The 72089-nt window shown below is 37.3% G+C and overlaps 1 protein-coding gene across 1 annotated transcript; it reads right to left on the bottom strand.

The window, feature by feature from the left end:
* Window positions 1-23413: 23413 nt before the first annotated feature.
* On the bottom strand, window positions 23414-43521 carry LOC128661729 (collagen alpha-1(III) chain-like). The gene is made up of 2 exons (XM_053715951.1): window positions 43333-43521; window positions 23414-23950 (listed from the first exon to the last, which is right to left on the bottom strand). The coding sequence occupies exons 1-2, from the start codon at window positions 43519-43521 to the stop codon at window positions 23414-23416; spliced, it is 726 nt and encodes a 241-aa protein (XP_053571926.1).
* Between the last annotated feature and the right edge of the window lie 28568 nt (window positions 43522-72089).

The following is a 72089-nucleotide window of genomic DNA, read 5'->3' as shown; positions in this document are numbered from 1 at the left end:
ATTTAGTTTTACTTTCAATAGTACTATTTATTTCTATGGTAGTGAGAGTCCACAACTTCTATTCATTACTGTTGGGAATTCATCTCCTGGCCACTAAGAGAAATATGGTTAAGCCTGATGAAATTGCAGAGTTTATCACCGAAAAAATATGTTACATATTTTAAGGTTATTTATTACCCCCAAAAAACCTGTTGGCATTTGTCAGTAGTCTTTTTATTTGCATGCTACCTATAACTTGTGCTCAATATTTGGAACATTGCTGCCGCACAGACCACATTAGAAGCGGGCAGTTTCTGAGAACCGGGAGACAGCAAGCTCATATGCTGTGAAGTATCAGCACGCCTCTACCAGCACATGAGTGTGCTATTCATAAATGTGAGTACCTCTGATCCCTGTATTAAGAATCTGTTACGTTCTCCAGTGGATGCACACATGGGCGATTCTTAGTTATTTGTTATTGCAGAGTTACATTAAGTGGATATAAGAACATAGCAGCCTGAGTGTATGAGAAGATTGTGGGACTATTGAATTGGTGATCATTATCTTTTTTGGACTGGTTGTAAACATTGTACTACTTGTGCCTTAATTGTACATAGTTGTATTATGTCCTCTTTTACCTGGATTAATATGTTTAATCTGTTTATTGTATTTTTTATATAATTTTATTTCACTTGAGTTTTGGTTTATATTAGTGAGCAATAGAACCCCCTAGTGATTTTAAGTTTTGTTTATTACCACACTAAATATTTAAGTATCCATCCTACTTTCCTTTCCCTTTTCCAGTATTTCTTTTCCTCGTCAAGGAGAAGGCAAGGATATATTTTCTTTTACATCCATTGCATCTATGCAACCTAAGGTAGTGCAATGGAGATCTCTCCATCCTGTTCCAGTTCTTCTGTTAGACCGTTAGTCAGACAATCTCTGTTTTGGGGTTTTTCTCTCATTCCATTGTTTTAACGGGATGGTTTATTGGTGTCCATCAAGAGAAATAGCATCATGCAAACCAGCTGGTTAGGTTGAGGAACAGTTTGGCTTCTCAAAGGTCTCAGAAGTTTTGTCGCCTGTGGAGGCGAGGCTACCAATATATGTCTTGGAACTCTGTATGATTATTGGGGTATCTCCGGCTTGGCTATTGATCAGTTGCTTCTTTCACTTTCAATCAGACATCATTCCATTGGTTGCCTATACCTGTCATCAATCTGTTCACTAGCAATGGAGGTTCGCATATTATAAATGGGCAGAGATTTTAAGCCATTGTCTTTCCTGGGGTCAACATCTCAGAGCGAATTGCCTGTCTCCCTCAATTCCCCTTTTATCAAGAGTAATTACTTGGATTGCTTGGATTAAGCAGGAAAACATTGCTGCACTATTAATGGCCCCAGCTTAGCGTCGCAGGACCTGGAACCCAGATTTGGTCAAGGTGCTCAGCTCTCTTCTGGGCATCTTACACATATTTGGTGCCTATTCCAGGCTATTCCTTTGCCTAAACCTTCCATTTCTCATTTTTTTTCTCAATGAGTTCTTTATCTAGATTTTTTTTTTTATATTTCTGTCATAGAAACCTTGTTCCAGTTCATAAGACTGTCACTAGGATAACATTCCAGAAGGTAAAGAAAGTGTATCTATCTTAATATTTTTCAATTCCTCAAATTTCAATTCCTTTAGGATGAATTAGTCATACGCTTATCACCAAGCCATGCAAGGATTATATTTTGACTATTTCAGTCTTATTACAGAGAAAATGTACCTATATTTCTAATATTCAGGTGTTCATTCATTTAAGTTTTCTTTTTTGTTTACTATTTCTTCACAGAGAGGAGTATTTGATTCATAGGGCTTTCTTAAAGGTGGGTAAATCACTGCATTCTCGAATTACAGCTCTTTTAACTCATCCTGTTTCTGCATTTTGGGATTGTAAGAATGAGGTTTCGGTAGAACAAATTTCAAGTCTGCAACTTGATCATCTTTGCATACTTGGTCAAGTGTATTTTTACCAATGTGTTGTGTTTGCCTTCAGTGGAGGTATTTTTTGGTAAGAAGGTCCTTCAGGTCATAGTTCCTGGTTAAAAGGTGCATGCCTTTACCTTTTTTGTCCCATCCATTTTTTGTGGACTTCATAGCTTGGGTATTAGTTCTCAACAGTAATGAATAGTCTTGGACTCTCACCACCATAGAAAAAAAATGTATTCTTACCTGATAAATTCCTTTCTTTCTTGGTAGTGAGAGACCATGAACACACCCGTTTTTTTATATTGGGTTTCAGTTTTTATTTTTCACCTCTTTACCCTACTATATATCTTACTTCTTCCTCCTATCCTTGGCTATACGTACTACTGGGAGGGAAAGGAAAGTAAGAGGGATACTTAAAACGCTTTAGTGGAGGGTGTCTTTGCCTCCTCCTAGTGGCAGTAACAGTAAAAAATAGAAGTCACGAACTCTGACCATCAAGAAAGAAAGGAATTTATCAGGTAAGAATAAATTTAAGGCTAGAATACAAGTGGAGCATTATTTTGCATTGCATTTTTTTTTTGCATTTTGCATGGTTTACACACAAATGATGACTATTGTTAGGGTCTCTGTGGAACATACATTGATATCCCTTGTGACACTGTGCTGATAGAGCTTTAATACACTTATTTGTATTCTTTTTATATGAAATATTGTTTTATATAAGTAATTGTATATAATTCACAGAGTCGTTTACCTGAGTGCATAAAATAAGGAACACTGGGAAAGCAGCATATGAGCCTTTTAATAATATAAATTGCTTGTACATGTGAGTACATAGCTGGAGTTATAACTAACGTATTGTGGTCTAGAACCTGCTACACTATGTTTCTCCCTGCACCTACAGGTCTGATATTAAAAAAATTTGCCGCTCAGATGAGATGATCTAAAACATCCCCTTTATGTTCTGTCCAAAAATAATGATATAGCTGCAGACAAGCACTCGGCTGAACTCTCCAGGAGGTCACGAGGAACCTTTCCACCAATCCGATGAGGAATCGTATCCACACCTTCGTCCGGACGACCGAACAGCCAATCCACGGTCAGCTTTGACACACACCTTTCTCCCCAGCAATAACTCTGTAAGCACTTGGCCAGGACAAAGCGGCAACTCACGCCAACAGCCAAAATCCACCGGAGACAGGGAACAGGGCGGAAAAAACTGGAAAAAGGACTCCAAAGGGGGTATACTTAAAACTATTTATTAAAAGTTTAAAAGAAACAAGCAACGTGTTTCTCGGCTACACAGAGCCGTTTCATCAGGCTATAGTGATCAAGTACACACCTGCAGTATATAAACCCCTCTGGACCAATCAAAATGCATTTTTTTCGACACTCCCCTATTATTCATGATCTCATATCCCTAATATACATACTATGGGGCCTAGTTATCAAGCCGTCAACCTCAAATACGCTGGAATTCCGCAGCGTATTTGTGGCGAGGCTGATTCGCCTTAATTATCAAAGGCTATAGACCGGCAAAAGTAGAATTTTGTGACGTAAGCTTCGATCCGCCGGACTCAGTCCGACACAGATCGATTCTTACATCACTCCAGATGTTCCGCACACAAGTGCGGCACAATCTGGCTACTTTTGCTAGTTATCAAAAAACTAGCAGGTACGCTCGGCACTTTTCCGGCCCAGCGTACCTGGTTTTCAAACCGCTGCCCTGGAGGCGGCGGATCCTATAGGAATCAAAGGGAGTCTGACCATAGCGAAAGTACAAGTTTGCTGCTGCCAGACATCCCATTGATTTCTATGGGAGCTGTCTACACCTAACACCCTAACATGTACCCCGAGTCTAAACACCCCTAAGCTGCCCCCCCCTACACCGCCGCAACTAAACAAAGTTATTACCCCCTAAACCGCCGCTCCCAGAGCCCACCGCAAGCTACTCTATACATATTAACCCCTAAACAGCCGCTCCCTGACCCCGCCGCAACTATAATAAATGTATTAACCCCTAAACCGCCGCTCCCGGACACCGCCGCAACCTACATTATACCTAGTAACCCCATACTGCCCCCCCCAATACCGCCGCCCTCTATAATAAAGTTATTAACCCCTATCCTGCTGATCCCGCACCTCGCCGCAACTAAATAAATAGTTTAACCCCTAAACCACCGCTCCCGGACCCTGCCGCAATCTATATTAAATTTATTAACCCCTAATCTGCCCCCCTACACCGTCGCCACCTATAATACATTTATTAACCCCTATCCTGCCCCCCACTACACCGCCGCCACTGTAATAAATTTATTAACCCCTAAACCTAAGTCTAACACTAACCCTAACACCCCCCTAACTTAAATATTAATTAAATAAATCTAAATAATATTTATATTATTAACTAAATTAATCCTATTTAAAACTAAATACTTGCCTGTAAAATAAACCCTAATATAGCTACAATATAAATAATAATTATATTGTAGCTATCTTAGGATTTATATTTATTTTACAGGTAACTTTCAATTTAATTTAACTAGGTACAATAGCTATTAAATAGTTATTAACTATTTAATAGCTTACCTAGCTAAAATAAAGAGAAATTAACCTGTAAAATAAAAACTAACCTAAGTTACAATTACACCTAACACTACACTATACTTAAATAAATTATTCCTATTTAAAACTAAATACTTACCTGTAAAATAAACCCTGATAGCTACAATGTAATTAATAATTACATTGTAGCTATTTTAGGAATTATATTTATTTTACAGGTAACTTTGTATTTATTTTAGCTAGTTAGAATAGTTATTAACTATTAAATAGTTATATAACTATTTAATAACTACCTAGCTAAAAGAAATACAAAATTACCTGTAAAATAAATCCTATCCTAAGTTACAATTAAACCTAACACTACACTATCATTAAATTAATTAAATAAATTAACTACAAATAACTACAATTAAATACAATTACATAAACTAACTAAAGTACAAAAAATAAAAAAAAGCTAAGTTACAAAAAAAAAAATAGGTTACAAACATTTAAAAAATTTTACAACAATTTTAAGCTAATTACACCTAATCTAAGCCCCCTAATAAAATAACAAAGCCCCCCAAAATAAAAAAAATCCCTACCCTATTCTACATTAAAAAAGTTCACAGCTCTTTTACCTTACCAGCCCTTAAAATGGCCTTTTGTGGGGCACGCCCCAAAGAAAACTGCTCTTTTGCCTGTAAAAGAAAAATACAATCCCCCCAACATTAAAACCCACCACCCACATACCCCTAATCTAACCCAACCCCCCCTTAAAATAACCTAACACTAATCCCCTGAAGATCATCCTACCTTGAGTCATCTTCACTCAGCCGAGCAGCAATGGAACCGAAGAGGAGATCCGGAGCGGCAGAAGTTATCCTCCAAGGGGCGCTGAAGAAATCTTCCATCCGATGAAGTGATCCTCCAGTCGGCACTGAAGAAGTCTTCCATCCGGGCGATGTCATCTTCCAAGCGGCGCTGAAGAAGTCTTCTATCCAGGCGATGTCATCTTCCAAGCGGGGTCTTCAATCTTCAATCTTCATCCCGCTGACGCGGAACATCCTTCTTTCCCGACGGACAACCGATGAATGAAGGCTCCTTTAAGGGACGTCATCCAAGATGGCGTCCCATTTAATTCCGATTAAGGTAGAAAAAATCTGATTGGCTGATTGAATCAGCCAATCAGATTGAAGTTCAATCTGATTGGCTGATCCAACCAGCCAATCAGATTGAGCTCGCATTCTATTGGCTGATTCAATCAGCCAATAGAATGCAAGCTCAATCTGATTGGCTGATTCAATCAGCCAATCAGATTTTTCCTACCTTAATTCCGATTGGCTGATAGAATCCTATCAGCCAATAGGAATTGAAGGGACGCCATCTTGGATGATGTCCCTTAAAGGAGCCTTCATTCCTCGGTAGTCCGTCGGGAAGGAAGAATGTTCCGCATCGGCGGGATGAAGATTGAAGACCCCGCTTGGAAGATGACATCGCCCAGATAGAAGACTTCTTCAGCACCACTTGGAAGATGACATCGCCCGGATGGAAGACTTCTTCAGCGCCGACTGGAGGATCACTTCATCGGATGGAAGATTTCTTCAGCGCCCCTTGGAGGATCACTTCTGCCGCTCCGGATCTCCTCTTCGGTTCCATCGCTGCTCGGCTGAGTGAAGACAACTCAAGGCAGGATGATCTTCAGGGGATTAGTGTTAGGTTATTTTAAGGGGAGTTTGGGTTAGATTAGGGGTATGTGGGTGGTGGGTTTTAATGTTGGGGGGGTTGTATTTTTCTTTTACAGGCAAAAGAGCAGTTTTCTTTGGGGCATGCCCCACAAAAGGCCCTTTTAAGGGCTTGTAAGGTAAAAGAGCTTTGAACTGTTTTAATGTAGAATAGGGTATGATTTTTTTTATTTTGGGGGGCTTTGTTATTTTATTAGGGGGCTTAGATTAGGTGTAATTAGCTTAAAATTGTTGTAATATTTTTAAAATGTTTGTAACTTATTTTTTCTGTTTTTTGTAACTTAGTTTTTTTATTTTTTGTACTTTAGTTAGTTTATGTAATTGTATTTAATTGTAGTTATTTGTAGTTAACTTATTTAATTAATTTAATGATAGTGTAGTGTTAGGTTTAATTGTAACTTAGGTTAGGATTTATTTTACAGGTAATTTTGTATTTCTTTTAGCTAGGTAGTTATTAAATAGTTAATAATAGTAAATAATAACTATTTAATAACTATTCTAACTAGCTAAAATAAATACAAAGTTACCTGTAAAATAAATATAATTCCTAAAATAGCTACAATGTAATTATTAATTACATTGTAGCTATCTTAGGGTTTATTTTACAGGTAAGTATTTAGTTTTAAATAGGAATAATTTATTTAAGTATAGTGTAGTGTTAGGTGTAATTGTAACTTAGGTTACTTTTTATTTTACAGGTTAATTTCTCTTTCTTTTAGCTAGGTAAGCTATTAAATAGTTAATAACTATTTAATAGCTATTGTACCTAGTTAAAATAAATTGAAAGTTGCCTGTAAAATAAAAATAAATCCTAAGATAGCTACAATATAATTATTATTTATATTGTAGCTATATTAGGGTTTATTTTAAAGGTAAGTATTTAGTTTTAAATAGGATAAATTTAGTTCATAATAGAAATATTATTTAGATTTATTTAATTAATATTTAAGTTAGGGGGTGTTAGGGTTAGTGTTAGACTTAGGTTTAGGGGTTAATAATTTTATTACAGTGGTGGCGGTGTAGTGGGGGGAAGGATAGGTGTTAATAAATGTATTATAGGTGGCGATGGTGTAGGGGGGGCAGGATAGGGGTTAATAAATTTAATATAGGTTGCGGCAGGGTCCGGGAGCGGCGGTTTAGGGGTTAATACATATATTATAGTTGTGGCGGGGTCAGGGAGCGGCGGTTTAGGGGTTAAACATTTATTTAGTTGCGGCGAGGTGCGGGATCAGCAGGATAGGGGTTAATAACTTTATTATAGAGGGCGACGGTATAGGGGGGGCAGGATAGGGGTTACTAGGTATAATGTAGGTTGCGGCGGTGTCCGGGAGTGGCTGTTTAGGGGTTAATACATTTATAAGAGTTGTGGCGGGGTCTAGGAGAGGCGGTTTAGGGTTTACTAACTTTATTTAGTTGCAGGGGGCTCCGGGGGCGCCGGTATAGGGGGTAGAACAGTGTAGTTAGTGTGGGTGCTTAGTGACAGGCTGGCAAGAAAGCTGTAAAAAAGCCGAAGAGCAGCGAGATCGGATGAGTGATAACTCTCACAGTCCGCTGCTCATCGCCCCATTTTTGGTGCGTGGCTTTTTGACAGCTTTTTTGATAACTTAGGCAAATTTTTGCAGGTCCGCGGCGGCGATGTGAGGCGAGCTTAGGCAGGCGTATTGAACCGGCGAAGGCAGGTAAAGTAGACACGTTGATAACTACCCTCCAATATGTTTATAAAGTTGATGTTGATTATTAGCAGTTTATAAAACACAAATACAATAATCATTATTGTTAAACGCACAATTATCTATGTTAAGCCTATTTTCTATGGCGCACCAGCTGTCAGGGCTGCATAACTATACCATCCTATAATTGGTAAATAATATACAAGCGATATCACTCTAATACATATTGGATGAGCCGTACAGAGAATTATTAAAATGTATACATCTCCAAATTGTTCTAATACATATTATATGGACTATATATACAAATATAGAAATCTATTTATTTCAAAGATTGAGACACATCATTCTCTTCCCATAAATATTATTCAGTACCTAATGCAATTACAGGTTTACGCCGAGGTTAGGTTCCAGGAGGAATGGTTGTAAATTGAAACCGTTGTAAATTGAAACCCAGTTTATAATGTAAGTCAATGGGAAGGGAGGGAGTTAGGTTCCAGGCCCCTCTCAAAATTGTCATAAGTATCACCTAATACATTATTTTTAAAGCTTTGAAATTAAGACTTTAAATGCTAAACAGTATTATAACCCTAATAATATTGATTGTATCATCAAACTAAGTTTAATGAACAAAAACAATTGCTAGCAGCACCTAATTAAATAATCACACAACAGACTGCATCATCAAACTAAGTTTAATTAACAAAAACGTTTTTTACTTGCATTTTTTTGCAATCAGTTCTCTGCATTGTTAGCATGTTAGATAATATGGGGTCTGCACCTATTCTATGCATTTCAATCTGCAGTGATTAATAGGCAGTTAGGAGCCCTCACCCCAAGCAGCTGGACAGGAAGATATTTATAATAGGGAAGTGCCTGCTAAAACTTGTGCCTTAATAAGTCTGGTCTGATCTGTGTACTTAGAGAGGGAGGAGCAATTTCAGGCTGATAAGTTACATAACTTTGCTGCAAAACAAGCGGACAGCTCCACCTACTGGCTATTTTAATTAGTGCACATGATTGAGAAAAAAGGTTGTTATTCTGAAACGGCGCAAATTGAACCGGCGTAACCCGAGGGCCACCTGTATTACCTATAAAAAAAACCTTTGACCAAAATGAATCATATTTATACAATTAATATTAAATACTGTTATATAAAACTATAAAAACCACCTAATCACCTCTCCTACTCAACAAGCTCTCATCATCAGTTCTATACTACTACGACTGAGGATTTTATTGGTTCCAAATCACAGTGCTTGAAATTATTTTTAAGTTATTTATTGAAAAGCAGCCAAATCGATATTCATATTACGACCTACTGGATATAGCGTCTGAAGTCTGTATATCCAGAAGGTCTCACTCTGTCTAAATCTGAAAAAGCAGTTATAAAGGTCTGATTTGGGGATGTGTTCTATGGGAGTGATCTTAAAACAATTTAAATCCCCATTGTGTTTCTGATGACAATGTGTGGGTACACACTAAGGCGCCTAAAGGTACGTCCTATATATTGACACCCACAAAAACAGGAGAGTAGGTATATGACATAATTTGATGCACAAGTCATCTTACATCCAATTGGATACATTTTATTTGTAGTGTTGGATTGAAAAAAAGAACTATTGTGTGTAATATAGTCACACATCTTACATTTTTATTGTTACATTTAAAGCTACCCTTTTTGCTTTTATGTGTATATTATGAGTATTTTTATTTATATCCATATTGTTATTTAAATTTGTTTGTACTGACCTCCTTTTGAAAAGACTTCTTTTATTTTTCACTATTTTGCTAGGTGCTAATAAACTTTTTAAGTGAGGTGCCTTTTTAAACACAATGGTGGGCTTATTTTCTATCACACTTCCAAATATTGAATCTTTTTTGAGAATATTCCAATGTCAATAAATCACCTGTTTAATAGTCTCATAATTACAATTATATTCAGTTATAAACATTGCACCACTATTTTTTTGTATTTGATTATTAGTTTTATTGGATTGAAAATATAAGTTTCTATTATCCTTCTTAGCCCTTTCAAATCCATTATTAATAATCTGTTGGGGATATTTTTTCTCTTTGAATCTCTCTTTAAGGATTTGTCCTTGTGTTTCATAATCAGATAGTCTACTGCAATTCCTACGGACCCTTTTAAATTGCCCGTAGGGCACATTTTTCTTCCATGGGTAGTAGGGACTGCTTGTAAAATCAAGGTAACTATTGCAGTCTACACCTTTAAAGTGTGTACTGGAGATAATCTTATCATCTTCAAATGTCAGATTTAGGTCAAGGAAGACCACAGTTTTAATATCTATAAAACTAGTGAATTTTAAACCTCTATCATTTCTATTCAAATGTTCCACAAATTCCTCTGCTGATGAAATGTTACCTCTCCACACGAGGATTAAATCATCTATATAACGGCCATAGAATACCAGGTTCATCCCATATATGGAGTCATATATGTAACTTTGTTCGAATGACCCCATATATAGATTACCGTAACTTGAGGCGAACCTGGTACCCATGGCCGTTCCCCTCACTTATTATTTATGCGGTATATTAGAGTATAATGCTTGGATGTCACACGTGATCCAGATAAGATCACGCATGATGATCACTTTTTCTAGTTTTTGAATTATATCTGACGAGTCTCGGATATAAGATTCTAACCCTACTACATATCTCTGTAGAAAGTAATCTACGTAGGAAGAGGCATTGTCAGTCAAACCCCCTATTCCCGATATAATAGGCTGACCGGGAGGACATTTGGGATTTTTATGTAATTTCGGGAGGTGATAATAAAATGCCCGATTTGGTTCGTCAGGAATCAAATAGTCTTTTTCTTTTTTTATTACAATTCCTTCTTTATATGCATATTCCACTAAATCTTTTAGAATGACTAGGAACTTGGAGGTGGGATCAAATGTTAATTTGGTATAGTAATTTGTATCATCTAGGACCTTCCTGGCTTCTGTCAGGTAATCTGTTAGGTCCTGTATCACGATCCCACCGCCTTTATCTGCTTGCCTTATGACAATCGACTGATCGCTTCTTAAAGTTTCTAGGGCACGTCTCTCATTTCCAAAAAGATTATTTTTATTTTTAATTCCTTTTTGAAATTGATCAAATTCATCACTTACAAAAAAATAGTGGTGCAATGTTTATAACTGAATATAATAATGTAATTATGAGACTATTAAACAGGTGATTTATCGACATTGGAATATTCTCAAAAAAGATTCAATACTTGGGAGTGTGATAGAAAATAAGCCCACCATTGTGTTTAAAAAGGCACCAAACTTAAAAAGTTTATTAGCACCTAGCAAAATAGTGTAAAAAGGAGGTCAGTACAAACAAATTTAAATAACAATATGGATATAAATAAAAATACTCATAATATACACATAAAAGCAAAAAAGGGTAGCTTTAAATGTAACAATAAAAATGTAAGATGTGTGACTATATTACGCACAATAGTTCTTTTTTTCAATCCAACACTACAAATAAAATGTATCCAATTGGATGTAAGATGACTTGTGCATCAAATTATGTCATATACCTACTCTCCTGTTTTTGTGGGTGTCAATATATAGGACGTACCTGTAGGCGCCTTAGTGCCAGGTGGTCAGAACACCATAGAAATATGAAAAATAATTTCAAATCACACAGTGTACCCACACATTGTCATCAGAAACACAATGGGGATTTAAATTGTTTTAAGATCACTCCCATAGAACACATCCCCAAATCAGAACTTTATAACCGCTTTTTCAGACTTAGACAGAGAGAGACCTTCTGGATATACAGACTTCAGACGCTATATCCAGTAGGTCTTAATATGAATGTCGATTTGGCTGCTTTTCAATAAATAACTTAAAAATAATTTCAAGCACTGTGATTTGGAACCAATAAAATCCTCAGTCGTAGTAGTATAGAACTGATGATGAGAGCTTGTTGAGTAGGAGAGGTGATTAGGTGGTTTTTATAGTTTTATATAACAGTATTTAATTTTAATTGTATAAATATGATTCATTTTGGTCAAAGGTTTTTTTATAGGTAATAATTGCATTAGGTACTGAATAATATTTATGGGAAGAGAATGATGTGTCTCAATATTTGAAATTTATAGATTTCTATATTTGTATATATAGTCCATATAATATGTATTAGAACAATTTGGAGATGTACAAATTTTAATAATTCTCTGTACGGCTCATCCAATATGTATTAGAGTGATAACGCTTGTGTATTATTTACCAGTTATAGGATGGTATGGTTATGCAGCCCTGATAGCTGGTGAGCCATTAAAAATGGGCTTAACATAGATAATTCTGCATTTAACCATAATGATTATTGTATTTGTGTTTTATAAACTGCTAATAATCAACATCAACTTTATAAACATATAGTATGTATATTAGGGATATGAGATCATGAATAATAGGGGAGTGTCGAAAAAACTGCATTTTGATTGGTCCAGAGGGGTTTATATACTGCAGGTGTGTACTAGATCACTATAGCCTGATGAAACGGCTCTGTGTAGCCGAGAAACGCGTTGTTTGTTTCTTATAAACTTTTAATAAATAGTTTTAAGTATACCCCCTTTGGAGTCCTTTTTCCATTTTTTTTCCGCCCTGTTCCCTGTATCCGGTGGATTTTGGCTGTTGATGTGAGTTGCCGCTTTGTCCTGGCCAAGTGCTTACGGAGTTATCGATGGGGAGAAAGGTGTGTGTCAAAGCTGAATGTGGATTGGCTGTTCGGTCGTGTAACATATCTCAGCCTAATGTCACTATCCCTTTAAGACTTCCTTCTCTGACTGCTGCATTTGGGCAGTATTCACACTTTTTCAAGAGATTTCAAACCCTCCTTTCTTGATTTCCGATTGGACTCACTACCTCCATACACCTACTACCGGTACTCCATATCATTTTTGTTCTCTCTCCTTTTGGATTGTGTTGAGCGCCCGGAGGTCGCCTTTGAGGAGGGCGATCTGTAACATATCTCAGCCTAATGTCACTATCCCTTTAAGACTTCCTTCTCTGACTGCTGCATTTGGGCAGTATTCACATTCAGCTTGCTTGCCTGCCTGATTAATCATTCATGCACCTGATTACCTCAGCCTCTTTTTAAGCCTTCTCAGGTCTAATGTGCTTTGCATTAACATTGAAGTTGTGATCCTGAACAACAGAGATCTGTGACTGTTTCCTGTATGAATTTAACAACTATTTCAACCTACAGCATTTTCTATTCCAATGCCTAAAATCATCAAATCACAAGTATCCAAATAATTCCATTTTCTGTTTCCTGGACACTGCTACTTAACAAACTCAGAACTTTATTATAAATCAAGCATACTTTTGGTTATCACCACTCTCTAATTACAACAGCATCTTACTCAGAACTTTATAACTATTTCTCTGCTAAAGTTGTCATTGCTGAAATATCCTGCTGCAAATATGTTAACATATTCTGAACTCTGCATCTATGTGTTCAATTAAAAGCTTTCATGTGATTCTCCAATATATGTTCAAACAGTAATTGATGCCTTAAACTTAACTTTCACCTGTGCTGCTCTGCTAATTACTGACATACAGCTCTTTATAATATTATATACTGTGAACCAGCAACAAACCAAGTTTGCATCTAAATGCACAAACAGTAATTAATGCCTAAACTTGAAGCTTGTCTAAGTACCTGTGCTTAAACTCTGACATACAGCTTTATATAATATTATGTACTGTGAACCTGCAACAAACCTTAGTTTGCATCTAAGTGTCAATCTTTTACTAGATTACTCTGAAGCCTGAACATTCCACATTGCTATATTTTTTCTCTCATTGAATTCTGCAGTTACTTCTATTAACTAACTATAAGTCATAGTGAAGTCAGAATATATTGCATACAAATGTTGCACCCTCCATTTATTCTACAATAACTTCTAGCAACTATGAATCACAGAATATCATCAATCCACGTCCAGGATACTCTTCCCCGGGTCAGGGGTCGGTGTCTTCAAATCCCTACCACTGCCCCGAGGGTCTGTGTCCTGAGCGCATGTACACCGGATCATGACAGAATGTTAATGCCTAAAAAAGGGATCCGCAGTGGTAGTGGATGCACCGACCCTCAAAGGAAAATAAAAAATTACAACATAACTCAGACCCAAGCAATCCCTAAAGGAAAAACAGAAGATTTTCAAACTTTAAAAAATTTAAAGACACAGTACTCCCATTCTAGACAATCCTCTACTCATGTTCGTGGTTACCATTTTGGTGAAACTGATCCTGAATCTGACTATGAAAATGAAGAGGATTTAACCATAGCTTCAGCAGAAAAAAATCAGATTTTTAAAGATTTAAAGAGACAGAACCACTTTTCTAAAATGTCATCTGTTCCTCAATTTCGTGCTTACCATTTTGGTGAAACTGATCCTGAATCTGACTATGAAAATGAAGAGGATTTAACCATAGCTTCAGCAGAAAAAAATCAGGCTTTCAAAGATTTAAAGAGACAGAACCACTAGTCTAGAATTTCATCTGTTCCTCATGTTCGTGATTTCCATTTTGGTGAAACTGATTCTGAGTCTGACTATGTAACTGAAGAGGATGCATTCATAGATTCAGCAGAAAAATTTCAGACCTTTAAAGATTTAAAGAGACATGACTAATGTTCCAGAAAACCATCTACTCCTCCTGTTTGTAATTCCTTTCCTGGTGATACAGATTCTGAGTCTGAATATGTCAACATGGGGGATGACTTCACAGATCCAGCTGAACTGGCATTAGACTGGTATGAGCGCAACTTTAATTCGCCACAAACTCAGACAAAACCTCAACCTATTGGCTATAATGACATCCTTGGTTGTTATATTTATAATATGGAAGATACAGACAGCTCCCATCATGAAACCTCTCATGGAAATACTGATCTTCCTATTTCTGATATTACCATGGATTCGTTGGATTGGACAGATTCAGAGCTGCAAGAAAAGACATCTGGTTTACAGACTGCTGTTTGGAGAAAAGGTCCCCTCAACTACCATGCTGATTTATCACATCAGAATTATGCATCCAGTGATGAAGAGGATTTCTGTTCTCAACCTTACTACAAGCCACAATGGCAGCAACCTAAGAAGCCTCATACTGGGAAGAAATCTAAGCTCTCTAAGAAAAAAAAGAAGAAGAAGAAAATCCTTCTGCCAACAAAAAATCAGAAGTGCAAAGAGGAAACTCAGCCTGATTCTCCTGTTTTAGTTTCTGTTGTACCAGACCCTCTCTTGCCTCCTGACACTGTCAACACCAAGCTGGATGATGTCTATAGTCACTATCAGTCTGTTCTTAAAGCATCTAATGGTATCTCTTCTCAGACTCTACAACAACTACAAAAACTGTTTCCAACTATTGATTTCTTGCATTCCCCTCATGCTGCCTCAATACCTGTAAACCCTGTGCTAGAAGCAAAAGATAATTCTGTTCCAGATATACAACCTTTCAGTTTACCAGAGATAATCCCTGGAGAATTTAGCTCTGATATTCAAACTCAAATAAGCATGCCTGCTGAACTCCAGATAACTTCTCAGTCAGAATCTTGTGTCACAATTCCTCCGCATCTACCTGAGTGTGGCATATTTCAGTACCCTTCACCTTCTCAAAATTCTTCTGTTACTGCATTTAAGAAATTGTTTCCCTTGGGAGATACTTTGCATCAACCTACATTTTCTACTACATCAGTTTCCTGTACAGGAATTCCTGATACTGAATCCTGTGAGGACAACTTTGAACCAAGTTCGCAAGTGGACATTCTTGAACCTGAAACTTGTACAAAAGTTCTTCAAGAAGATTCCCCAGTGCCCATTCCTGTTCCTGTTTTCCATGATTATACTACTAAACCTGACATCAAGGTGGATTCTCCTGTTTTTGACCCTGGTATGGGTATTCCTTTGTTTAACCCAGAAATGGGTGTAATAATACTTGACCCTGAAGATAGCCATGCCCTCTACTCAGAAGCGAGTATGGTTCTTGGCTCTAAAGTGGGTCTTGTTAATTCTTCGTTTATGAACCCTGAAGAAAGCCTTGCCCTCTGCTCAGAAGAGAGTATGGTTCCTGGCTCTAAAGTGGGTTCTTTTTCTTTCTCTATAGTTGAACCTTGCCCTGGTGAGGACATTCCTACACTTGATCCTATTGAGGATATTCCGGGACCTTGCCCAGATGTGGGTACTTCCGAACCTTGCCCTGGCATGGGCATTCCTTCACCTGATCCTACTGAGGATATGACTGAACCTTGCCCAGATGTGGGTATTCCTGAACCTTGCCCTGGTGTGGACATTCATATACCTGTTCTTAGTGAGAACACTTTTGATTCTGAATCCAGTAAGGAGACATTTCATATTGAATTAGAAGATGGCAAGAACTGGACAAATTTTGCACTCTACACTCCTATCTCCTATTTTGAAGAAAGCCCTGCTATTGCGTTAGAAGTGGCTATAGCTTTTTCTTTTGGAGTATATCTAATCCTCAGCCAAGAGGTTAATTCTGAGGATACTCAAATCTCTGACCCAAAGGTGCTTAATCTGGTTATCAATCCAGAATGCTGCATCTCTATTTCTGAAGCTGAGGAAAGCCTATTCATTTCTCTAGGACTGGCTGCCTTTTAATTGGCTATGTACATGGTCATCTATCATGAAGAACATCCGCCTATCTACCCTCAGGATGATTCTGTGGTAGGAAGCTCATTGTATGTTACATTCATGCATTCTCACGATGACTACAAACAAGTTGACTTCAAGTTTTGCTCTCATCATTGTCAAGATCTTTTGATGCATGAATTACATGGCCTTTACTTCGTCATTCAACTTTTTCAAGAGATTTCCAACCCTCCTTTCTTGATTTCCGATTGGACTCACTACCTCCATACACCTACTACCGGTACTCCATATCATTTTTGTTCTCTCTCCTTTTGGATTGTGTTGGGCGCCCGGAGGTCGCCTTTGAGGAGGGCGATCTGTAACATATCTCAGCCTAATGTCACTATCCCTTTAAGACTTCCTTCTCTGACTGCTGCATTTGGGCAGTATTCACATTCAGCTTGCTTGCCTGCCTGATTAATCATTCATGCACCTGATTACCTCAGCCTCTTTTTAAGCCTTCTCAGGTCTAATGTGCTTTGCATTAACATTGAAGTTGTGATCCTGAACAACAGAGGTCTGTGACTGTTTCCTGTATGAATTTACCAACTATTTCAACCTACAGCATTTTCTATTCCAATGCCTAAAATCATCAAATCGCAAGTATCCGAATAATTCCATTTTCTGTTTCCTGGACACTGCTACTTAACAAACTCAGAACTTTATTATAAATCAAGCATACTTTTGGTTATCATCACTCTCTAATTACAACAGCATCTTACTCAGAACTTTATAACTATTTCTCTGCTACAAGTTGTCATTGCTGAAATATCCTGCTGCAAATATGTTAACATATTCTGAACTCTGCATCTATGTGTTCAATTAAAAGCTTTCATGTGATTCTACAATATATGTTCAAACAGTAATTGATGCCTTAAACTTAACTTTCACCTGTGCTGCTCTGCTAATTACTGACATACAGCTCTTTCTAATATTATATACTGTGAACCAGCAACAAACCAAGTTTGCATCTAAATGCACAAACAGTAATTAATGCCTAAACTTGCAGCTTGTCTAAGTACCTGTGCAGCTCTGCTTAAACTCTGACATACAGCTTTATATAATATTATGTACTGTGAACCTGCAACAAACCTTAGTTTGCATCTAAGTGTCAATCTTTTACTAGATTACTCTGAAGCCTGAACATTCCACATTGCTATATTTTTTCTCTCATTGAATCCTGCAGTTACTTCTATTAACTAACTATAAGTCACAGTGAAGTCAGAATATATTGTATACAAATGTTGCACCCTCCATTTATTCTACAATAACTTCTAGCAACTATGAATCACAGAATATCATCTATCCACGTCCAGGATACTCTTCCCCTGGTCAGGCGTCGGTGTCTTCAAATCCCTACCACTGCCCCGAGGGTCTGTGTCCTGAGCGCATGTACACCAGATCATGACAGTCGTCCAGACGAAGGTGTGGATGCGATTCCTCATCGGATTGGTGGAAAGGTTCCTCGTGACCTCCCGGAGAGTTCAGCCGAGTGTTTGTCTGCCGGGCGACAAATTAGGTCCCGGTCTGCTGTTTCTGGCACCCCTAGTGCCGCTCCGCTTGTGAGTAGCTCCATTGTTGTTTGCTGTTTTGAAGTTTGTCCAAACGATATTACCCTCTTTTGGTGCCTCTTTGTTCCCACCCTAGGGAGTCTCTTGATGTTTCTGGATTTCTGAGAGAGCAGCCTGCTTCGTTTTCGTCTACAGTTTGGGACTTGGATCGCTCGACACATAGCGCACCTCGAGAGGTTGAATCGTCATCCTCTCTTTAACTATGATTTTATTGTGCCACTTAAAACAGACAACGTTTCAGACCCATGTCCTTATTCATGAATAAGGACATGGGTCCGAAACGTTGTCTGTTTTAAGTGGCACAATAAAATCATGATGTTTTAATACAGTTGGTGGTGCAGCTATATCATTATTTTTGGACTGACTTCTTGGGACCTTGGTGCAGGTCCAATAGTTGGCACACCTGCAAACAAATTTTGTTTTACCCTTGGTGCTTGGGCAATTCTTTGCTTTCTACCCTTTATGTTCTGTGGTGGATTTTCTAAAAAGAAGAGAACCTCTTAAAATGACATACATCCCTACTTGTGTTTTATATTGGACAATTGTGTTTTATGTTCAACAATTCACAAAATTGTATTAGCACTGTGTTATTAATCAAACTGGCAGTTGCTGTATGTAGAAATAAAAGTCTGACATATTTTGTGCATCAATAAAAACAATAGGATACCTCTGCCTTCACTATATTGTGTTATTTAGGCTGATGCTGCAAGTAAATAACATTGAGTCTCTGGTGAATAAAAAATAAAAATAAAATGATACATTGGGGCCTATTTAACAAATGTCTGTCCGTCATGATCCGATCAGCGGATCATGTCCGACAAACATCACTGAATGCGGAGAGCAATACGCTCTCCGCATTGAACAAACAGCTCTTGTGAACTGCTGGTGCAACGCCACCCCTACAGATTCACGGCCAATCAGCCACTAGCAGGGGGTATCAATCAACCCGATCGTATTGGATCAGGTTGATTTCACGCGATCTCTGTTTGCGGCCTCATAGCAGGCGGACAGGTTATGGAGCAGCGGTCTCGCCAGAAACACGGCCCTTCAAGCTCCATAGACACTTATGAGTCACACATGCTGCAGGGTGTGTAGGGAGGAATATGAATAGAGCTGTCCAAAAACACAATGCATGCTCCTCCCTGCACACCCTGCAGCATGTGTAACTCATAAGTGTCTAGGAAAACATGGTTGAGGTGGCAACCCTATTCCAAACAGATAACGGGAGAAACACCCATAAAATACATAGACAGCAATTAATCTCTAAAAATAGGTCAAAATAGTGGTATAGCATTAGCCTAAAAGACACAGTATGGAGAAAGCAGTGCTGTGTATACAGACTCTCACACAATAATGTGTTTGCCTGTACACTTATACTCTAAGGGCTAGAATGCAAGTTGTGCTGTATTTTTTTCTTTGCATTTGCGAAAACTCCGCTATAGTTAAGATTTTTGCGCTAGTCGGGTTAAGTTCATATTACAAGTTAAAAAAAAAAAAAAGTTTTTAGCACAAGCGGTAACCCAAATAGCGTGACAAAAATTAACTTAAGTTTTTGAGCGCACATGCATGTTTTCCCCTATAGAAATCAATGGGAAAAAAGTAGAAACCCCCGAGACCGCTCAAACTCCATTGTATTTTCACATTTGCCATAGAAGTCAATGCAGAAAAAATATTGAAAAAAACCTAACACCAATTGCGCAAACAACATAGCATATTCACATTAGCAAATGTGAAATATTTACAGTAAGTACATAGTTAAAATCTTTATTAAATATGAATTTTGCTTAAATATGTTTAATCATGTTTTCTTCTACTTTATGGCAAAGGGCTCTATTGCACTTTTATATGTCATGATAGGTTTACATATATATTAATGTTTTATATGTGTATCAGTATATGTCTATAAATACATATATACACATGACATACATGAATGTATATGTATTCATATATAGACATTTATACCCTTCGGTATCTCACATCTTTGAACCCTTATAACTTTTTTATGCAATATTTTTTTTTTAAATAACTTTTATTAGACAGTGTTAATATAAGTGCAACTGTACTTTGTAATGTATTTTTGAAGTGTTTTGTGCAATTTTTTTTGTTTGGAAAAACATTAATCACAACTCTGAGATTGAGGTAAGGATTGATTAATGGTGATTACACTAGCACAATCACAATTTCGCCAAACTTGAAATATTAGTGGACTGAAAAAGGCTTGCGAAAACAATGGGGCCTATTTAAGAAAGTGCGAGCGGACATGATCCGATATTGCGGATTATGTCTGCTGCAGATAGATAAATGCAGACAGCATATGCTGTCGGCATTTATCATTGCACCAGCTGGTGCAACACTGCCCCCTGCAGATTCGCAGACAATCGGCCACTAGCAGGGGGTGTCAATCAACCTGATCGTATTGGATCAGGTTGATTTTCGGCGATGTCTGTCCACCGCCTCAGAGCAGGCGGACAGGTTATGGAGCAGAGGTCTTTAGAACGCTGCTTTATAACTTGTGTTTCTGGCGAGCCTTCAGGGGCACACGGGCATCAAACTCCATACGGAGCTTGATAAATATGCCCCAATATCTCTTGCGCAAAAGCATTTGTGCCTCACTTGTAATCTAGCCCTACGTTATTTGTTGTCATTTTTCTATTGCAACCTTTTAAACAAAACTTGTAACCAGCACTACAGTGTATCCTGCATTACCCTGGGTTTCTCTTATAAAGCGCAATTCTTAGAGCTACTGATGCTCTTTAACGTGAGTAGGATTGCTCAGCTGTATTGCTGTATATCATCAAATTTTACAGTTTCACGCTATGGTTTTCCTTTTCTCTTTTTGAGGAACCAACCTGAAGATTTCTGTCAAAATGGCTGCTACCCATCCACTCTAAATTAAAAAGGACTTACATTCATCTGAAAATGGTGGTGTTTTGATGTGGTTTGAAACTTTGAATATATTGTGTTAGGGTTCTAGTTACTTTTTATTGATTGATTTATATAACTGTAGTGTTCACTTGTGTTAAGAACCAATCACCGTGATACATTTTCTTTTGCATAGATATATATTGTACCAAAATACCATCAAAATATGTATTTATGAATAAATAGAACATATTCTGCTATGTGAAGAACATTGGAATGTGAAACATTTGCATTTTCATGTCAGGTTAGCGCACTTGAGAATATGTGATGGGTTTGCACGAATATGTGATGGGTTGGCACGCGAGTAGGGTGTTAGTTTTTTTTCCACTTTTTATGCTCCATTGACTTCTATAGGGGAATACGTTAACCTGCGTGCGATATCCTAATTTCATCTTTTTAGCGCGTCGGTTTAGCGCTAGTGCGAAAACAGTTTACATTTAACTTGTAATACAAGCGCTACCTGACGCTTGCAAAAAGCTTACTTCTGGTGGAGTTAGTATTCGAGCGGCAGTGTTAAATAGTAATCTGCCCCAAAGTGTTTAGTCTTTAACTATGCAACCTGCATAGTCAGCAACCAAAGGTGACCAAGACCGGGCAATGGGAAATAACTAAGTAAAAAAATACACTTACTGGATTTTAAAACATAAAAAATATATTTTATTTATGTAACAGTAATACACTTAAATTTATTAATTTTAAAAATCCAGTTAATGTAAGTATTTTTGGAGGAAAAAACATTCATAATAGAATACTTTATTTTTATTATTAAAATCCTTATATTTGATGTAGCGCTTACTGCGGAATCTTGACTTTGGCATAGGTAGCCATACTATATAATCATTGTAATAGTAGATATACTTCAGTGATTCCCTGTGTTTTCTTTCAAATTGAAAAAAGAAATGTGCAGGTGTTAGAGAGAGACTATTTTCGACTTTTTCCCTGGAGAGAATCCACGGCAAATAATAGAATCCAATGTATTTTTTTTCTTATCTTTTGTTTATGATCAAACTGTGTAAATGTCACCTTCAGATTGTCGGTTGTTATGTGATAATATGTTCTGATGTGTGCAGTCAGTCTAGAAATGTTTCATTAATATTAATGAACATTAGAAGGGGAACATAAGACCTCATTAGAATATTACTGGTCAGTAGGTAACCTGTAAATAACTAAATATTTCTTTCTATATTGTCAAAGAGATTAGTAAGCTTAAAAACATTTAATCATTCATGAGAAAGGCTACTATTTAAGGAGGCTCACATTTAAAGGACAGTGTACACTAAGAGCCATATTACAAGTGGAGCACTAACTGCACTAGAAGTAAGTTTTTTTCGCGCGTTGGGTAGAGCTCATTTTATGAGTTGAAAGTAAACAGTTTCTGCTTGTGCACTAACCTGACGCATGTAAAAAGATGAACTTAGAATATAGTGCAAAAACTGAAAAAAAGCCTTCTCACGTGCAAACCCGATTGCATATTCTCAAGTGCGCTAACCCAACATGAAAATATGAATATTTCACATTCCAATGTTCTTAACATAGAAAAATATGTTCTATTTATTCATAAATACATATATATATATATATATATATATATATATATATATATATATATATATATATATATATATATTTATATATATATATATATATGATGGTTTTTAAAATTATTATACATACTGTAAAATATTCTAATAATCCATAGAATAATTTTAAATAACTTTTATAATTTTTTTAAAATATTTTATATTTAAATTTCAATAACACACATTGAAGATAGCAATTCTCCATGTGCGCTAACCCGTGTTAGTCTTAAATTGAGAACCCAATGCGCGATTATGCATATTTTACATTACTATGTATATTTCATTATTAAATATACATTTCTATATATATATATGATACTGTTAACGTAGAATACATAGCTATAACTATATATCTATAGATGATTGTAAGATCAGCTGAAAAAAAGAAAACCTTCTATTTTAAAATTAGAGAAAGAAATTTAAACAATCCTGATAGAATTGAGATTTAAAAGAAAATAAAACCCAAACATATGCGTTTATGTCTTAGTATACAATTTTTAAAAAGTTTAAAATTTTACTTAATTTTTTAAAATTGACTTAATTCCCTTGTTCAAAAGCAAGCAGGTAGGCTCAAGTGTGTTCACGTGTCTGACATAATAGCAGCAGTTTTGCAAGAAAACATTTAACATTGTTGTACATTTTCAATATCACAAGATGGCAGCAGTGTTTCCTACCATGCAGTGCCCCAGACACGTCCACGCTACCTACATAGGTATGCTCTAGGTAACTAAGAGTGTCATGAGAATCAAGCAAATTTGATAATACAAGTAAATTGGAAACTGTTCCCTGTCTTTCCCTGTCTTTCTGTCCCTGCCTCTCCTGGTGTCCCTGTCTCTCTTGGTGTCCCTGTCTCTCCTGGTTTCCCTGCCTCTCCTGGTGTCCCTGTCTCTCCTGGTTTCCCTGCCTCTCCTGGTGTCCCTGTCTCTCTTGGTGTCCCTGCCTCTCCTGGTGTCCCTGTCTCTCCTGGTTTCCCTGCCTCTCCTGGTGTCCCTGTCTCTCCTGGTTTCCCTGTCTCTCCTGGTTTCCCTGCCTCTCCTGGTGTCCCTGTCTCTCTTGGTGTCCCTGCCTCTCCTGGTGTCCCTGTCTCTCCTGGTTTCCCTGCCTCTCCTGGTGTCCCTGTCTCTCTTGGTGTCCCTGCCTCTCCTGGTGTCCCTGGCTCTCTTGGTGGCCCTGTCTCTCCTGGTGTCCCTGCCTCTCCTGGTGTCCCTGCCTCTCTTGGTGGCCCTGTCTCTCCTGGTTTCCCTGCCTCTCCTGGTGTCCCTGCCTCTCTTGGTGTCCCTACCTCGCAAGTTTAGACATGGGTTTTCATACCGACCCTCACAGGGGCTGATCTGGTGGAATTATCGTAAAAAAGGGCAGTCCCTGAGAATGGTGAGATGTCTCTTATTGAAAATAATGGAGCTTGCTAGAAAGGGACACCATACCGTGAAGCAAAGTTAGCAGTGAACAGGGAGCACTTTACAAATGTAATCCTGCAAATAATAGAAATCCCATTATGCTGCACCTTTCTGCGTATAACATCTTACGATTACCTATATTTTCATATGCATGGGTTTTTCTATTAGGGTTATAAGTATTTTGAGAAAAGCGCTCGTCATCTTTTAGTTTTGTGAGAACAAACTGAGATTTTTAGTCAGGGGTCGACAGCGTTCCTGCACTATTTTTGCAGAGGGAACTACGTTCCCTCTGCAAAAATAGTCCCGCACAACAACTTTATTTGTTTTTAAATTTATGCACCAAAAAACAGATTTTATTTTATTTTTAGAAGTAATATTGGTGCTGTGCTTTTACCGTGTTTTTACTTTATGATAATGCTAGTAAGGTGCATAGAGCAGTAGCCATACAGACACGGAAGTGGAACCACAAAACTTTATTCTCCTGCAGGTGGGTGGAGCTAAAGTGAGGGGTAATGAGACAGAGCATAGAAAATGCATACATAGGCATGAACAGGCATGAAGATTACAGGCACCGCTACTGATTGCAGCCTTCAAGGCAGATGCACCTTTATACAGCAACTAGTAGCAGCGTTCCTGTGTTCCTGCAATTAGCCACACATGGGATATAAGTGCTAAATTTGTAAGCCCATCTGCTGCTTTCCCCCTCCCGTTCACTCTCCTCTCTATACTGCTGCTGCCTCCTCCTCCTTGTCTGACAGATTACAGATTATACTACATCAGTGCTTCGTTGCAACTAAACTGCTGCTTTCCTCCTCCGCTTCACCCTCCTCTATACTGCTGCTGCCTCCTTGTCTGACAGATTACACTACATCAGTGCTTCGTTGCAACTAAACTGCTACTTTCCCCCTCCCCTTCACCCTCCTCTCTATACTGCTGCTGCTTCCTCCTCCTCCTTGTCTGACAGATTACAGATTACACTACATCAGTGCTTTCCTCCTCCCCTTCACCCTCCTCTATACTGCTGCTGCCTCCTCCTCCTTGTCTGACAGATTACACTACATCAGTGCTTCGTTGCAACTAAACTGCTGCTTTCCTCCTCCCCTTCACTCTCCTCTCTATACTGCTGCTGTGTAAGTTTATTAACAGACATCCCGACCTGCAAAAACTCATTTCAGGGAGGTGGCTTCACCCGCTACTGCACCGCTACCCCCCCTCCCTCCCAGTTATATATTGGACACCTTAAAACCCGAAATAAGATAGAGACTTATCATTAAAGTAGCTTCCCACTAAAGTCACATTAAACAAAAAAGTAGCTTTATTGCACAGACACATACAACAAACGTATTTTCCAGTGATCGTACGCTTGTTGAATGCTTAAATATTTTACATTACGAAGTTTAATTACGTGCAGTAAATAAGATAGTATTTGTGTCTTATTTTATTAGAATCAGTGGGGGCTTTTTGGTTACTGATCCATGCTTTGATGGTCCTATAACGTCCCAGCAACTAAAGGCATTCCTTAAAGAAACACTTTCTGGATTTGGGCCACATTGGATCATGGTACTTGGAGTTTCAGGGAGATTGCATTCCATTTGCTGGCATCAGGGAGTCGCTATTACAATCAGGGAGACTCCCTGAACTTCAGGGAGACTTGGGATGTCTGTATTAACTATATTTAAAAAGTAGCTATTTTATTTTTTATCTTAAAAAAGATTAACCCCTTATTTAGTTCACTCAGCCTATTCATCAACTTTTGGCTAATGTTAATTATCCCTCTAAAACTTTTAATCCCCAAAATGTATATCTCAGAGTATGTGGTGTCATGTATATGTATGTGGGTTATGTGCCTTTGTCTATACATGTGTGCCTAAAGTAAAGGTTAAGTTTAAGCATCTGAAATACAGGAGTGCATTTATTAATCTTACCCTAACCTAATCGCTAAATTTATTTATTTTATTTTTCTTCTAATCTTCTTACTTTTAAATCGTTATCTCCCTACCGTTTCTATGTCTAACTCCTCCCACATACCAGTTCCGGCTTTTCTTGTGTTTGACGTAGAAAGCAGTCCCATCCGCTTTCTACGTCTTCCTAAAGTGGGTTCACGATGCTCCGTGACACATCGCATGCGCCACTTGGCAATTTAATGTTCTTCTGCGCAATCGGTTCTTCTTCTTCTGCGCAAAAAGTCTTTGAATCAATCCAAAATGAATGCTCTTCTCTGTTTTCAATGCGGCCGTGAACCAAACTAGTACGCAAATGCACGTTTACTGTCCGATGAATCAATAGAGTGTAGCGCATGCACATATCCTCAAGTAGGCGGATGACATAGGATCACGGCTACCTAACGGCCAGAAATTCAACTGGCTGAACTAAAAATGTGACCCAAAGATAAAAAAAAAAAAAAAAAAACGGTTGATTTAGCAAAGCGGCAACAATGCATTTAAAAGTGGGATTACTGGATTTAGAATAAACATTTTAAAAAAATGATAAATTAAAGTCCTATTTATTTTCTACAAAGATCAGCGTCAAGGTAACTTTACCTTCACTTTAAGTTAAATGTGCATGTGAATTGTCCTGTTTATGTGTGTCTGTGGGTGACTTGAAGTATGTTTGTGTGTGCATGTCTGTGCCTGAGTCTGTGGGAGCTTGTTTGTGGATTTCTGTATGTATACATGTGCACATATGTGTGGATGCCTGTGACTTCTTGTCTGTGGGTTGCTGTTTGTCTTATTGTTGTTCTGGTTTTGTGTATATACAGGTAGGAGTCTATGTAAATATGTAGTTGCTTGTGGGTGCCTTGGGTATACCTGTGTGCAGGGATGGGCGAATGTGTAAATTTTCGAATTTCGAATGTAGAACGAATGTTATTACCGAAATTCGAATTCTAAATCCGAATGTCGATAAGAACGAATATTCTTAAAAATTCGAAAATCGAATGTTATTTACAGTTTTCGAATGTCACTTTCGAATTCGAATGTTTATAATTATATTGAATGTCCACATTCGAAATTTCGAATTTAACATTCTATTTAACAAATACTATTCAGAAGTTAAATAGTTCATGTGGTAGGGCTGGAATCTAGTAAATTGATACATAAATAGATACAAATATATCATTTCAAATGTTTCCATATAGAATATTGCATAATTCGAATATTACATTTAAAGAAAGCATTAGAAATACTATTACAAACATATAAATTTGAATTTTTCGAATTCGAATATAAATTCGAATTTTTCAAATTAGAATATTGCATAATTTGAATATTACATTTAAAGAAAAAGCATTAGAAATACTATTACAATCTAAATTCGAATTTTTCGAATTCGAATACACGTATTGCATAATTCGAATATTACATTTAAAGAAAAAGCATTAGAAATACTATTACAATCTAAATTCGAATTTTTCGAATTCGAATACACGTATTGCATAATTCGAATATTACATTTAAAGAAAAAGCATTAGAAATACTATTACAATCTAAATTCAAATTTTTCGAATTCGAATATTGCATAATTCGAATATTACATTTAAAGAAAAAGCATTAGAAATACTATTACAATCTAAATTCAAATTTTTCGAATTCGAATACACGTATTGCATAATTCGAATATTACATTTAAAGAAAAAGCATTAGAAATACTATTACAATCTAAATTCGAATTTTTCGAAAAGAATATTTTCGAATGTAATCGTAAAATTCGAAACCGAACATTCGAAAATCGAATGTTATAATGTTATGTAAACATTCAAAATTCGTTTCGAACGAACGAACGTGTTAAAATTTGTGCCGTTTTTCGAATGTTGCGAAACATTCGCCCATCCCTACCTGTGTGTATACAGGTGCTATGGATATCTGTTTGTAGCTATGATGTTCTGGGTTTATTTAGTAAAGGTGTTTAGATTTTTGTTTTCTCTGTTAACCTTATTTTATTATTTTTCTTCTTTTTTGGTTTTGGTGCGAATGTTACTACCTGTGATTTCACTTCCTGTTATGTAACATTTGCATAATTAATTATACTAATTAGCAAGGATGGTATTTTTTGCAAACAAAGCTGACAATCCTAGTACTGCAAGACTATGTGTGTGTTATCTGTTGTGTGTCTGTATATGTATGATGTGTGCTCTCTGTTGCGTGTAGTGTGTATTGTGTGTGTATAAAGTGCTATTCTTGCAGTATCCTTACTCTTCTAAGTGATGTTATAGTTGCTTGGTGAACAGAACCACACCACAGAGTGAGTCAGCTGGTGCTGGGGACTGAAGGGTCAGTACCAGCAGAAGTGGCAGGCAGTAAGCTGGACTGGACTCTTCAGAGCAGCACCGTGTGTCTGATTACACTGTGGGAGTGCAGTTATTCAAATGTATTATCATATTATCATTGTCATAAGGAACATGCACTAACAGTGCAAGATTATGTAGTGGAAACACAGGTGATTTCATTCTTATTTCAGTTTTTAGTTATTATTTTGTTTACTTTTTCATTTTTGAGAGATAGAGAAACATAGAAGAAACAAAATTGCACAAATGAATGAGACAGAAGCAAACATGGATGGGGGAAAAAGAAAAAAAAACAACAACAGGGTAGTAGAGAGTGTAACATTTAAATGGAGATAATTACATAAAAGAGGAGAATAAGAATTAGAGTAAGACACACACTCAAATGGGTTAAACTCATGATACTATGTAGTATTGACACTGATCCAACCAGCATTGTTATATGTGTTTGAGAGTGTATATATGTGTGTGTATATGTGTAAGAGACTGAGTGTGAGTGTATCTGAGTGTGAGTGTATCTGAGTGTAAGTGTGTGTGAGTGGGTGTGAGTGTATCTGAGTGTGTGTGTGAGTGTATCTGAGTGTGAGTGTGTGTGAGTAAGTGTATATGAGTATGTGTGTGTGTGTGTTTATCTGAGTGTGTGTGAGTGTATCTGAGTGGGTGTGAGTGTATCTGAGTGTGTGTGAGTGTATCTGAGTGTGTATGAGTGTGAGTGTATCTGAGTGTGTGTGTGTGTGTGTGAGAGTGTATCTTGAGTGTGTGTGTGAGAGAGTATTTTTGTATGTGTGCATGTGTGTGAGTGTATTTCTCTGTGTGTGGGGGGGGGAGAGTGTGTGTTTTTCGGTGTCTGGGGGTGAGCGTGTGTTTCTCTGTTTGTGTTTGCAAGAGAGAAAGTGTATCTGTGTGTGTATGAGAACTTATTTGTATCTGAGAGAGTGTATTACTGTGAGAGAGTGTGTATCTGTGTGTGTATGAGAACTTATTTGTATCTGAGAGAGTGTATTACTATGAGAGAGTGTATATCTGTGTGTGTGTGTGTGTGTGTGTGTGTAAGAGACTGTGTTTATGTGTGTATGTGTCTATATAAAAAATATTAAAGGTATATGAAACCTCACATTTTTCTTTCATGATTCAGATAGAGCATGCAATTCTAAGCAACTTTCTAATTTACTCTTATTTTCGTTCTCTTGGTATCTTTATTTAAAAAAAGCAGGAATGTAAGCTTAGGAACCAGCCCATTTTTGGTTCAGACCCTGGGTAGCACTTGCTGACTGGTGGCAAAAATTGCATGCTTTATCTGAATCATGAATGAAAAAAACAAATCGGTTTTATATCCCTAATTATGAGGGGTTTGGAAATCTTGGTGAGTTCCCACACTTTTTTTTGTAGGACTTGACCCCTGTTTGTAGTGTGAAAATCTTTACAGAATGATGCTTCTATTCAGCCCATTGTACAAAAAAACAGTTACACTTTGTATGTTGTACTAATTTCTTAGTGATTTTTGCACATCCAGTGTACTTAAATTACAATTTACTCTGTGCATAGTTAATAAGATTTATTCCTGGGTAATTTACATACAAATTTGCTATTTTTGATAAAATTTGATTTTTGGTGAAGAGTTTTGTTTCAATTTTTGATGCACGTTAACAGTACAATTTTTTTTTCCTTAGCAAACAAAATGGACACCCAGCAGCCCTAGGGTCTAATATACAAGAGGAACTTATAAAATTAGAATCCACTAAGAGTAACCCTATAAGATGTATTACTAACTTTTATGAAGGTTCAAAGAAGTTAGAAAGTATTCTCAAAAAACACTGGCCCTTATTAAGATCTGATCCCCTTTTAGGGCCACACTTAGATACTAAACCCACTATAACCTAAAAAAACGGCAAAAGTCTTAAAAATATACTAGCTCCAAGTAAATTCAAGCCATTTAAGAAGATGGATAATGACAAAGGTGGTAGCAATTGGCTTAAAGAATGGAAAGGCACGATGAGATGCGGCAAAACAAGGTGCGATATGTGCAAACACATTAATAAAACTCCAACCTTTCACAATAGTGAATCAACAGAAACATTTAATATTATGTTTAAAAGCAACTGTGATTCTACATACATTGCATATTTATTAGAATGTGTGTGTGGCCTCTTATATGTTGGCCGTACAAAAAGGAAGTCCAGACGCAGATTTAATGAACACATTTATAATATTAAAGAAACATTAGTCAAACATAGTGTTCCCAAACATTTCCTTGATTGTGATGGTAGCATCCCCAGTTCTCTGAAAATACAGATCATAGACTGGGTCCCTCAATCAAAACCTAATAGGTTACTTGCACTTAGAAAATTAGAGACCAAATGGATCTATAGGTTAAAGACATTACAACCTCTAGGTCTCAACATTGATATAGACGTAGCAGCTTTTATGTAGTCAAATTCAATATTTTTATATTCGCAATAAGGTACACCATAATTATTAGGGAAACTTAGTATATGCAGCCAAGTAAATAAACATAAAACAGTATATTCTAGTTGCAGCTATGGTTTTGGTTTAATATTAAATATAGTCTAATTCTATTGTTTTATAATTTTCCTTCTTGTGGTTAACCCTTAATAATGGCAGTTAAAATATGTTCTTAAATTTATTTAATTTTAATGATTTTATTTGTAGTATATCTCTCTTCAGACATCCTAACACTAGGCTCTAAACAACTGTTTGATAGGCAAGTATAGCCTTTTTGTTAATTTCGAGCTCCTAATATAGCTGTGATTAAAGAAGCACTGTGATAGGTAGTAGTTTTTTTTGTATGAACGTTTTAGGGCTCAAGAAATAGCGTAGCTGTCATTGAACTAGTGTGTTAAAGCTCTATGCAAACTCCTTTTTAGTTGTAGCACTTTTACCAATATATATAGGTCTCTAGTTTATATCCACTAAAAGTGCATAGGTTCTTAGTTGTAACTTTAAATTCTAAAATGTAATGTACACTTGTTTTCTATACTGCTTGAAAATGCATTTTCAGGATATATAGTGTATGCTAAGCGCACTATGTTTTTAAGGTTTTTACGCATTTCTATATGTTAAATCTCTCAAACATTTTAAAACTTTTAACGTTGCAAATTTTCTATCGATATATCATATTATAGGTTTTACAATTTATAGTACATGATATGTTAGACTTTTGATGCACTTTTATGTAATGATGGAACCACTAGACACATCTCCAATTCGGATTGATCATTGAACACACCTCTCTACCATGATTGGACATTATGCCTTTAAATCCAAAAGGCGTACTATCAGGGATATCAGTCCTTTAACTTGCCTCTTGAAGAAGCCCGGCCGTAGATCGGGGGAAACGCGTTAGGCTCTGCATATCATCTGGAGGTGCTAGTGACTCACAAGTCGTTTCTGTCCCCACGAGTTACACAGAGTTTTGGCAGAGGATCTGGAAACAGTCCCTGGCGTTGTTTGTAGCTGTATAAAGGCAGACCAACTATGCTTGGCGTGTGATACAAGGTAGCTGTAAGAACACAACGCTCCACTTGAATGCTCATTTTATTTTTGAATCTAGTAAGTGCAATTTGTTTTGCGTGTGCAGTAATTTATAATAAACGCTCTTCACTTGAGTCTTGCCCTGTGCGCCTTTTTCTTCTTTTCTCTTCTATGTTTTTGCATCTGAGCTAAGGTCCTGGAACACCTGGCTGGACAAATGCGGCACAGATACGGCATCATAACTGCATCTGTTACCAAAAAGAATATTCCCTAAAATTCCACCAGGAGACTTATATAGAATTTTCTATAACACCGTTGGGTCCTATTATAAACAGGAGATTTCCCAGCAGACAGCTCCTCCAGACTTCATATGTTGACCCTTGTATAAGGGTAACCCTATAAAGGTATTGTAAAAAGACTGTTAAATACAGTTAACCAAAACATCAGGAACTGTATCAACAAGTTCAACCTTGCCTTATGATCTTTTAAGATTTTAAAATTTTAGGATTGTAATATTTTAACATTATATTTACATTTTTATTCTGGTACGGTTTTTTAACATAAGGTAAATAACAAACACAATTTAGAAGGTATAGAATAAGCATATGAGAAGTGTGCATTTTATAATTATTTTATATTTATTTGGTGTGGCTACATATATTAATAAGATAATATATTTTTAAGGTCAGAACCTTAGCGCAATTTATTTTTATTTTGTTCATACAATTTGTTTCCTGCATATTTTTGTGTGAATCCTTTGTAAGATTTTTAAAATACAAATTTAATTGTGCACTTTTGTTATGTTCGCATATCCTCCCTATACAAAAATGCAGTATATGCCCCTTAGGAAAACACCCTGTTTTCAGGGTAAAAAGTGGCTTTAGATCTTTCTACTAGGGAAATAGAAGAACTGGCAAGCATTCTTTTCTAATCTCGCCAGCCAACAAACCTTTAGATCATCGGGCCATTGGTGTCCCTGTCTGCATGTTTGTGTATGTATCTGCATGTATGTTTGCGTGCCTATCCCTTTGGGTATCTGTAGGTATGTGTGTTGGTTTGCATATACAGTATGTGTGTGTGCCTATCCCTCTGTATTTCTACATTCCTGCTCTGCCTGCTTCCATATGAATTTCCATCCTACTCATTGTTATAAAAGGCCTCAGCTTGCTGCCAGCTGAAAATAAAAACATATTTTTAGGTAACAGAATATTAACATTATTTATTAGTGTATACGTATATACAAATTGTTTTTTATACATATCCAAATAATGTAAGCGTTTAACTGCGTATTACCAAATCTGTGTTAAATTCATTCCCGCAAATAGACCCACCAAAGTCTTCCACTCCAGACCCATAAACTGGCACTGAAAAATTCATGATTATATACATTTTTCTTTTAATTAGGTGTATTACTTACCTGTAGCCAGCTGCGGAACCGGGCTACTCCTCTTCTACTTCATAGATTCCTGGACTGCGCCAAAGCTCATATTAGCGTGGCTTCCCAGCGTGCTACAGTACATTCACATAGTGGTCCCTTCTACTTTAGCGTAGGCTGAAGACACACTAATCTGACCTTCTTTACAGAGTTCAGGTCATCGCTAACTGGAGCAGTATACAAAAGAAGTGAGTACACCCTTGTGCCATATCACTTACATTTAAAATGATTCAAAATTGTATCACCTTACATTAATTGCAGCCCCCACAGTAGGAACTGTTCCTTCTGAGAGGCCTGGAATTTTAATATAGTATAGTTTTTAATTTTACATAAAAGCAAATACTTCTGTACATACATAAACATACAACAGACCTCCAAACATTTGTGGGTAGGTTTTATGGACTTTAGAGGTTGAGGAAGGTCACTGTTTTGTGGTTGGGGCTAGAAGAATTAGGTCCTGGACTCTGTGAAGAAGGGTCAGATTAGCACGCCCCCCTTGCCTGTGCTAAAGGAGAGGGGACCCACTGAGCTGATATGCCTGTAGCACCCAGGAGTCTTTGAAGAAGAAAAGGATTAGCGCGGCTCCCCAGTGTGCTTCAGGTAAGTATCGAGGTGAGAGGAGTAGAGAGCATTTGCATAAATTTTAAAGAAATGGAAATGTTAATGAATATTCAGTATTCAGTTTGTTTTAAAAGAACCAGATACCGAGAATTGCAGTAAACGGGAATATAATGAAAAACTAATTTTTCAGAATATTTATTCAAATGATTTGTCTGAAATGAATTATTTAGTGCTGCACATGTCTACTATTTATAATTTTATTTAAATTCTTGTAACTAATTTTCTACAAAGTTTGCATGCACTAATTTTAAAATATATGTTTATTCTATTTGTATCAGTCATATTAAAGAGTGCCTTAAAAGGATTGAGCATTTATTGGGGCTGCAATTAAACAAGGTGAAAATAATAAGTGCATAAAAACTGCTGGAAACAAATAAATTATTTCATGTAATTGGCAAGAGTCCATGAGCTAGTGACTAATGGGATATACAATCCTACCAGGAGGGGCAAAGTTTCCCAAACCTCAAAATGCCTATAAATACACCCCTCACCACACCCACAATTCAGTTTTACAAACTTTGCCTCCTATGGAGGTGGTGAAGTTTGTGCTTAGATTCTACATTGTTATGCGCTTCTCAGCATTTAAAGCCCTATTCCTCTCAGAGTACAGTGAATGTCAGAGGGTTGTGAAGGGAGTATCACATTTTTAATGCAATGGTTTTCCTCACGGAAGATCTATTTCATAGGTTCTCTGTTATCAATCGTAGAGATTCATCTCCTACCTCCCTTATTCAGATCGACGATATACTCTCAAATTCCATTACCTCTATTGATAACTGATTCAGTACTGGTTTGGCTATCTGCTATATGTGGATGGGTGTCTTTTGGTAAGTATGTTTTCATTACTTAAGACACTCTCAGCTATAGTTTGGCACTTTATGTATTAATATAAAGTTCTAAATATATGTATTGTACTTATATTTGCCATGAGTCAGGTTTATGTATATTTCCTTTTGCAGACTGTCAGTTTCATATTTGGGAAAATATTTTTTCTTACCTGGGGTATAGTCTTTTTTCTATTGACTGTTTTCTCTTTAAATTTCGTGGGCAAAATTAGGCTCACGAGGGCGCAAAATGCCAAAGTGTATTGCGTCATTCTTGGCGTGAGAATTTTTTTACGCAAAGTTACGTCCGATTATGCAAATTTTTTCATTTCCGGCATCTTAGTTGATGCTGAGTTCCTTGCTCAAGGTTGCGTTGTCAATGAGTGTGTAATTTCAGTTACGTTGTGCGTCATACTTGGCGCCAAATAATTTCATTATTTAAACCCCATTCCTATGTGCATCTTGCCTTTTTGTATGTTAGAGGGCTATGCTGTTTGCATTTTTTTCCCATTCCTGAAACTGCCATATAAGGAAATCATTTTGCTTTATATGTTGTTTTTCTGTTACATGTGCAAGATGTCTAAATCTGATCCTGTCTCAGAAACCACTGTTGGGACCCTGCAGCATGATAACAGTTCTACCAAAGCTAAGTGCATTTGTTGTAAATTTGTGGAGATTATATCTCCAGCTGTTTTATGTAATAGTTGTCATGATAAGCTTTTACATGCAGAAAATGTGTCCATCAGTAATAGTACTATGCCTGTTGTTCCTTCAACATCTAATGTACAAGATATACCTGTGAATATAAAAATGTTATTGCTGATGCGATTCAGAAGGCTTTGTCTTCCATTCCGCCTTCTAATAAACATAAAAAGGTCTTTTAAAACTTCTCATAAAGTTGATGAAATTTCTAATGACCGACAACATACTGAATTATCCTCATCTGACGAGGATCTATCTGATTCAGAAGATCCTTCCTCAGATATTGACACTGACAAATCTACTTATTTATTTAAAATGGAGTATATTCATTCCTTGTTAAAAGAAGTGTTGATTACATTGGATATTCAGGAAACAAGTCCTCTTGATATTAAATTTAGTATACATTTAAATTCTGTTTATAAACCTCCTGTGGTTACTCCAGAGGTTTTTTCAGTTCCTGATGCTATTTCTGATATGATTTCTAAGGAATGGAATAGGCTTGGTACTTTTATTCCTTCTTCAAGGTTTAAACAATTGTATCCTTTGCCAGCAGTTAGATTGGAGTTTTGGGAAAAGGTCCCCAAAGTTGATGGGGCTATTTCTACTCTTGCTAAACGTACTACTATTCCTATGGAAGATAGTACTTCTTTTAAAGACCCTTTAGATAGGAAACTTGAACCTTATCTAAGGAAAGCATATTTATATTCTGGTCATCTCCTCAGGACTGCCATTTCTATGGCTGATGTTGCAGCTACATCAACATTTTGGTTGGAAAGTTTAGCGCAACAGGAAACGGATCCTGATTTGTCTAGCATTGTTTGCTTGCTTCAACATGCTAATCATTTTATTTGTGATGCCATTTTTTATATCATCAAAATTGATGTTAAATCTATGTCTTTAGCTTTTTAGCTAGAAGAGCTTTGTGGCTTAAATATTGGAATGCTGACATGGTATCTAAGTCTAGATTACTATCTCTTTCTTTCCAAGGTAATACGTTATTTGGTTCTCAGTTGGATTCGATTATTTAAACTGTCACTGGGGGGAAGGGAGTTTTTTTGCCTCAGGATAAAAGACCTAAGGGTAAATCTAAAGCTTTTAACCGCTTTAGTTCCTTTTGACAAAATAAGGAACAGAAACCTAATCCATCCCCCAAAGAATCGGGTTCCAATTGGAAACCTTCTTCAAGTTGGAGTAAATCCAAACTGCTTAAGAAACCAAAGCCAGCCCTCAAGTCTGCATGAAGTGCAGCCTTCATTCGAGCTCAGCTGGTAGGGGGCAGATTAAGATTCGTCCAAAACATTTGGGCAGAGTCTGTCCAAAATCATTGGATTCAGTGTATTATCTCTCAAGGGTACCTAATAGGATTCAGAGTAAGACCTCCTGTGAGAAGGTTTTTTCTCTCACTCATCCCAGTAAATCCAGTAAAGGCTCAAGCTTTTATGAAGTGTGTTTCAGACCTGGAGCTTTCAGGGATAATCATACCAGTTCCATTTCAGGAACAGGGTTTGGTGTTTTATTCAAATCTATTCATTGTCCCAAAGAAAGAAAATTATTTCAGGCCAGTTCTGGATCTGAAAGTTTTGAATCGTTATGTAAGAGTGCCAACTTTCAAAATGGTGACTATAAGGACTATTCTGCCTTTTGTTCAGCAAGGGCATTATATGTCCACAATAGACTAACATGATATTTATATTCATATTCCGATTCATCCAGGCCATTATCAGTTTCTGAGATTCTCTTTTCTAGACAAGCATCACCAATTTGTCGCTCTTCCATTTGGCCTAGCGACAGCTCCAAGAATCTTTTCGAAGGTTGTCGGTGCCATACTCTCTGTAATCAGAGAACGGGGTATTGCGGACGATATCTTGGTACTAGCTCAGTCTTTACATTCTGCTAAATCTCACACAAATCAACTAGTGTTGTTTCTTCAAAGATATGGTTGGAGGATCAATTTACCAAAAAGTTCTTTGATTCCTCAGACAAGGGTCACCTTTTTAGGTTTCCAGATAGATTCAGTGTCCATGACTCTAACAGACAAGAGACAATTAAAATTGGTTTCAGCTTGTCGGAACCTTCAGTCTCAGTCATTCCCTTCAGTGGCTATGTGCATGGACGTTTTAGTTCTCATGACTGCAGCATTGGACGCAATCCCCTTTGCTCATTTTCATATGAGACCTCTCCAGCTTTGTATGCTGAACCAATGGTGCAGGGATTATACAAATATATCACAATTAATATCCTTAAATCCCAATGTTCGACTCTCTCTGACTTGGTGGTTAGATTACCATCGTATAGTTCAAGGGGCCTCTTTTGTTCATCCAACCTGGACTGTGATCACAACAGAAGCAAGTCTTTCAGGTTGGGGAGCTGTCTGGGGATCTCTGACAGCACAAGGGGTTTGGAAACATCATGAGGTGAGATTACCAATCAATATATTAGAACTGCTATCTTCAGGGCTCTTCAGGTGTGGCTTTTATTGAAGAGAGAACCGTTCATTTGTTTTCAGACAGACATTATCACAACTGTGGCATATGTCAATCATCAGGGTGGGACTCGCAGTCCCCAAGCCATGAAATAAGTATCTTGGATACTTGCGTGGGCAGAATCCAGCTCCTGTCTAATTTCTGTGATTCTTATCCCAGGTATAGACAATTGGGAAGCAGATTATCTCAGCCGCCAGACTTTACATCCGGGGGAGTGGTCGCTCCATCCAGATGTGTTTTCTCAGATTGTTCAGATGTGGGGTCTTCCAGAAATAGATCTGATGGCTTCCCATCTAAACAAAAAACTTCCCAGGTACCTGTCCAGGTCCAGGGATCCTCAGGCGGAAGCAGTGGATGCGTTAGCAGTTCCTTGGTGTTACGAATCTGCTTATATCTTCCTGCCTCTAGTTCTTCTTCCAAAATCATCATGGAACAATAGTTTGTGTTGCTGGTAGCTCCAGCATGGCCTCAGAGGTTGTGGTATGCTGATCTTGATCGGATGTTTTTGATATGTGTATCTTGTTCGGATGTTTTTGGTATGCAGATCTTGTTTGGATGTCATGCTGCCAACCTTGGCCACTTCCATTAAGGCTAGACCTTTTGTCTCAAGGTCCATTTTTCCATCAGGATCTCAAATCATTAAATTTGAAGGTATGGAAATTGAACGCCTAGTGCTTAGTCATAGAGGTTTCTCTGACTCAGTGATTAATACTATGTTATATTATTTGTTTCTATGAAGATTTATTATCGAGTTTGGAAGACTTATATTTCATGGTGTTCTTCTTATAAATTCTCCTGCCATTCTTTTAGAATTCCTAGAATTTTACAGTTTCTTCAGGATGGTTTGGATAAAGGTTTGTCTACAATTTCCTTAAAGTGACAAATCTCTGCTCGTTCTGTTTTATTTCACTGAAAGATTGCTAAGCTTCCTGATATTCACTGTTTTGTACAGGCTTTGGTCCGTATCAAGCCTGTCATTAAAACAATCTCTCCTCCTTGGAGTCTTAATTTGGTTTTGAAGGCCTTACAGGCTCCTCCTTTTGAGCCTATACATTCTTTGGACATTAAACTACTTTCTTGGAAAGTGTTGTTCCTTTTGGCCATCTCTTCTGCTAGAAGAGTTTCTGAATTATCTCCTCTTTCTTGTGAATCTCCTTTTCTGATTTTCCATCAGGATAAGGCAGTTTTGCAGACTTCATTTAAATTCTTACCTAAGGTTGTGAATTCTAACAACATTAATAGAGAAATTGTCCCTTCTTTGTGTCCTAATCCTAAGAATTCTTTGGAGAATTACAGCTCACTCTACTAGATCAGTCTCCACGTCGTGGGCTTTTAAGAATGAAGCTTCAGTTGATCAGATTTGCAAAGCAGCAACTTGGTCTTCTTTGCATACATTTACTAAATTCTACCGTTTTGATGTATTTGCTTCTTCAGAAGCAGTTTTTGGTAGAAAAGTTCTTCAGACAGCTGTTTCAGTTTGATTTCTCTGCTTATGTTTTAAGTTTTTTTTCTTTCATTTATGAGAAAAAACATATTTTTTTGGTTGTGGATTTAATTTTCTCAGCGGAAAATGACTGTTATTATTTTATCCCTCCCTCTCTAGTGACTCTTGTGTGGAGTTCCTCACCTTGGGTATAAGTCACTAGCTCATGGACTCTTGCCAATTACATGAAAGAAAACATAATTTATGTAAGAATTTACTTGATAAATTCATGTCTTTCATATTGACAAGAGTCCATGAGACCCACCCTTTTTATGGTGGTTATGATTTTTTTGTATAAAGCACAATTATTTCCAAATTCCTTTGTTGATGCTTTTTACTCCTTTATTTTTCACCCCACTACTTGGCTATTCGTTAAACTGAATTGTGAGGGTGTATTTATAGGCATTTTGAGGTTTGGGAAACTTTTACCCCTCCTGGTAGGATTGTATATCCCATACGTCACTAGCTCATGGACGCTTGGCAATATGAAAGAAATGAATTTATCAGGTAAGTTCTTACATAAATTATGTTGTTTCATTCCTAGATATTCTTGCTTACTGCAGATAGAGCAAAACTCTTAACTGTAATAATGGAGGTTACTAAGATTAACAAGAAAAGTAATTTTATTCATAAAATAAACACATATTTAAAACTAAAAACATTTTGATTTACCTTCATTAAATAAAAAAATAAAACATTAGTAGGGTTTGAGTTTATGTTGATTTATGTTGTTTTTAACCATATTTACATAAATGTTTCACAGTATGTATGAATGATGAAAAATTGAACGAACGTAAACACTTTTATATATTCATAGTCATGGATCTATACTATGATATATTACTGTATGTTATAGCAAAATATCTCTATGCAAAATATTGTGTGTTAATGTCTATATTAGCTTCACACATGTAGCCATTTACTATTTTTGAATTTAACAGAATGTGTTTATTTATTTTGCATTAATTATACTATTCGTCATCCTCAAATCACATTCTTCTTTATAAAGGAACATTTATCAAGATTGCAAATGGACACATTCTCATGAAGAGACCCTGTCTGCATGTAATTGACACTTGTGGTGCCGCATCACATGGTGCAATTTAAAATTGTACAAAAGCTGTACCCCAAGTAAGCGAGTGAAGAAGCTAAAGAAGCAGTTTTGCTCGTTAACCCATTCAGGATGTTAGGACGTTCCATGTTGCCTTGAAAACGTTGGGCTTTAAGAATATTAGGACGGCATGGAACATCCTAATGTGTACACCCTCCTTGTTAAAAAAAATGCAGTGTATCTAACTGGGGGACATGCCTGGCAACTCAGATAGTCCCCCAGAATCAAATCAAAGCATAGATGTAGTGACGATGAGTAACTGATACAATGTGACAGCCAATGAGTGGAATTATTGGCTGTCAGCACTTTCTCTGCTTCTTCTCTCAATATAAGGCAATAGATGAAGACAGATCTGTCTTACAAAGTGTCCCACAATTCTTGTATACTGCTATAATATGTCAAAATAATAATAATAATAATAATAGCTCTTTCAGTATTGATCACAGTGTTATTACTGTGATCAATCTGATCAGAACTTTTGAGGTGTGATTTCTGTTTTATTTTTTTTTTAGTTACAATTTGACCCTTTTTGTAATTTTTTTAACTCCTTAATTTTTAAGTTTTTAACCCTTTCCTGCTGTTTCTGATTACCTTCAATTGTCTGTTATGAGTCTGATTGAAGCATTCAGTCTGAACAACCTTTTTTTTTTTTTTTTTTTTTTACTCTTAGTTAAGTTTAAAAAAAAAATGAACCCTTTCAGTGTTCTTGAAGATTTTTGGTGTATAGGATTAATTTTGGGCTAGATTACAAGTGGAGTGTTATTATAACGGGCGCATGTTAAATAACCAACCATCACAAATGGCTGGTTAATGCTCCTACGAGCTCGTGGGAGCCCTTTAAACTGGTCTGACCTCTGTTTAATTAAAAAAAATGTGCCCAAATTGCCCCCAAATAAATGGACAGTTCTTTTTTTAAAATAAAAAATATGAGCTTCTTTATTTTCTTTTAAAATAACTGCACAAAGCTTAAAGTAAGGGGGTTTGGTTTGTTAGAAAAAATAATGGCACTGAAAAGTGACTTTTCCTTGAAATTTTTGGGGATTATGTTTTTACATTAAATATATATGTATATGCTTATATATATATAAAAAAAAAAATGTCAAGTGGTAAAGCACTCTCAAATGATGTCCGGGGTGCACAGCAAGTAGCTTCAAACAATCCAAGAAAAAAGCAGGCACTCTCCGTTTTTAAACTGCAAAATTTACTAAGTGAGGTTTCGGGGTTTCGGGGGAGTCTGAGGACAGGGGTGAAACCCCCGAAACGTCACTTAGTAAATTTTGCAGTTTAAAAACGGAGAGTGTCTGCTTTTTTCTTGGATTATATGCTTATATACATGCGTATATACATATATATTTATGTGTTAATATGTGTATATACACATATAAACACATAAATATATTTGTATATATTCATATATATTTTTATTTTGCTTCCCAACGTTGTGCTAGTTTTTTTTTTTAGTTTTAAAGGAGCTTTATTAAAGGGATACTAAACCCAATTTTTTTTTCATGATTCAGAAAGAGCATGAGATTTTAAGCACCTTTCTAATTTATTTCTATTATCAATTTTTCTTTGTTCTCATGCTATCTTGATTTGAAAAAGCAGTACTGTAAGCTTTAGAGCCGGACCATTTTTTTTCAGCACCTGGGTAGTACTTGCTGATTTGTGGCTAAATGTAGCAAACCAATAAGCTTTTATTACTGCTTATATAAATCAAGATAACATGAGAACAAAGAAAAATTGACAATAGGAGTAAATTAGAAAGTTGCTTAAAATTGCATGCTCTAGCTGAATCATGAAAGAAAATAATATGGGGTTAGTATCCCTTTAACAAAATGGTCAAAGTATACATCATATAAGCGTCAAAGGTACATTAATCATTGGAAATCCAGTCCTGAGAAACAGGTGGATCCATATGGAGACTCTATTAGGTCAGAAAAGTCCATTGCGGTGATAAGTCCAGAAAAGTTCACATATGCTGATATTCATTTTTAAGGCTTCTGTTGTATTTCCTTTCTCTTTCATGTATAACTTTGTTGACTTGAAATCTAAACGATTTAAACAATTTAAACATTTAGGTACCTTGTTAAAAAACTAGCATAAAACATCTACTTAAAGATGCAGTAAAGATATGCATATCTAGGCTATCAAAACATTGCGCATACTTATGGTGTCATGCTTTTGTTGGCCGGGGGGAGTCGTTACCAACCAGTATACACAATACGTGGGTCATTCAGAACCTGTGTAGACTATACAACCATTTCACTCCCAGGCAAGAGGGCAGCAGTATGAGTAGGAGGACAGAGAGAGGAGGAGGGGTGGGGAGGAGAGGAGGGGGCTGGCATGGGGGGAATTAAGTCTGTATCTGGTTTAGAGGGGGGTATTCATATTGGGGGTACAGTGTGAGTGTGTCTGTGTAGAAGGACCATGTGAGAGCAGATTCAGTGATCCATCCAAGGGATCCAAACATTCCAAAACGTATCTAGACTATCCATCTGCTGGTAAAAATGTCTTTCCATGCTAGCAAATGTGTCCATGATTTTTATTACAGCTTGTATCTGGCAAGGGTCTCTCTGTTTCCAAGCTCTTGCAACCGCCAGTTTGGTGGCCGCAAAAAGAAAGATGGCTAACTGTTTCTGATGTCTGGGGAGCACTAGGGGGGATAGATTAAGTATCGCAGCTTTGGGGCTCAGTCTGATGTCAATATGAAGTGATGTCAGTAATGAGAAAACTTCCTTCCAAAGTTGGGTAAGTTTCGGATAACTCCACCAAATGTGGAGATCGGAACCCATCTCCCCCCAATCTCTCCAACAGTTGGAGGAATGTGAGTCAGTCACCTGGGCTAGTTGGAGGGGAGTATAGTGCCAATGTAGAACCACCTTCATAAAAAGTTCCAAGGAGTTGGCACAATGGAGTGTCACTTTTGTCAACAGAATGGCTCTAGCCCACTCCTCATCAGGGATTTCCTTGCCTAGATCCCCTCCCCATGCCCTGAACTGCCATGTTCTGTCTCCTGTGGTCTCCATTAGAATCAAGTGATAGTGTACTGACAGTGGCCCATCAACCCCAGATCCAGAGACCCATCTATGCTCTCACTGTGTAGCTGTTCTCAGTCCTGTTTTCAGGAAGCCCCAGGCAGTCAGGAAGCTGTGGAGTCTATGACATTCAAATCTCAACAATAATGGTGGAGAAAGTATCTGAGGGGTCAAATCTAATGAGTGTCATAGAGTTCTGAAATCGTGTTGATCTCCCATGTTCTCCACACAGAGACGTGGGACTCTGGGAGACCCCTGAGCAGACCAGGAATCCAATGTGCTGGTGAAGGATGGGGAGCCACCTCAGTGTAATGCCTAATAGAGTTCCAGCTTTCTAGATTCTGCAGAATAATTCTGTTATAATTACCCAATGTTTTGAGAGATTGTTCAACCTTCTTCCAGCCTGTTTCACTGTCCGCCGAGCTCCAGAGAGATATTTGTGTAAGACGGGCCGCTTCGTAATATGCCTATATATTCGGCAGAGAGACACCTCCGGCCTCATATAGCTTTTTGGAGAGTCTTCTTGGCTATTCTTGGCTTATTGTCCTGCCAAATGTATCTCATGATTAGGGCATTGTATTTGTCTAGCAGTTCTTTGGGAAGATTTATAGGGAGACAATGAAATAAGTAAAGTATTTTGGGCAGGATTTTCATTTTGACCGCTGTAATATGGCCCATCCAGGAAACCTCAAGAAAGTTCCAAGAATTTAGAAGTTGGCGAATCTCTGTGAGCAGACGTTCGTGATTCTTGGTTCTAACGACCTGGAGGTCTGGACCTATGTGGATCCCCAGATGTTTCATAGTGTCACTTGACCATTTGAATCGGTATGTAGCTTGCAAAGAAGCAAGCACATGGTCAGGTATATGAATAGGTAGGGCTTCCGTTTTTTGGAAATTGATTTTGTAGTAACTGAGCTCTCCAAATTGTGTTATAAGATCGAACAGGGCTGACAGAGATCTTTCAGGGTTGGAGAGAAAGAGTGTAATATTGTCGGCAAACAAGGCTATCTTGTCCGCTCGAAGGCTGAATATTCTCTGCTATTCTAACGGCCTGGACTAATCGCTATATAGCAAATGTGAATATCAAGGGGGATAGGGGGCAGCCCTGCCATGTGCCATTCGTAATCTGGAACTCATCTGAGCAGAATCCCAGACCTATGACTCTGGCATGAGGTCCAGAATATAATGCCTAGATTGCCTTTATGACCCGGAAAACTAAAATGGGAAAGTGTCTCCCAAAGATATGCCCAGCTAACCCTGTCAAACGCCTTTTTGGCATAGAGGGACAGGGCCAGCAGGGGGATTGAAGTCTGTTGGCTTCTGTAAGGATACTCAACACCCTGCGTGTATTGTCTGGTCCCTCTCTAGCTAGTGTGAAACCCACCTGATCTGCATGCAACACCGAAGGTAGAATAGTGTTTAGTCTATTGGTCCATAGTTTGGCATATAACTTCATGTCTGTATTGATAAGGGAGATTGGGCGATAGCTTTCACATTGGGAAGGGTCCTTATCAGGTTTGGGGATTGTTAAAATTGACGACTCTAAGAGTTCTCTCCGGAACTGGGCCAACCTTCTGGCCTCCGTGTACATGTTTAGTAGGAGTGGGGAGATCTGGTTGCATAAGGTCTTGAAAAATAAGGGCGTGAAGCCGTCTGGCCCAGGGGCTTTATTGTTTTTTAGTTGTTTTATGGCCTTGAGGAGTTCCTCTCTAGTGAAGGGGGCCTGCAGTTTGTCCTTGGATTCCTCTCTGAGCCTTTGGTAAGTTTAGCCATGTTAGGAATGTCTGAATCTTTTTAGACAGTGGGACTGGATTTGCCTCTGGGGGTTGCAGATTATAAAGTCCAGTATAGTTCTGAGCGAACGCATCTCCAATATCTTTGGGGGCTGTAACTGGAGTGCCATTACAGATAATTGAGTGAATCCTGGAGGCTGCTCTAAAACCACAAAGCTTATTGTGGTGTCATAAAACCAGAGAATTTATCCCTAGAGTGTTCAAGTAGTAAAATATAGACTAGGCCTCTGGCATTGTCTTTGTCTAAGAAGGACACTCCCATGTAGCCTTTTGATTGGTGTATGGTAGGACACACCTTAAGTGAATTAAGTATACAATCGGAGCCAACAGTTAGTATACACACTTTTTTATCTTCCTCACCTCCTGGAAGCAACTGATGAGAGAGATAGAGCATTGGAGGACTGAACTGGCTGAGTATATTAGCATTTGTATACATTTTACTTTGGGATAAATTCTCTTGTTCACTATGTTTAGTTAATATTGCTTAATCTGGGTTTGTTTAAAATAGAGTTGCCCCATATAATTTGGACTGTAATTTATGTTTGTAGCTCTTGGTATTTCTTGAGACTTGTTTTATATTTTGTAGCCTATAGATAATTGTTAATCTTCATACCTATATTATTTGTCTTCCAATAAAATAATTTTAAAAAGTGGACAACCCCTTTGGTTTTATATTCTGGTACTAATTACCACCACATTTTGGCAATCACGAAGTGTAGACATTTTCCATGTAAAATCATTTTTTTTGGAAGATTAAATTATATAGGAATTTATAGTTTAATAAATTGAGGAATATTTCAGGCTCCTTGGCTACTTTTGCTGCAAGAGTGTGGTATCTACTAAATATTACTTAACCAGTTTCCATTGTGGTTTTTTTTGTAATTTAATTTTTATTTTACATGTTGAATTTGATTCTGAATTAAAGCTACAGTCTAAGTGGTCTCTTAGTAAAAAAAAAAAGAAAAATATTTGGTTTTGTAAATACACAAACATTCAGTTTCTACTAATTGTTTTTTTTTTTGTTTTTTGTTTTTTTTAAATATTGAATTTTATTCTGACTTTTTCTGGAATTTGTGTCTGCTCATATTTGCATGGGATTTGAACTTAAAAATATATAGTCTAGTACAATTCAAATTTGGTTTTGTTTGAATTTTCACTTTTGTGAGCAAATGTTTCAGATTGTATGGAAATTGTGTAGAATTTAAAGTTAGGAAAATACAGTTTAACTTGGGGAATATGCTAAGCCATCAGCAGTTTGAAGCATAACAAACTCTAATAATCTATTTCATTATTTATTTATTTTTGAAACTTTGTTTGAAAACAAATAGCTTAACTCTTGGGGTATATGTAAAAGCTTAAACAGAAGTTAAAAGTTATTTAAGACTTTATAATGTCTTTATTTTTTATTTTATTTCTCCCTCTCTTTTTCAATTTCCTTTGTTTTTCTTAATTCTTATTACATTGTTAAAATATTGTGAGCAGATGGTTCAGATTTTTTTTAATTAAGTTTGTATTGAATAAAAAGGTGTGTAACCTTTGTTTGGGTAAAAAAGTTAAAAAGTAAATAAATAAAAATTGCATTTTAAACAACCATTGGTAGACGCTTCTTGTTTACTATTTTATATATCCTGTGTTTGGAGCAGAGGCTGAAACCAAAGATACAATTAAAATTAGCATTTTTGGTTCCAGCCCTTTTGTGGGTATTGTTACATTGCAGTCAGCTTTTAATTAGGTTTTTTTTTTACAATGTGTAACCTTTGAGTAACAAAAAGTAAAACATTTGCATTTTAGGAGCAATTTGATTTTTTTATATATATCCTGTGTTTAAAGTAGATACTTGGAACCAAGCTACAGTTGAAATTAGCATTTCAAAAAGTTCTATAGAAACTACTTGAAACTACCTTTAAAATGTTTTAAGCTCCAATACAGTTATACATATCATTTATTTCCTTTGCTTAAAATATAAGTTTAGATTAATGTGATCCCCCCCCTGCTAAACAATCAAAATTTAAAATATTACTACAGTTTTCCTCCATTTAATACTATACTTCCATTGCTTTAGCTATTTCTTTTAGTAAAAATATTAAATAATTTAGAAATAATTTAGAATTAATTAGCTTGGAATTTAATGTGGTTACATTTAGTTTAGTATATTCATTCATAGGCAGTAAACAGCTTCCTTATTTATTTTTTTGTTCACTTTATTTTTGTATTATTTATTTTTTTATTTATCATTATTTTTATTTTATTTTTATTTTTATTTTTTTATTTTTTTTCCTTCTTCTTTTCTCTCCAATTATTTTGACTAGTAATTGTTGAGGGTTTTACTATTATTTGTAATTATTATTTTTATTATAAGTAGTAGTGTTAATGGTATTGGTACTGGTAGTGACAATAATGTTAATAACAGTAAATTATTAGTAATTGTTTGTTTTTGTTTTTCTCCTCCTTTTCCCTGCTTCTGCTGCTTTAAATTATTTTTGCTATCTTATTTTTGATATAAAACACTTTAATCTTGATACAATTTAGTGTGGCCTCCCATACATTGTATCTATTGCTTAGGTTATAGATACCTATGTAACTGTAACTTTATTTCCTTTTAATTTCACTAATTTTATAACTTGGTAAGGTCATTTTGTTTAAAATAAGCTAACAGTGTTTTACTTAGAATATTTGTTTTTCTCTTCTTCTGCATACAAATCATAGCAACTGGTACATATTGAACTTTCTGCATTACTACTCAGTTTGCTTTGATTTCTTATAATTATTTATTTTATTTTATTTTTCCCTTCTGCTGCTACTTTAATTTGTTTTGCTATCACATTTGGGTTAATTTTGTTTCTCTTGCTTAGGCTATTCTATTCAGTGTCTAACCATATTTTAGTCACATGTATTTCTAAATTATATGAATTAATTTTAATTACACAAATTTTATAAGTTGTCAAGGTCATTTCAATTTTTTTTAATCAAACATTAGTTAACAGTGTTTTAATTAGATTTTTTTTCCCTCCTTTTACATATAACAAATGAGTATAATAGCTGTTACATACTGAATTATCAGTGGGCTACTATTTATTTTATTGTTATTACAAACAATAGCATTTCTTTCCTATTTTTAATTGTAATTCTAGGTAATAATGTCTTTTCCTGGGGCAAAATATTTTTCTGATGCAGTAAGGGAATATTTTAAAGATGATATTAACAAACATGATGGGCCATATATTCTTCCAGAACCCTGTGAATCAAAAAATAACACATATGAAGGTTTTATGGATGTGCTAACACAAATAGTGTTAAACAAAAAGAACTCTAATAAGAAACGTAAAGCATTAGTAGTTCAAGCAGTCATTGCTACAATTGGTGGACTTGCATACATAATAGAAACATTAAAGAAGGAAAATAAAGATCTCACAGGAAAGATGGAAGAGGCACTAAACAATAGAGACTGTCTAAAAATAGCATCACTTAGAACAACGAATATGGTGGAAGAACTAGAGGATGAACTGAGAATAATGGAAGACCAGAGAGATTCATATGAGTGTAAAATCACAGAGCTTCAAAATATTATAATGGAGCAAAAAAAACAAATCTTATATACAGGAAGACAAGGAAGGAAAAGTCATTACAAGATTATACCCGAATTTGGAGTCACTATGGTCTAGTAAAAGAGAGGCAAAACAAGATATAGAGCAAGGTCAATTACTACTACCTGTGCCTTTAGCACCAGTTATAGTATCTGAGCCTTTTAATGCACAAAAAACACATACAGGTTTTTCAATGCAGACTCGCCCCATGTCTATGATGGATAAAGACAATTTTCAGAAATGGTGGGGTGCCATGCCTCAGAATGATTTCAACAAGTTCACACATTGGTTTCAGAGGGGAGCTGAGAAGGCACAAAAAGGAGGTCTGTGTTTTGATGAATGGACTGAATTACTAGAATTTGCTCTGGGTCCATTTGCAAGCAGACTATTGGGATTTAACACAAGTGTTTCAGATCAAGCTGTAAGAATAGCTGCAACCTACTTCTACTTAACTAATGTAGAAAAGGAAATTAGCCACATTACAATGAGGCCTACAGATGGCCCCCGGGAGGTAGCACAGAGAATACTCTTCTGGTGCACCCTAAGGCAGCCACAGACACCAATGGTACAGGGATCAGCAGCACATATAGCTCATGTGCTTGAAGCCCTTCCCCGTGAATGCCAGGAATTTGAGCATCTGTTTGATCAAATGCCTACAGATTTGGAAATTGTATTAACCAGGGCAGATAAGTGGTGGATGGATTACTCACACAAAGATCAAGCATGTGCAGTCTCAGCAGTAAAACCATTTAAAGTAGAAGCAGGTAAGACAATGCAAAGTAATTGGAGAAAAAAACGTGAAGAGCCACAGTGGAACAATCGTAATAGAATCAATGGAAACTGGAGAATAAATAGGCGTGCTGATTTACAGCAGGAAAGATACAGTGGTGACTGGAGAAGAAATGAAGTGGCAGAAAATAACAACAAGGAAAGGCACAACGGTGACTGGAGAAGGAATGATATGGAAGATAATAAAGGCAATATGGGATACTGGGACCTGAGAAAGCAGAATGACAGGATGGGAGAAGAAATAGAAGCATTAAAGAGGCAAATAGAGGCAGATAGGAAGCCACAACGTGAGGGAAATAGGACACAATATACTGTAATAAAGGAGGAAGAGAAACACAAATCAGAGTGAAGAGGCTCAACCCCTGCTCAAGACCGCCTCATACATGCAGCTGACCTTGGCATGGATGAGGCAGGTCGGCCCACCATATTTACTTACATTGCAGGGGTGGGAAAACACATGTTGTTAGACAGTGGTGCGGCGGTTACTATGACAAACAGGGTCACAAATGGGAACAGCTTAGTTAAAATAGTAGGAGTTACAGGGAACCCACAGGAAGTCAGTGCAGGGCTGATAGAGATTAAGGTGGGTGGAGAAACAGTTAAAGTTGAAGCTATAGTTGGATGGCCTGAGGAAATATTAGGGATAGAAGAATTAAAAAAAGGTAAATTTATTGTAGACTTTGCCAACCAATGCTTGTGGAAAAAGGAACCAGGTAGTGAGAAACATGGGGGGACAACACAGACAAATGGTACAGTGTGTCCCATGGCATACATAGTGGCACCAGTAAAAAGCCTAGGAGAAAACAGGCTACAGTTGGAGGGACGACCAGAATGGTTGAAGCAACTCGTGCAAGCAATTCCAGTATGGGCAAGAGATAAGCTTGATTGTGGGAGAATGGATATAACAGTGCTACTTGAAGGAAAAGATCCACCATGGCAGAAGCAATACCCAGTTCCAAGGGAATCTGTGGTTTCTATTACAGAAATGATAGAGACACTGGAGGAACGTGGAATCATAAAATCTGGAAATGGATATGGATGTAATTCTCCTTGTTGGCCTGTCAAGAAGGCAGTATTGAAAACCAGTGAAGCAGAAGGCAAAACAGCTCGCTCCTGGAGACTTACCATTGATTACAGAGCTGTCAACAAACTAGCAAAGAGAATGGCACCAGTCGTATCAGTCTATTGTGAAATGATGTCAAAGATATCACCAGAAATGAGAATATTTACAGTAATAGATGTAGCAAATGGATTCTGGTCAATACCCCTGGAAAAAGAATGCCAATACCGGACTGCATTTACCTGGGAAGGATGGCAGTATGCCTTCACAGTTCTGCCACAAGGGTACTGTGATGCCCCAGCTATTTTCCATACACACATGAAGGAAGCATTATCACAATTCCCACGACCTGAACGTATCATCCAATATGTGGACGATGTGCTTCTTCAGTCTCCAAATATGGAACAACATCAACAAGATCTGACACTCTTGCTAGAGTGTATTAATAATGCAGGACTAAAATTAAATGGTGCAAAAGCTCAGTTGGCCTGCAAGGAAGTTCATTTCTTGGGAGTAACTATAACTGGAGAGGGTAGAACAATTGATCAGGATAGAGCAAAAGTGATTGCTCAACTACCAATCCCAACTGATCGTACAGCACTACAATCTTTGTTAGGAATGATGGGCTTCTGTAGAGAATTCACTCCAAGATATGCACAGCTGGCTCAACCCTTGTATGAAATTCTTAGAGCAGAAAATTGGGATTGGTCTGATGAACATACTAAGGCTGTTAACCAGTTGAAGACAGAACTAGGTAGTGCACCAACCCTTGCAAGTCCTGATCATGAAAAAGAGTTCAGGTTGTATCCCATCACAATGCCAGATGCACATGGAGTAGTCATTACTCAGACCTGGGGTAACACAGAGCGACCAGTGGCATTCGGATCCCAGACACTTTCAGCTGTGGAACTGAAATTTGGATGGTGTGAGAGAATCAAATTGGCCGCATACTGGGCAGTGAAGCGATTTAAATACCTATTTGGCACACAAAATGTAATTATCTGTACCCACCATACACCTTTAAAAGTACTCAGGCAAGGAAGTCTGACAATCAGTCATATTAATAATGCTCGTATACAAAAATGGACAGTGGCATTGCTTGCAGATAACATTTCAACACATGAATTAAAAGAGCCAAAGCAATGGGTAGCTGGAGTTTGTATTAAAGGAAATGCACATGAATGTCAGGTCAACCCAGGACCAATGTGTCACCCAGTATTCAAAGATGCCACTAACTCAATGATGACTAAAGAACCTATTTGGTACACAGATGGTAGTTGTCATCATGTACAAGGAAAAAGAGTTTCAGGGATTGCTGGAGTAAAGATTCAGAGTGATGAGATTTTAGAAGAATTTGGATTCAAGCTAAAAGCTTCCTCAGCACAATATGCAGAGCTAGCAGCTGTTGTGCAAGTTCTTTACCAAGAATCAGGAAAAAGTGACAGGGTGACAATAGTCTTGGACAGTGACTGGGTTTTCAGAGGAACATGTCTGTTGCTGAAATGGTGGGCTAGCAATAAATTCTTGGCTACAGATGGATCAACAGTAAAATTTCACGGTCTTTGGCAAATTGTGGAGATTCTATCCCATGACTTTCAAAGAATCAATATGATTAAAGTACGTGCCCACAAAAGAACAGGGCCTCATCGAATAGGAAATAACCTTGCAGATCATCGAGCAAAACAAGCGCAAAGTGGGCTGAGGAATGGAAACCAGACTATGAAGAAAGAAAGCTAACTGTAGCTGCAACAACAAGGGGAGAATCTAAAGTGGTACAAAAGAGAATGCAAGAATTGCAAGAACTTCAAGATGAAGATGCTGAAATTAAAGAACTCAGAATGAGAATAAGAGGAGGAGAGGAAGTACATCATAAAGGGAAAATGATAGTGGAAGAAAAGGGTCTGGTTTGTGTACTAGAAGATGGCTTTCCTGTCTGGGTTGTACCATTCCATATTAGGAAAGACATCCTTAGATGGATACATGGGTCACAAGCAGGAGGACACCCAAAGATAAAGGAAGCAAAGGAAAAAATACAGAAGATGGGATGGTGGCATGGACAGAATAAGGACCTTGAAGATTTTTTGGACGGCTGCCTCACCTGTGCTAGATTTGATCGATCTAACAGAAAGAAAAGGGGAGAACTAATGAGACAGCCACCTGTAGGACCATGGGAAAGAATTCAAATTGATTATACTGGACCACTGCCAACAACCACACGAGGGAATAAATACATTTTGATGGTAGTGGATAGTTTTTCAAGATGGATGATTGCAATCCCAACAAGGAACTGTACAGCGGTAACAACTGCCATGAAACTAGTGAATGAAGTAATTACTGTGTGGGGGGTCCCAAAAGTAATTGATTGTGATAATGGAGCTGCATTTATTGGAAATGTAATGAAGGAAATGTGCAAAATGGTTGGAATAGATCTGAAATATCACATACCTTACCATCCACAGGCAGCAGGTCAAGTTGAACGGATGAATGGGACTGTAAAAAGAGAACTTATGAAATTGGTTGCAGAACATGGGTCAGCCTGGGACACCTATGTACCTTTGGTATGTGCAAGGCTTAGAGCCAGACCCTCTAGATCTACAGGATTTTCACCCTATGAAATCCTTATGGGGAGGCCAATGCCATCCTGGACCAACTGGATGACCATTCCAGCACCAGTGGCATTACAAACTGCAACCATCACAGATGAATGGGTAAAAGAGCTTGCCACACATCTAGAAATTGTGCACAAAGCAGCAGCAGTAGAAGATGAGAATCAGTACCAGCAACGGAAGAGATGGCATGATGCCTCAGGAGATATAACTACATACCAGGCTGGTGACAGGATTATGGTACAAAACCATGATGAACTTCTACCATGGGGTAGAGCAAGATGGAAGGGTCCATATACGGTCATAGATAGATTAGGGGCTGCAGTATACCTGATTGACCATGCAGAAAAAGGAGAAGTCTGGCTGCATGCAAGTCAATTAAAACGATTTAAAAAAGACAAGGTTAGGGACCCAGCAAACAACATGCCTTAGTAAGTACACATACACCCTAAGACCTAGAAAATCATAATAGTTAGGTCAGGAAAATAAAATGGGTGTAAGTTAAAGGCAGCAAATGATAATTCATTTTGGGAAATTGAGTATGTGGGTAGCAAAAAAAAAAAAATGAAGAGGGATGAAAATGATTTTAATAGTCATACCATAAAGTTCCTATAATGATCTATACATTTCCTGTTTTCTATGCCTTATGTTTATATGCTAACTATATTTTGGTCCTGTTTTGTGTTTTGTTTTTTTATCTTCTCTCTCTTTCACCCAGGGAAATACAGAAGAAATAAGAAGAGAATGAGAAAAATATATTTCCCCATTCACTAAGTACAAATTATTAGTTTATTCACAGGCTCGTCAGAAGATTGAGTTCAGAAGAAATGAAACCTAGCCAAGGAGGATGGTGTCTTTTTCTGGCACAACTGATGAGTATAAACTGTATCGGAATGGGAAGAGGGAGACCACCAATTAGACCAGAGGATACAGCATATAAGGGACTTATTTTAAAAGGAATAGAGGATAGATATATACAGGCAGATAGATTCATTTGGCCGAGGGAGTTAAAAGTAAAAGAAATTGGTGACTTACATTTGAATATCATGTTGCCAAAAGATAGTATGGGGTTAGCTCTTAGGGCACCAATAAATGTGACCAAGGGACAAGAATGGACCTGGGTGGTTAGAAATGGGCAGGTAACAGCTAATGGAATATTTATAGATCGTGTGAAATTGACTTCAACCTCCCAAGGATACTATAAACATATTAATATCATAGTAAGCAACATATCTTTAAATGAGGGTTGTGAATGGGAGGTTGCCACTATAGCTTCACATCCCAATAAAGAATTGAAATGCAATTTTAACACTGGAGAGGGGTGTGTATTAAAAGTAGATGAGGTAACACTTTCAGTACAGAAAAGGGAACATTGTAAAGTTCAGATAAGAATTCCATGGCAAAAAAGGGGAATCATATTAGTCCCTACACATGAAACTGTGGTACAAGGTGTGGGATGGACATATTACCCTATAAGGTTAGATTTTAATTATTTCATGATTCCTTTAAGGTGCTCAAGACAGCAGCGCGAATGGTTCAAAGGAAGGACACAGGAGATTATTGATGAGTGGACAGAAACAAAGAGAAGGGACAAGCGAGATACCATAGCAACAATTTTGGGAGGAGTCGGAACCGGATTAGGTGTGTGGAACTCAGCTGATATCATAGGACTTAATAGCAGAATTAACTCTCTGACAGATGGTTTTGGCCATGCCATGAAAACAGGTGGAGTAGCCGACTCACTTATTGTAGAGAAGTTGGGAGACAATGTAGATGACATACACACCATTGCCCACAATTTACAACTAGTGGAGGAGAACATTGCCGACATCTCAAACAGCATTAAAAATGAAGAAATAGGAGCTGCCATCTTTTGCTCCATGACCGGAAATAAACTATTATCTGATCTGAAGGATACTTGATATTAAAGAAGATGAAGAGGAAGCTGAAAGCAAGGAACCAAAATGACTTTATTTAAGTGTTATTCTTGTTGTTCAGGCACGACTGCATACTCTTCTAATAAAGTTTATCCATAAATTCACACACAATCACATACACATCCCTCATCAGGTAAGTATGCTTTGCCAAACCCACTGTCATGCACCCACATTTCTCTCTATCTTCTGATAATTTGTTTTTCTGACTTGTATTAATTTGTTTGGATTGTGTTGGGAGTAATAGTTAGTTTTTTTATTATTAATTGTATAACATTTAGGTTAGCAGTTGACAGTCCTAGGAAAGTACAGAAGAGCTCAAGTCGCCAAGGGATTTATTCCGGAGGGACGGTGGGTTGAATTTTTCCTATAAGGTTTTCGCTCCCACTGGGTTCTTCTGTATTAATGGGTATAAATAGAAAATGGGGCAACATAGGAGAAATTAAAGTGGGGGAATGTGGTGTCATAAAACCAGAGAATTTATCCCTAGAGTGTTCAAGTAGTAAAATATAGACTAGGCCTCTGGCCTAGTCTTTGTCTAAGAAGGACACTCCCATGTAGCCTTTTGATTGGTGTATGGTAGGACACACCTTAAGTGAATTAAGTATACAATGGGAGCCAACAGTTAGTATACACACTTTTTTATCTTCCTCACCTCCTGGAAGCAACTGATGAGAGAGATAGAGCATTGGAGGACTGAACTGGCTGAGTATATTAGCATTCGTATACATTTTACTTTGGGATAAATTCTCTTGTTCACTATGTTTAGTTAATATTGCTTAATCTGGGTTTGTTTAAAATAGAGTTGCCCCATATAATTTGGACTGTAATTTATGTTTGTAGCTCTTGGTATTTCTTGAGACTTGTTTTATATTTTGTAGCCTATAGATAATTGTTAATCTTCATACCTATATTATTTGTCTTCCAATAAAATAATTTTAAAAAGTGGACAACCCCTTTGGTTTTATATTCTGGTACTAATTACCACCACACTTATGGGCTAATAAAGCCGTGGCCTTGTTGCCCTGATAGTATAACATTTGTTTAAATCTGAGAAGCGCGCTTCTCACCCGTTCCGTGTCTTTGTCCCTGACCAGACTGCGTAATTTAACAATCTCATCTGGCAAATATTTGGATGGGTTATTCTTATTCAGAATTTCTTTGGCTCATAACTGGGCCATCAAGAGACCTAAGGGAGCCCCCATTTGTCTCTTCATGGACACCTGCTTTTTAATGCAGACCCCTCTCAGGACAGCCTTCATGGTGGCCCATAATGTTTGGTCTGATAAATGAGGGTCAGCGTTGGTATGTAAGAAGTCTACTATAGAGGAGTGGATAAGGGTCTTAAACTCTTGCGGTCTGACCAGGAACACGTCCTAATGCTGGAGTCAGTAATTCTGTTCAGGGTCAAGGAGTCTGTCAGGAATTAATCTAGCCTGGAAAAAGAGCTGTGTGGTTTTGAAAAGAATGTATAGTCAAGATAGTTCAGATGACATGCTCTACAGACATCAAAAAGGTTATATTGATGGACAGTCTCTTTAAATTTTTCAGCTGTGTGGATTGTGTAAGAATCAATTGATTTGTGAGTTTGAACTTGTTTGTCTTTTATCGGGTCTAGGACCATATTAAAGTCCCCTCCAATGATGACTATTCCTAGTTTAAGGTTCTCTATCGTGTGCAATAGGGACTTCAAAAAAGTGACCTGACCTGAATTGGGAGTGTAGAGATTCACCAAGGTGTATGTTTGGCCATTTAATTTATATATAAGAATGACATATCTACCCTCTGGGTCAGCATTGGCAAGTATCTGCTCATAACTCAGGTGTTTGTGTAGTATTATAGCCGTGCCCCTGGTTTTGTCAGAGTGAAAAGCTGTTATTCATCGAGTATAATTCTGTGACCTGAAGGGAGTTGTGTGTGAGGATGGCCAATGGGTTTTCTGCGTGAAAATCACAGAAACTTGTAGGGAATGCATGTAATTACTGAGGAGACTCTGTTTCATTGTGTAGTTCAGTCCCTTGCAATTTAGGGAAGCAAATGTGAGGGTTTTTGTGGCGGGCTGCATGTTGAAAGAATTAGGAGGGAGGGGGGAGAGAAAGCAAGGCAATTCCAGTCAATTCCAGTCACTAAGAGTCACTACACAGAGAGAGAGGAGCATGTGGGAGAATAGCATAGTAAGGGGAGAGAAGGAAGGGGGAGAGGATATTGGGGGGAAGAACCAAGAAGGGGAATGAAGGGGGGGACTAGTCCACACTCTCACCTGGGTCCACCAGCCAAGAAAGAAATCCATTAGGGCCAATTCATCGGGCCTCAATCAAGTAGGTACCTGCTCTGGGTCAAATACCATAGATAAAAACAGAGTTAGCCAACTTGCTATTATACGCAATTCAATAACAATAACAAAAAGAAAAAAAAAAAAAAAAAAAAAATCAAATAGAAAATGTAAATACCAGCAACAGGAGAATGGTGACGCCACTATTCACCACCAATCAAGGAACCAATTCAATAGAGACTAGAGAGTCTAATTCCTTGATCTCTTTAAAAAGAGATTTTAGAAGAGTGGGGGGGAAAGAGAGAGGGAAGTGGACTACTATAAAATTCTACAGGAGTCCAAATGGGCACCCTAAGGGAGGGCAAAATGCAAATATTAACTTGTCTAATGGCGCTCTATGCACGGGGAAAGAAAATTGACTCAGAATAAAGTACATTTTAGCCTTGTATTAAGGTAGAAGGCTATGCGTGAGCGAACTGGGAGGGGTAGGGAATGGGGGGGACACCAAGGGTCTGGGGGCACATTATAAATATAGGGCTATCTGAGAAATAGCCTGTCAGCACATTTTAAAGTGCACAAAAATAAAAAAGTATTTCGGAAAATGGGTTAAGGAACTACTAGTGTGATTTCAATATCACTATTAATTGTTGGTCGTATAGCAGCCATGGTCCAGAGCTTAGGCGGTTACATGTTAACAACATACATTAAGCAAAAAATTGTCATAAAATAGAATTCAGAGTATCTGTCTTAACTTATGAAGCCTTTTATATATATTTACAGAGGATATCACACTTAGATAGATCACACAGAGCACTTTCTGGGTCTGGTTATGGGGTCAGATAACCCTAGTTGTACACTCAACTAGGGTTATCGGCCACCCGGAAACCCACCTGACCCATCAACAAGGCCTAAGGGAAAAAAGAAAAATTACATAAATACAGTTCAACTTTCAACAAACAGTAATACAAACATGGAACAAACATTTTAGCAAAAAAGATCTCTTAACTTAGGAATATACAGTCTCCTCGAATTCCAGTGTTGGAAAGAGGGACCATTAGATCATGAAACATAAAAGTCCACAGAGCAGCCAGTTCACCTTCATCTAGAGTCGGGAGACTCTAAGGACTTGCTTGGGAGCATGCACTGTGGCCGTGGGTTCCATTCTGGAGCTTCCACCTGTAAGATTCCAGATGGTAATGGCCTTTGAGTAGCGGGAGCAGGCGGGAGAAGGTCCCATATTTTCAAAAGGTCCATTCCTGTTTCCAGGGACATGACAGTAAGTGTCTGGCCATTTCAGGTTACTATAACCTTGGTCGGGTATCCCCATCTGTACCGGATATTCTGCTGTCTGAGGATTTGCGTAAAAGGGCCAAAGGATCTGCGTTTTTGTAGGGTATATTGAGAGAGGTCAGGGAAAACCGAGATTGCCTGGAATTTTTTGGGGAGCTGGGGTTTATTGGCAAGTTCCCATAGGATTCTTTCTTTATGTGTAAAGAAATTGATTCTGGTGAGAACGACTCTAGGTTTATCTGAGGATACATTTTGTGGTCTGGGAACTCAGCGTATTCTGTCTATAAGAAAATTTGGGTGTTCATCATCTTTGAGAAGTAGTTTTCAGAAGTCTGTGGCATAACTTTCCAGATCTGTAGGTAGGATTTCCTCTGGCACGCCCCAAAATCTCGATTATTACGCCTAGATCTGTCTTCTAGGTCAGATTATTTCAGTTCCAAATCCAACAGATTTTGTGAATAGGAGAGTAGATTTTCGTGAACGACAGCCATATCCTCCTACTTCCTCTCAAGGGCCTCTGTTCTCTTTCCTATGGCTGTGATATCTCTACGAAGTTCGGCAACAGATCCTTTTATAGCAATGGTTAAGGTGTCCTGCAGAGCATTAATGCGCTGGGTGAGGGTATCCACAATATTAGCTACCATGCTTGCAGTGTTATGGTCTGGTGATTCTGAAAGAGAGGACATTGAGTCCTCAGAAGTGGCTTGTGGGGTGTTACCCTGTTTATTTGATGGTGTAGCTTGTGAGTTGGAGGTCCTAAAATTATCCATTACAGGTTTCTTAAGCACTGGAGTGGATTTAGGTCTCCTTTAATTGGGGTTGGGCATAGCAGATATCCATTCAGGTGGGTTAAGGTTGCTCTGACGACAAACTATGTATAAGGCTCCAGCTTGTAGATAGAGTAGCTTTATAGACCGTAGGAACCAAACATGCCCTCCAGGATGCCCATGGGTCGTTACATTCTATTCCATCATTGTTGGTCTAATCATTTTCAGACAGGCACTGAGCATTACACTAAATTAAAGTTATCACTGTAGGAGCCCTTAGTCTCTTTAAGATGCAGGCAGTAGGTCTAGAGAGAAAGCAGCTGCGGGAAAGGGGCCTCTGAAGCTGAGTCAGCCCACAGCCTCAAGTAGATGATATTGACCCCCTTAAAGAGAAAGGCTTGCTTGAGGGGTAAGCAGTGGTAATCTCTCTCCTGGGGAGGTACTCCTACTGAGCGATGCTGGGGAAAAGGAATGGGGATATGACCCGGGGGCAAAGTGGGCCAATGGGAAAGGGAGGAGGGAGACTATGAACCACCCTATCCCTTTATAGGATAAGAGAGAAAGAAGGCAACGGCAAGAGGCAGATTCCAAAAAAAATAAAATAATATAGTATGTGAGCCAGGTATTGAATGGGGATCTTATGCGTGATTTTGGTCCCACTCCGGCCCCTCCAGCATACAGGTTACTCAAAAAATCTCCATGAGGGTTGTAGAACCAAGAGGTTAAAATAGCATAGGGTAATTACACACTAAGGCTCTGCCCTAGGACCGTATTCTCAGATGTTATTATACAGCAACAGATATAAATGCCATAATCATCCTGTGTCCACAGATGCACCACTTCTCTGGTCGGATTGTGACTGTTACTGCGTGGTTGCTGGTGTGGGCCCAGCTCAGTGCAAAGTAGTGCAAACCAATTATCAAAAGGGATTGTAGCAATTTAGAGTGTAGTCCACCCCTTACTGGTAGTGTGCCCTGGAGCATTAAAGCAAGTGTCTCAAAGTGTCAGCAATTCCACCTTTTCAGGGCCAAGTTACTCCCCTTTCTTGGGTACGTCAGGTTATCAGTAATGGCCTTAGATAAAAATATAGATGGTCAGTTCAAAACATCCCCAATGGTGTATATATAGAGGTGTGAACTTACTATATCCAGCTGTGGTGCGTGTTAGTCTGCCAACTCCATAACCACTCAGGTGAAGATCCGAGAGGGCCCCTGCTGTTTGTGCTGCAGGACCAAGATGGTGGAGTTTCATGCCTACAGCGCTAACAGTGAACACTCTTAATTATATCTGGATCCCTTCTGATCTCCCTTCACCAGCTCTAGCTGAGATTCTTTGATTGCGGGGAGCTTCCGGTAAGGATCCTCACTGAAGCACAGCTATGGTACTCTCTGTTGCTGGGAGTTACAAGGCTAAGATGGCGGATTTTCGCACCCATGGTGCAACTTTTAAGGTCTCTGTTTTTTCTCCAGAGCTCTCACTGATGCTAGCTGAAACCTTCTGAAAGGGTCTGGCTGATTTTTTTAGCGGGATACCCAGCCGACCGATAATCCCCTCACGTTGCAGCTCCCCAGTTATGATTGAGCTGTACTGTAGTTAGGTGATGGATTTTACAAGGTGCCACTACACGTATAGTAGCTGCTGTAGAATGCTCATGAAAAGGTTCTCAATTGACGTATAAGCGAGTTACAGATAAATGCTAAGATTTCTATTGGAATCAAGGAGCTCTGCTATGATGCGTCCTCTAACTCCTGTGGCTAGCTCTGCCCCCTGTGCTAGGTATTTTGCCATGTCTCACAGCATGAGAACGAGGCTCCCATTGCAGCCTATGGAAGTGCGCCCTTGTTAGCGCAATGCTTACATTCCATGCGATTGCGAAGTCGCGTTTGTATTGCACTTCGCTTGTAATAACAGCACACATTTGCGCGCACTGGTATTTCTAAGTTGAGCGCAAATATTGCATTCACAGAAGCATTATATTGTGCTCAACTTGTAACATAGCACTAAAAGTTTTGTTATTATATACCATATACTTCCAGGGGAGTCAATCTCTATTTCTCAATGTCATCAAATGTGCAAGAATTTAGTGATCTCCTGTCTTGGGTATTATCAAATTAAATGATGCTTGTTGGATCTTATGCTCAGGTATGGAGATAATGAAACTTTGTCATATGTACAGCCTTTGAAGATGTGTCTGAACTAATGAACATGAACGATTTCATTTCAAGGTGAACTTACAATAAATTGAGGGGAAAATCTGCAGTTATCGCTAGTAGTATATGAAAAGTTATAATAATAATTTGTTCAACACCTACAGATTTTCAAAATGACAGTTTGGATTTGGGTAAATTGTAGCACATTAAACAGATGTTGATATTTAAAAACCTAATGAATAAAGCTATAAAAAATGTTTTTTAAATTTAAAAATAATTATAGAAAATGTAGAATAATACTCCCTGCCTTGACTGCTTTTCCATTACAGATTGAATTTGTACTTGAAAAACACATATTTGCTTTAGAACAGTAACCATAAGATGAAATTTAATTAAATGTGATTCTACTTTTCACAAAGCAATAATTGCTTCAAGGATGAACAGGATGTCGAAAATACAGGAATGACAGGTGCACTTTTCGTTTTATCATTTACATTTATAAATGAGATTGCTGTAAAGCTCAGCTGGTCTAGTTTGATGATTTATTAGGATACTGTTTTTTCAAAAGCAAATAAAAAACAGTAACAATATATTCTTTCAAAATCATAGGAACAAATTCAGTTCATACACTTGTGCAAATATTAAAAAAAAAGTTTAGAAAATTGAATGTAATGAAAAAGATCTTAATGGCAATTGGCTTTTGTACAATAATAATGGTTAATCAAACATTGAATCAAAGAGGGACTGTTTTTTAATTGTTTGAGAAACCACATTAATGAAGTGAAATACCTTTAAACAAAACAGAGCTTAATTTAAAAACACAAATTTTAGGGATACTAAACACAATTTTTTTCTGCCATGATTGAGATAGAGCATGCAATTTTAAGCAACTTTCTAATGTACTCCTATTATTACATTTTCTTTGTTCTCTTGCTTTCTTTATTTGAAAAGCAAGAATGTAAAGCTTAGGAGCTGTCTCATTTTAGGTTCAGAACTCTGGACAGCACTACCCAGGTGCTGAGCCAAAAATTGTCCGGCTACTAAGCTTTACATTCCTGCTTTTCAAATAAAGTCATAAGTACAACTTTTGAAATAACTGATCATGGGACCAAAAGACACTTTTTATCTGTGACAATTATAACATGGATTTAGTTAATCATAAAAATCTGCCACTTCTGCAGACATTTTTTTTATAAATTATTTTCTTTGGATTTCATAAACTGGTATAGTTTATTAACTGCTTTATTCCATAATTATGATCTTTGTAAGTTTATACATAAATATATTTATACATATATCATGTTATAGGCAGGTTACTTTGACATCAAGTCAGGGATGGGTGAATAAGCTCAAAGTGTAATTCGTTTGGTAGAATAAATAGTCCTGTGGACATTCGTTTTGGACAATCGAATGTTGATAAAAATGTTCATAATGAAATCGAATATCCACATTCGAAATTTTGATTGTAACATTCGATTTAACAAATAATATTCAGAAGTTCAATAGTTCATGTGGTAGGGAATTTAGTAAATTGATACATAATAGATACAAAATATATCATTTCAAATTTGAATATTGCATAATTTGAATATTACATTTAAAGAGAGTATCAGAAATAATTTTACAAATACATAGATTCAAATTTTGCATAATTCGAATCGAATTATTAGAAAAATTTGAACCGAATATTACATTTAAAGAGAGCATTAGAAATACTATAACATAAAACTAATGTTAGAATTTTGTGCTAACATTCGAAATTCTAAACGAATGAACAAATGTGTTAAAATAAAATGTGTTTAAATTTTTGAATGTTACAAAACATTTGCCCATCCCTAGCTGCAGTGTTATTACTATTTGCCATAGCATATTCTGCATCATTCCTCTGCACAGACAGTTTATCATGATTTTATCTAGATATTAAATAAAATAGGATACTGTGACAGACTAGGGTTAACCAAACCTGCAACTGCAATCAGGTTGTTAAAGTCAAAGCGAGTGTTTGACTTAGTTTAGTAGTTGATAGTGCTAAAGGGACATTCCAGCCAAAATTGGAATCCACATGGATGCGCTTCAGTTTTTAATAGAAGCATTTTTTTATAATACATGTTTTAGAAAAAATGCTTCTAATAAAATCTATAGCTATTTCAAAAGTGTATTTGATTATGCACAATGCACCATCTTTTAAACATAGCACTTAATTAGAGAAACTAACGCCTAGATTTAGAGTTCTGCGGCCAAAGGGGTGCGTTAGCTGATCGGAACAGCCAATAGAATGCGAGCTCAATCTGATTGGCTGATTGGATCAGCCAATCCGATTGAACTTGAATCTGATTGGCTGATTCAATCAGCCAATCAGATTTTTCCTACTTTAATTCCGATTGGAATCAGCCAATCGGAATTCGAGGGACGCCATCTTGGATGACGTAATTTAAAGGAACCTTCATCACACCTGATGAGGCAGGTTCACTTCCACACCTGAATAGGTGTGGTTATGTTTCACTCTTAGAGTGGTCATTTAGCATTTATAAGCCAGAGCTCTCAGTCTTTGGATAGAAGCCTGAGGAAACAGACAGAGATCTGAGAAACTAGTTGCTTGTTTATCCATTGTTACGGTCACATTTGTGACATTTTATATTTTATTTTACTGCACCATTAAACTATGGTATTTTAACTCTTTGCTGAGAGCCTGAGCTTGATTGAAATCTACTCTGGAGTGATTTGTTGCACTGCCTTGGTCAGTGAACTGGGACACTGTGAACTCCCAGTCTGCCTCTATAAGCACAACAGAGTGCTGCTTTACTTGTGAGTATAAAATCTGTATTCACCTATTTTTACATTTGTCCAAACTATATGACACGAGGAGGCGCCCTTGTCTTTGTGATTTTCTTTGCACAGAGAGAGTATTTAATTGTAACTTAGGTTAGGATTTATTTTACAGGTAATTTTGTATTTATTTTAACTAGGTAGCTATTAAATAGATATTAACTATTTAATAGCTATTGTACCTGGTTAAAATAAATACAAAGTTGCCTGTAAAATAAATATTAATCCTAAAATAGCTACAATATAATTATTATTTATATTGTAGCTATATTAGGGTTTATTTTACAGGTAAGTATTTAGCTTTAAATAGGAATAATTTATTTAATAAGATGTATTTTATTTGGTTAGATTTAAATTATATTTAACTTAGAGGGGTGTTAGTGTTAGGGTTAGACTTAGCTTTAGGGGTTAATACATTTATTATAGTAGCGGCAAGTTCCGGTCGGCAGATTAGGGGTTAATACTTGAAGTTAGGTGTCGGTGATGTTAGGGAGGGCAGATTAGTGGTTAATACTATTTGTTATAGGGTTTGCGAGGCGGGAGTGAGGCGGATTAGGGGTTAATACATTTATTATAGTAGCGGTGAGGTCCGATCGGCAGATTAGGGGTTAATAATTGTAGGTAGGTAGTGGCGATGTTGGGGGGGGGGCAGATTAGGGGGTAATAAATATTATGTAGGGGTCGGCGATGTTAGGGGCAGCAGATTAGGGGTACATAGCTATAATGTAGGTTACGGCGGTGTGCGGTTGGCAGATTAGGGGTTAAAAAAAATTAATAGAGTGGCGGCGATGTGGGTGGGCCTCGGTTTAGGGGTGCATAGGTAGTTTATGGGTGTTAGTGTACTTAAAAGCACAGTAGTTAAGAGCTTTATGAACCGGCGTTAGCTCAGAAAGCTCTTAACTCCTGGCTTTTTTCTGCGGCTGGAGTCTTGTCGTTAGATTTCTAACGCTCTAAATACCGGCATTAGAAAGATCCCATTGAAAAGATAGGATACGCAATTGACATAAGGGGATCTGCGGTATGGAAAAGTTGCGGCTGGAAAGTGAGCGTTAGACCCTTTCCTGACTGACTCTAAATACCAGCGGGCGGCCAAAACCAGCGTTAGGACCCCCTAACGCTGGTTTTGACGGCTAACGCAGAACTCTAAATCTAGGCTCAAGGTATTTGTACATCTGGTAATTACTCAATTTGTTAATTGCTGACATGATACAAGCCCCACTGGCTCTATGAGCAGCTGCAATATTTAAAATGCTGGTGCACTGAGAATATATAGCTATGCTTCACATGCTAACTCTAAAACAGTGATAACTTTTACTAGAAGCATTTTTGCCAATATATTGCAAATATGTTTCTAATCAAAGGTGTAACACACTGTTTTCTTTCAGTGCAAATCCAGTAGGTAAGTTATCAAATAGGTCACTGAGAGCAATACATTATCTGCATAGAGTTTATACTCATTTAGGCATATTTCTATCCATGTTAATTGTCCTTAGGAGCAAATAAGGGGCTGCTAATACTTCCATTGTTAAAACAAATAGGATAGGGGAGAGTGGACAGCTCTGACAGGTGGTGTGACAAACAGCAAAACATTTCCCTGGTTAACACATGTACTCACCAACATCAAGTGGAAATGCTGTTTAACAAATTTTAGGGAGCTGGAATCAAAGACTGAAAGACTAAGAGGTCCCACTTACCAAATTCCCTTGCTAGAATGCAGCACATTTAAACACACAGTAACAATGTAGGAGGCAAGGGTAAGAGAGTGATATGACCAAGCTTGGAAATTTAACTCTTAAAATCACTTGAATCAGTTACCAATATATATATATATATATATATATATATATATATATATACACAAGAAAGGAGACGCACTTGCCGGGTCTTGACAAATTAGTGTGTTTAATACACCATAATAAGTAGTGACGTTTCAGGGTAGTTAGCCCCGTCCTCAGACCAATTGGTCTGAGGACGGGGCTAACTACCCCGAAACGTCACTACTTATTATGGTGTATTAAACACACTAATTTGTCAAGACACGGCAAGTGCGTCTCCTTTCTTGTGTATATATACTTATGTGATACTTTCACAAAATGGGTAACAGCTATTACACATAACACAGCAGAAAACACTGAAACATAAATGCAGCAGAGCTGGGTAACAAAACAGGGGCTTAATAGGAAAGGAAATAGCAAATAAAAAGATAAGGGGAGTAGAAGGTACTTTGACAGTCAATGTCAAAACAACTCAGACAAATACAATATCCAAATTGTTTAATTTATGTCACAAGGAAAACCAAGTCCAGCCAAGAATCAAAATACAAAACCAAATATCAGGGAAGCAGAATATCTTAAGGAAAAACTAGTCAAACCAAGAAACAAGCAAATACAAATTGGCAAAATAGGAAATGTCTGAGCTCCTAGAATCAAATATAAACACATTATAATTTTTTTTTCTAAAATACAGAAGCAGTTCAAACCAAAATACAAATAGATCTACAAACTATAAAAGCATAAAAGTTCCATAAAGCCCAAAACACTGCACAAAATGAAGAATCAGAAAATAGAACAAAACTCAGTATATATCTTTCACTTAGCTAGAGAGCATATCAAACATTAGGAGAAGACAAATGATGGTCTTCAGAACTTTGCAATCGATATCAGATATAATATTACACACACATAATAGGCACACATGCGATTCAAGTAAGCAGTTTAAAAATACAGTCAGATCTCTCAGAAGCCAGTCCCCTGACACACGTTTCACTGCCACACTTCCTCAGAGGGGATCATCTAACGTTTGATATGCTCTCTAGCTAAGAGAAAGATATATTTTAATTCAACTCCTGCTATAGAAGGCGTTTAATTCAGGATTTATAATAGGAGTGCTTGAGTAACTGTACAATTGGAAGTTCGTTCCGCCTGCTTATATATTAGGAGTAATGTGAGATATTTTTACACTATCATAGCTTTATAGCCTTATCTCCCGAGCTTTTGTAGAGTTTATAAGCACTCTGTTTATTACATAATTGGAATCCCAGCACGCTCCCTTTATCTAATGTATAATTAACCCTTTCAGTAAACCAATGCTATATAACATCAATACCTATTTAGGGTTATTATACTGAATTTATTATATGGCATATGGTGCTCACCTCTGATACTTATCCTATCCTCCAACTCCAACCATAGTTTTAACATATCTTTAACCCTTGATATACTACAATAAGCCAGTGTGCCTTTACCTATGATCCTACCCATGTAATCAGATACCTATATATACACACTTTTCCTCCATGTATATGCGGTTCAGTTTAAGGGTCATATTTATCAAGCTCCGTATTTATCAAGCTGAAGGCTCGACGGAAACAGAAGTTATGAAGTCTAAAGATCGCTGCTCCATAACTTGTCCGTCTGCTCTGAGGCTGCGGACAGAAATTAGCCTGATCAAATACGATCGGTTGATTGACACCCCCTGCTCGCACATTGTTAAATATGCCCCTAAGTGTTTTTAAAATTTGTGTTTCTTAATTCTGTTTAATAAAGTGAAAGTATGAATTTTTATATTCTATTCACCTTGTTCGAATACATCTACATATACACACATTTATACTACTATTTCACTTAGGGGCCTAGCAGTCTTTTTCTTGTTGCTTGATTCTGCAGCTCATATTTTAGTGAGTCTTCCTAGTGCAACCACCCGTCTATAAGTGCACTAAGTAATTAAAATAGTAGTTATTGCACGTGTAGTATATATATTGTAAATTGGTTCTTCCTTGTTAAACTCTTTGTTAAAAACTTTCCTGAAATTATGTTTGGAATGTGTAGCTGCTATACCTTTTGTCTATTAGTCAAATGACTAAAACAGGGAGAACTGATTCTGTGGGAGGAATCATAAACTCAGTACAGCAAAGAAAATAAACCGCCTCAGATCAATTAAAGTTACTGAATCCCAGTTGTAGATATTCACCATTCTTTACGAGTAAGCAAGTATGACCACTTGAGCAATTCAAAGGGATTTCCTTAAAACCAAGTAATTAAAGGGATATGAAGCACGAAAATGTTATTTTGTGATTTATACAGAGCGCTACAATTTTTAAAATGTTTTCAATGTGCTTCTATTATCAAATTCACTTAAAGGGATAGGAAAGTGCAAATTAAACTTGCATGGTTCAGATAGAGCATGTCATTTTAAGACACTTTTGAATTCACTTCTATTTTCAAATGTGCTTCGTTCTCTTAGTATCCCTTATTAAAAAAGGAATATGCACATATCATACACTAGTGGGAGCTGCTGCTAATTGGTGCCTGCACACATTTGTCTCTTGTGATTGGCTAAATAGATATTTTCAGCTTTCTGTCAGTAGTGCAATGCTTTCCCTTCAGCAAAGAGTAACAAGAAAATGAAGAAAATTTGATAATATAATTAAATTGGGGTTTACTATCCCTTTAATTCACATAGACCTAGATTACAAGTCTGCTTTTCTGCTCGCGATATTGTCTTTGCGTGCGGAACTGTCATTGATTTGGTATTACAAGTTGCATGTTCAGTTTTTGCCGTGCACAATATAGGTTTTACTGCAATGATCCATTACGTACTCAAAGATCTGTAGTAATGTGTTTGCGAAACAATAACGTTCCACAAAACACATCAAAAATACCTTACAAGGTACACCTACACCCATAAACTACACTATTAACCATTAAACCTCCACCCCCCACATCACAAACACTAAATAAATGTATGAAACCCTAAACCTCCATCCCCCACATCCCAACCACTAAATAAATGTATTAATCCCTAAACCACCATCCCCCCACATTCCAAAGTATTAAACTAATATCTAAACCCCCTAACCTGACACCCCCTAACTTAACCACAATTAAAAAACACCTAAATTAAAGTAAAAATAATCTAACTAACCTTAAAAAAAAAAAAAAAACTTATCTGCAAAACAAAATTAAAACTTAAGCTTAAACTAAAAAACTAACATTAATTTAAAAAATAAAATTACAAAAAATAAAAAACCTACATTGCAAAAAACCCTAACATTATAAAAATGAGAAAATACTACCCTTACAAAACAATAAAAAAAACTACCATTACAAAAAATAACAAAACCTACCTTTACATAAAATTAAAATAAACTACCATTAAAAAAAAACATGAAATTATAAAAAAAAAAATCCTATTCTAATACCACAAAATAAAAAAATCACCCCAAAATAAAAAAAACCCTCATCTACGAATAAATTACCAATATTTCTTAAAAGGGCCTTTGTAGGGAAAAAAAAATCCTAGCTAAAACATCCCTAATCTACCCATTCCCCCGAAAAGGGCATTTGGTTGGGCATTCAGCTCTTTTTTGCCCATTAAAAAAAAAAAACAACCTAATCTTAAAAAAAAAAACACCCCCAACAAAAAAATCCTAACACCATACCCAAAATTTGTACTCACCATTGATAAAGGGCAGTGTTCCATTTTCATCCTGGCGGGGCTCCATCTTCATCCATCGCTGGACTATCTTCTTCAATCTTCATCCAGGCCACAGTCCATCTTTTATCTTCAGCCAGGCGACACGGTGGTCCTCTGCATGCAATCTCCAGCTGCACACTGAAGATTAAAGACAGGTAACATACTTTCCTTGGCATGAATAAGGGATAATTTCCCTAAAACGTCGCCTGTAATTTTGTCTGTTTGAATAAATGACAATTTATGCTGTCACCTTCTTGCCATTTTTGTGATATTGTGGGATCTGGAGCAGTGGTACTGTGGTGACTTGCATCCCCTCCTAGAGTGCTGGAATCATTTTGACTATACTTTCCTTCAAAGGCATGTCCCGACCACAAATTGGGTTAAAAAGATCTAGGTCTTTAAGAAACATCTTAGTCAAAACAGACCCAAAGAAATGCTATAAAAAATGACTTGGCTAAATATAAACAAACCAGACTGCTATTGTTGTTTTGATTGTGCCACTTGTAGTGGTTTAATAACAGAACAATATTTTACACACCTAGAAAAAAGAAAGAGGTTTTTACACAAAGGCAGAGTAACGTGTACCACTCCACACATTGTCTACTTATTATATTGTATGTTTTGTTTGTTTTATGTGGGCAAGACCTGCGATGATCTCCGCACACGGATGACAACCCACTGCTCTGCTACTAGCAGCATCAGAACAACCAGTGGCTCACCATTTCCTCTCAGCAGGACACATGGTCAATGACTTGAAGTATACCATTATTGACCTTGTACCTCCCCAAAGTTGAGGGGGGGGGGGGCAGAAACAGGCTGCTCCTACAGAGGGTAGCACAATGGATTGGCATTGTTTCCTATAGCTGGTCTTTTCCTTTCATACAAGCTTTGTAACTTTTCTCCAATGTATTGAAATAGTATACATGTTTATGGTATCCATAACTGGTGCAGTAGCCCAAGTCTAAGACCTATAGTGTAGAACGTTTGATAGTAGGATCAGTTTTATAGAACATAATAGCTCTGTTTTCTTAATGTATAAAATCATCTTTCCCCTTAGATATAATTGTCCCTAAATAGATTATAATTTTTCTATATTTTCCTTAAACAACTTTTTCAACTTTTTTACAACTTTTTTGTAAAATGATATTTCCAATATTTAACTGTCCCTTTAAAAATAATGCTTATAATAGGTATATATATATATATATATATATATATATATATATATATATATATATATATATATATACAAAACACGGAAGGGAACTGCACTCTCATACCGGACCGGGTACACATCCTATGACCCTGCAACATGCTCAGCCCTGGGTGCCACTGGCACTCACAGGAAGCTGTGCTGTCCCCAGAGCCACAAGCAGTTAACCCCAGACAGGTCTGGGTGCAAGAACCATAGGGAAAATTACAAAACAAATTAATACAACACACAGAGAAAACCCAGCACTCACTTGCAAGCTCTCAGCTAAGATTTAAAAGCAAAACTGGAAAGGTTAGTCACCGCATCTGGCCAAATGGGACAAGCTCAGGTACCACGTCAAGGTCCTCTCCAATACCTGAGACCCTAAAACAGCCACACAATGCAAGCTTTCAAATCAAAACAAACTGAAAACAAAAAAGGGTGCACAGGAATATGTAATCACCCTAGACATATACAAAACACGGAAGGGAACTGCACTCTCATACCGGACTGGGTACACATCCTATGACCCTGCAACATGCTCAGCCCTGGGTGCCACTGGCACTCACAGGAAGCTGTGCTGTCCCCAGAGCCACAAGCAGTTAACCCCAGACAGGTCTGGGTGCAAGAACCATAGGGAAAATTACAAAACAAATTAATACAACACACAGAGAAAACCCAGCACTCACTTGCAAGCTCTCAGCTAAGATTTAAAAGCAAAACTGGAAAGGTTAGTCACCGCATCTGGCCAAATGGGACAAGCTCAGGTACCACGTCAAGGTCCTCTCCAATACCTGAGACCCTAAAACAGCCACACAATG

The sequence above is a fragment of the Bombina bombina genome, chromosome 5, assembly GCF_027579735.1.
Source record: "Bombina bombina isolate aBomBom1 chromosome 5, aBomBom1.pri, whole genome shotgun sequence".
NCBI classification, from domain to species: domain Eukaryota; kingdom Metazoa; phylum Chordata; class Amphibia; order Anura; family Bombinatoridae; genus Bombina; species Bombina bombina.
This window is presented reverse-complemented; position numbering and strand designations above follow the sequence as displayed.

What these genes read in the sequence shown, in the direction of transcription:
- LOC128661729 (XM_053715951.1), bottom strand. Translation starts at nt 43,521, where the DNA reads ATGGAGACCACAGGAGACAGAACATGGCAGTTCAGGGCATGGGGAGGG. An exon ending in CTCCCCTCCAACTAGCCCAG is followed by an intron (nt 23,951 to 43,332) that starts GTGACTGACTCA and finishes TAAACTTGCGAG; the next exon opens with GTAGGGACACCAAGAGAGGC.